Below are 61,601 nucleotides of genomic sequence, written 5' to 3'. Positions count from 1 at the left end.
ATTTCAAATGTGCGACCACTTGTGTTAAGTGTCTTCTGAGGTGAGACCCTTTCTTGGATCGGAACCATTTTATGGAAGGCAACCTGTCTACTTCCTCAAAAGTCAGAATTTCATGTTCCCAAATAGTATAATTACAGCCAACCAACTCTTACTTTATTGGTAAGATTCAGTTCGAGTCACATAAATATATATATATATATATACATATTTTTGTAGTAGTTTATTTAATTTTTTGTCTCAATTTAAATATATTCATTAATTTGAATTATTGATGTATTGAAATAATTTTTAAATTATGAATAATATAATAAATCATATACTATTCAAAAAAGAATATAATTACACTTTAACATCTGAGATTTTGATATTTCGAAAAATACCCTGTTTATAAATCTAAATAAAACTAGTAATGGTTTTTTACGTTTATTTAGAAAATTAAAAAATTAATTAGATATAGATTTGGCTAATGATCATTCTACCCCTGGTTATATTTTTGTGTTGTTTACGATTTTGGAGGGATAAATTTGTTATGTCTCGGTAGGCGACGAAAGTCTATTTTTGCAATCAGATTGATCTTCCCTCACCAAAATTAGAAAATAATGGCAACAATCATTGTTTAATCAATTTACTTAAAAACATTCAATTTATAAAAGAAAATACAAAAGGTGGGGGTGGGTTGGGTATGTATCTCTGGGTATTTGTGAAGCAAAATTATTTTTTAGGGTTAATTATATTTAGACCCCTATAAAAATATGAAATTACACTTTCTCTAAAAAAAGATTTTAAAAAATTATATTTACACCCCTACAAAAATTCATTGTTTACACCTGACCTCCTTTTATAAGAATTTAAACAAAAAATTCTGACCTTACCAAAAAAAATTGCATTAGTTTTCAATTTTAACCCTCATTAAGATTTTCATATAATAATTTTGTACTTATGAAAGGAGAAATGTAATTATGTTAACATCACTATATATATATATATTATATTTATCTATTTATAAGAATAAAAATATACATAAAATATTAAATGAGGGACAAAATTTAAAATTTTGTATTTTTTTTTTTTTTGCTTACATCAGCATTTTTCGTCCACACCCAAACAAAAGAAGTCAAGTGTAAATCGAGAATTTTTTGAAGGGTGTAAGTTTAATTTTAATTTTTTTTAAAAAAATATAATTTAGGCATTTCCAAAGGGGCTAAGTGTAATTAACCCTACATTTTATAAATATTTGGATTCAAGAGATCCAAGATCCTTGTTTCAAGGTGATACCACATGTGGAGTTTCGAGAAATAGGCCTAAACCTCTGTTACTCATATTTAGTGTACAACAGCCTCCACAAACTAAGTAATCGGTACAATGAAAATATTACATGAAGAAAAGCAAAAACAAGGAACAATGGAACTGTGCTCAGGATGACCATTGATCTGGTACTGTAAGAAAATAGTTTGTCATTGCTTTTCTGAATCTTTTCTTGTACTGTTTGGGAGAAATAATGGTTGGTGAAGCATTCTTTGGTCCACCAAGAATTCCAGATGCCTTCACCCATGTCTCCAAATGCTTGTCCCAAGTATACTGTCTCATGTAATCTATGATCCCCAACACCAGCTCCTTCCGCTCCTCGTCCACCCCAACCAACAATGAATAATCCATCACATCCACCGACTGCAAACGAAACAAGAACGTCAAGAACAAACATCCAAAAAAGGAGCAGCGATAGTACTAAGAGACTTTGTTGCATTTACAGGCTAAAATGGCTTACAGCTAAAAATGATGTATCGTTCCAAACAGCTCTTTCCAGCCTCCTCTTGGCTTTGCTACCAAGAAATATAGGATTTGTATGCAAGGTTTCCAAGAGATTCATATCTAATAGTACTTTGTTTGCTCCCGTTGTGTCTGAATTGTAACGGGATCTTGCTGATCCCTTTAGATCATAGACCTTGGAAATGCTTCTTTTGAAGAAGAGGTTCTCCATCACCATCAAATCCATTTTCGTTTCCTTGGCAGTTTTCGCATGTTTGACTGAAACCTATGATTTAACAGGCGAAGTAATATCAGGTATAGAATCGTCGTTCAATTAGTACAATACTACATGAACAAGAAATGAGGTCGAACCTGATATATGCCAAGTACTTTGGCAAGACAAGTTGGACTTCCGGAGCTAAGAGCATCTGTCAAATACTTAAAGTACTCTGGTGCAAATTCGTTGAACGATTCCAACTCAGTCTTCGTTACTTGTTTGATTATGAAGCGTTCGTCAAATGACTTGGCAAAATAAACATTACTCTTTCCCCCTTGGGCACTCCATCTCTTGCAGCGGCTCAAGGAACGTACAATATCGACTTCACTAGGACAGCATTTCCTTCTAAGAGCATCAAATTCCTTTGCAAAATAACAAGTGACGCTGAACTTCACCTTTCCCAAAGTGAGTGAAGACTCATCCTCAAAAGAAATTCTGAGATTAGGAGAATTCTTGGGATCTGCGATGAGGGAACCAACTGTAGCCGAAGCATCTTCAGAGCTGTAATTTGCATAGTGGTAGTCCAAGTCCAGGGAACCAAAAGACCGCCATGTTGAAAGGTCAGAAGCTACTGAATTCATCTTGTTGATGAGACTAGCATTTGATCCTCTTTCAGGGCCGTTTGGCTTATCAGCAATCCAGTCGACATACTCTTTGGAAGTAAGGGCATAAGATATTAAGCTTGTGGGCTCGTTATCATAAACAGCAATAACAATATCATATTGGCCATTTTGCTGGATCATTGATCTTGCTCCTTGAGGCAAGAGAGATATAGAAGAGATAAAAGAAGGAGAGGCATTCGATGTAAGATTTAACTTTTCAGCTTCATGTGGTGATACTTGAGAGTAAGTCCTCTGTACATTCGAAACGGGGTCCTTGAGCATGTATTTGTAATCTCCAGAAGCATGAAAAGATCGAAGTGTCGACAAATGCAAAGAAGGTGGCTGTACTTTCGTCATTCTTTCTTGAAGCCTCTGAGCAGAATCAAAGGAGTAAACTCTTGTTGGTGACAATAATCTTCTGAAAGATGGATTGTCTTTTTGATTTACTGGGACAACTGAGATAGCTTCAGACAAATCTGCACTCAGTGTATTGGTCAACTGAGCTGTCATCAGTGCCTGACCAGTACCACACCAAGCTGAATCTATCTTATCAGAAAGTATGGATGCAGCCGAAGGAAGGCGTTCCAAAGATGTAATATTGATAGCATTCTCCTCATATTTGTACACTCCATCCCCTTCTTTCTGCAGGAATGCAGGTACAGTATCGCTTTCTGGCATGTCAGGCTCAGGTTCCTTGTCATTGGCTGGTGCAGCTTTTCCAGGGTCCTCTAGTCTCGAATAGTCTGGCTCATCAATTTCATAATCATGACCAAGGTCAAGGCTGCAATCTTTATAATATGTTGCAGAATCTTTTAACCCAATAAGAGAATCAACATCAGGCAGAGCCTTCGGGCTGGAACTTCTCTTCAGGAGGGAGTTCAGTAAGTATAGCCGTCGATCCCAAACATGTGAACCAATTAGAAGAGAATGTCTCAAACGGTTAATTTCAAGAATGTCAACTTCTGCTCGATCATGTTCCAGAATCTCTTCATCTGCTAATTGGAGCGAATCCTGTACAGATACATAGCAATAAGCCCTAGAGCCAGAACTTTAAGAGACCAAATTTACATAATAAATAATCACATGAGACACACACATCAAAGGATCAGTGGCGTGTTGTCACAAGATTAGTTAAGATAAAGAGTAAACATCTTAAGATAGAAAACAAATATAAGTTATATTTTCCATTGAAAATTAGATCCACTAGGAAGCAATTCAGTACTCACTTTGTAGTAACTCTTTTCGTTGGCAAGCATATCATTTAGGTCCAAGATGTGGCCATGCAAGTCATTGGCGTCGGTGAATTCATGCATAAAAGATGAGCTCCTCTCATTAATCTCTTGAAGAACAGCTGATATCTCTGCATACAGGGCTTCTGCTTTGCTCAACAACTGATACAAGGAGAGACAGATAGATAGTTAGAATACAGCTGTTCGAACAGTGACTTTTTTCTTTCAAATAAAAACAAATGAGACAGGCATTTTAGGTTTTCAAGAACCTCTGATGCTTCTTTTCTTAACCAGCTTTGTTCCTTAGGACTACTGAATTCGAGAATTGAAGGGGGCAAACGAACAGAAAGTATGTTAATAGGAGAATACCGGAAGAAAGCAACCATACTTCCGAACCTGCCAAAGATAAAGGGTAAAAACCATCATTTTGCCGCTATTGCAACTTCATATTACACAAACAATAACACGAAAATAAAATTGGGATCCAAGTGAATGTACGCACCCGTAAAACCTTAGGCAGTCCCTTTGCAGAGAATGGCCACAGCTTGCAACACGATTACCAGTAGCATGGTTTGAAAAGCTAAGTTCAAGAAACTTTCCAAAAGAAAGGCCCCAGGCAGCATCAGACATAACCACTCTTCTTGTGGCTGGTGGAACTCCTTCTATAGGCGAACATCTAAGGCATCTGTGCCACATCCATATCTTGCCATCTTGTTCCCCAGGAAGCCTAACTGAGGACAGGCTTCTAACATTTATGGTCAGATTTCCATGCTGGTGAGTATAACAAATGGAATGGGCTTCAGCCGATTCCTTGCACGATTGACAGCGAGATGACTAGTGATACAAAATGAAACAAGAATATAAGATCCAAGAAAAAGGACAACAAAGGAGACAGAGGAAATGGATTGAAAACTAAGGTTACCTTATCAAACAGATCATCCCTAAGAAACCTCCCTAGTGGTTTATCAGAAGGGCCATAGAACTTTACACGAAGAAGTCGAGAACGTTCGCATGCAGTTCCATTCAGGATACAGTGGCTGGAGAAAGAAACTAATATGCTCTCGTTATTATCATTAGCTGAACAGTATTCAATAGAGGCCTCGGCACCATCAGCTCTCTCAGTAGCTGCTAGTTCAGAAACTTCACCTGATTGCCCCTCGACTTGACCTAGTGATGCCATTCGGATATGAGTTCTGATGCTCGGACAAGTATGCCTCATGTCAGAAAGCATTAAATCCAATGCCAAATTCTCGTCACACGCCTCAGATAGTGCGCTTCTGTATTTAAACTCATCTGGCATAGACACATCATCAACCTCCCCAAGGGCAGACAGGGATTCTTGCAACCCGAGCTCCAAATTGAGATCCGCCGATCCAGTATTAACAAGAGGGTCGTCAACTTCTTCTCCACAAGTGGTATTTACAGCAGAATCAGGGATTATTGAGATGGCCTTATCTAGAGTCATCTTCTCTGCAGTAAAATGAGCGGATTTTGCTCCAGTTTGAGGAAGACTGGCGCCCTCGTCAGCAAGAAAGGAGGTCTCTAGCGACAAATGATATGCTGCAAAGACAGCATATTGGGTAACAGTTTTCACCTTCTTAAGGTCTTCACGGGATGAGCCCCTCAGTAGAACCTATAACATGAGACCCAAAAGAAAATGAAAACAACAGTGAGATATAAGTACAGAAAAGAACAGAACACTACTGTAGCAACATGTCGTGACTGGAAAAACAAAATCCTATGGTGCATGCAGAGTTTTAACTAATATTACCGTGCAACCCAACCGCCTGGGACAACCTTCAAAAAACATCAAGGTTTTCGATGGCCTTCTGTTGAACTGATTGACTGGTTCATGGTCTTCTGAAATTTTTTCCAAATGGAAGAGTTCACAGTGCCCCACCCTTGTTGTGGATATATGATCAGTTGAGGGAGTTATAATAGCACCAGTGCATCTTGCAATACGCTCCAATAGCGGTCTTTTAACATTTAGAACTAAAGAGATGTCTTTTGCTAACAATTGCTCTTGAGCAAATGAAGATACAGTTTTCTCAACAAGCAGCACGTTAGGACGATGGGCTTCTATCTTTGAAACAATCATCTTCAAATGGTCATTTTCCTGAATCCAAAATTATTTTCATGAATTTATGCAAATTACTTTAATCTTTTATCAAAAAAGATATGAACTAGAAAAGCTAATCTCGAAGAACCTGTTGCAGTAATGTATTAAAAGATGCCAGTTGATTGGGAACTCGCTGGTACTCAAGTGCTCCTCCTAAGAGAAGTAGTCTAGTGTTTTTGTATTGAGACGTCATACGTTTATGTTTTATATTCTTTGTACAAACAACTCCTTTGATAAGTTTGCTGCATTAAGAGAGACAAAAAAGAAAAAGGAAAAAAGCCTTACGAGCTGACAAATGGAGTGTGGAAATCTGAATCATTTAAACATGATCTGATATTTACCTCTGACTAGGACTTCCTGCAGCTACACATTTGACCTTTACATAGTCAGAGGGATCCATGCTACCTCCTCTACTAGTATCAGGCTTTATAAAGTTTGCAGCTTGCCATGCTAATGTCGTTATTATGTTTAGCCAATCTTCTGCACAGTCGCTGTCGGTGGAGATTATGCCCTGCACTTGCAAAAGCTGTGACACAAGAGCTCTGAAATGCCCCTTCACAACAGCTCTGAAGGATTCCTTGTGATCAACCTGCTGCCTCTCCTTCACCAAAAACATGCTGCTACCAAGACCAGCAGTAGGGGAAAAAATTTCACCTGAGTCGCCAACCTCATCATCCTCGTCATCATATGTAAAGAAATTGTTTTCCAGCTCATCAGAGACATCATAAGGCGGAGGAGGCAACCAAATGAGACCATTGGTTTCAAAATCCAATGGTTGCGACAACTTCTCACCCTTATTATCGAAAATGGGTAGATCATCAATCTTTTCCGGATCCCAAATCCTTTTAGCAGCCTTTTCTAAAACAGCCTGCTCTTTGTCAAAGGGACCATCATTTTGGGACCTAGGGATTCCCCCACGCCCTTGCTGTACACAACGCCCAACTCTATTGGAAGTAATATGGATCCTAGAGGGGCTATCTGATGGGCTTGATCCAACAGATGTAAAACTATAAAATTCATGTCTACCACTAATAGAATCTACATCAGAAGTATCACGGAAGTATTCACTTGCTGCACTGAGAAAGTGACTTGTTGAATCCTCTTCCTCGTCGTCATCACTCCTACAATAACAACATGCTATCACAAATACTTAACCAAATTACAGCACAAATCTGAATCAAAAGAATTAAGATCTCCATAAGTTCTGTCCCAAAACACCTACACATGCTAAAATAGATTCACTATGCACTAAGAATATGCTAGAGGTAGATATCCAAATAAAGTCTGATATAAGCTCAAGCAAGTATTCATACATGCTCAATCTAAAGATCAATCATATAAAAATTATGACACTAGCAAAGTCACAGTTGGGATTTAACATGAGAAGTCAGTAATTACATCAAGAATCGTACTCATGGGGTTAGATTCTTCCCATTAAAGAATCAATGAATTAACTTCACCAAGTTACAATAACTGAAATACAGTAAAGTTCGCAATAGAAATCCAGTTCATACCTGCTTGGTGAGCGATGATCAGATACTGGAGATGGATGGTCTGAAAGGAACTCATCACTGTTTCTAGTCAGAGCATGGGGGGATTGACTATCGGATCTCTCACCACTAAAACTTGGTGATGGTGGTTCTGGGCTTTGTCTTGGAGAATCAGAGGGATAGATTTTACCGCTACATTTTTGGGCAGCTTTATTTAGGGGACCAAGTTCAACGCAAAGCTTGCATGTCTTGATACTACACACAGCCTCCATCGTCTCCCTCAGACGAGTAGGGGCAATTACATCCATAGATGCAAGTCCTTGCACACATTTCCCGCACAACAGCCTTCCACAGCTTTGGCACTGGTACTTGAGACAAGAATTTAGTAATTTAACTTCACAACGACAGCACATGTTGCTATTGTTATCAGTCATCTCAAATCCACGGGATATGGAACTCGAATTACTATTTCCCCAAGATATCCAAGACTTAACCTTCTCTATCAAATCCAGTAGTGAATTATCAGGTATTCCCATAGACCACCAACATCCCACCACAGATAACACTTGAAATCAGGCTTCTAGAGAAAACCTGGTATGCTGGTCTCCTAATTTATATCTACAGTTACAAATAAATATCAATGACTATGTTTCTGTCTGAACTCAAAATTTATCAGACTAACTATCCAACTATCAAAACCCACAAAAAAAGAGGTGGGTTTTCCCTTTTCCCGTTAGGATGTCATGTATGTATGTATATTCCTGTTTCCAGTAAGTCGTACAACAAGGAGAAGAGAAAACTCATTCTTGAGGAGAAACCAAATGCCTCGAAGGAAATTCACACAAATGAAGGATTTTTACTCCCAAAATTGTGTGATTTCAGTGACAAAAACATACAATTGTACAACAACAGCACTAAAGGGAATTCTAAACTCGCCAAACGAATTCAAACACCCTTGAAACTTAGTTCAACCAATCCCAGATTCGTCAACATTAGACTTCAAGAATGATTCTTTCATAAAACAGACCCCAAGATCCAGAGCTTAGCACAACTACACCACAAGAACCAAGATCGGATTATTTTCCCTCAATCAAACAGTAAAACTTACAAGGAAGATTGTAAAAAGGGAAAAACAGAAAAACAAAGAAAGTCCACCCACCAACAAGAAGAATCAAGAAAGTACTTGAAATTTCAGTACCCCAAAAGTTCTTCCCGTATATATTAGTAAAAGAAAACCCAGATCAAGAAAATCCAAGCATTATATGGGCTTATTACAGAAATCCAAGAATGTCAGTAAAGAGAGAGAAAAATCAAATCTTGATGGTTAAAAAAGCAAGAAAAGTTTAAGAAAAAAAAAAAGGAGGTCGCCAAGCCAAGACTTATTTGAGAAATCAAAGGATGAAGAGGACGAGAATGAAAAGTAGGAAAAGGAAGGTTCCCTTTCTAGTTCTTGCGGCAATGGTGGTGGCTCGTATCTCCATAACCATTTTTTGCTGCCTCTGCTTCTTCAACAACAAGAACAGCTCTTCCTGTTTCTCTCTCTTTCCCATCTTTCCCGGCAAAGCTTTCATTTTTACTCCTCAACTACATTAAAATATTCATCAAAATATACGCAGACATGTGTTCATGTAGCTTAACTTTTGAGCATCTCTCTCCCACTCCCTCCCTTTAACTACTACTGAATTTCTGCCATCAATGCATACATACATACATGCACACAAGCATGTATCTTTCGATCTACCTCAGCTACAATACTTCTTATTAATTATTAATAATATAGTTTATATCGCTTTCAACTTTATCTTTATGGGATTTCATGCAATGAAAAAGAAATCCACCTATTTTATCTATTATTTTGTTTCTTTATTAGTGTTCTTTAATGGTTTTAGGCTTTGCTGAGTTGGTGCTGAATAAGTTAATAATTTCAATTGTTAATATTAAATGGGATTTTTAAAGTAATTAAATTGGAGTTGTTAGTTCTTGATTTTTTTTTAATTTTTCCCACCTTTTTTAATCTTGGGAAACTGAAATGTTCTGAGATGCTATTGGTCAGAGACAGTGTCCTAGAATTAAGTATTTTTTACTTAATTATTTATTTATTATCTATTTTCTTCTATAATAAATAAATAATTGGGTCAAGTATTTTTGGTTGCTAAGTCAGCAGCAGCATTTAGATTTGAAAGATATTGGAGTATTTCTTGGCAGCATGGCCCAATCCACTTTGGATGACTCTGTTTATTTTCTCCTTTTTAATAATAAGTAATATTCAAATAAAATATCAATAAATAATTCAATATATGTTTGATCATTATCGAAATTATAAATAAATAAAATAAAGTGTAAAAAAACTATGCAAAGTTATTAAAATAAAAGTATGTTTGAATAGATAAATTTAACTCATATAATTTTTAAGTGGATTGATTAGACATTTCATTTCAAAGTTACATGCACGTAGATGTAAATATTTTTTTATATAGAAACAGTTATTTATATTATATTAATATCAATAAATCAAAAAATATATCAATTTATTTATAAACTCAAATGAAATGAACACATTAAATGAGACAAACACATATTTTTTATGGTACTTGAACTCCTGACTTTTAAATCATCAATTTTAATCACTAAATTAAACCATCATTGATCTGTAAATATAAATAGAAGAGCATGTTTTAAAAATGGAAATAAGCTTTTAAAGCAATATGATATATATTAAAATTAATCATATAATTATTTAATAAATGAGAATGCAGATAATCCTATTAAATTTCTCATATAATAAATGCTAAAAATCTTAACTGCACATTGCACACATTTTTTATTTGAAAAGAAAAATTTGACCCAATCTTGATTTTAAGGGACAGTAGGTCAATTATAAAGATTTTGATAAGTGCAAAAACAATCCTCTTTAATGAATTTGTTGAATACCATCTTTACTTTTAATTTTATAGAGGAGGAAGGTAGAGCGGCAAGGAAAATAATAATAATAATAATAATAAGGGTAAGTTACAATAACTTTTCTTGAGATTTTGGCATAATTATGAATACCCCTCGTTGTTTGATAAATTACAAAAACCTCGCTGATATTGATAAAATTATGTAATCCTTGAACAGAGGTATGAAATTGTCAAGTTTGCCCTTACTGTAAGTTTTTTTTTTAAAAAAATTTAAAAATTTATAAAAAAAAAAAGTAGAACGGGATGAAGGAAAATTTTTAAAAATTTAAAAAAATTATCTACTTAGTCTCTAAAAAAATTTAAAAATTAAATAAAATTATAATTTTTAATTCACAAGAACATTTGGTCAGTTCACCATAAAAATAGATGAAAACCTAATAGATTAAGCTAATTTGTTAGATGGCCGTTAAAATTAGGGGGTATTAGTAATTTTTCAAACAACGATGGGGTATTCATAATTATGTCAAATCTTATAGAAGTGGTCATAATTTTATGCTGCTAATAATAATAATTAAAAAAAATGTACAACACTAGTAGATTTATCCACCTATAGACTGTTTAGGAGAAGAGAAGTGCTGTAATAATTCAGACCACCTAATTTTGTTTGGGATTTAATGAGCTAAACCACTTATTTTCAGTCTATTGGCAATCAAGAGAACTAATAGCAAGTTGTGCAATGGCTATTCTTATCTACATATTTTTGCATATTCATAGATAGGATAATAAAGCATAGTCAACCAACTAAAATAGTATGCTATACAATTATGTGGATTGGTAGGGGGAAGGGCGCCTACGTTTGCAAGTACATATGATAATGTAAATAACTAAATCATAAACAACCTTTACATTATTGATCTGCTACAAAAAAACAAAGCTCTATGGTACGTACCATGTTCTTGACTTTCCTTAATAAAAGATTTGGAGAATTACATTACAGTGACATTAATCTTAAGTTGCTCGACTCTCTAATATGATAAATTTACAATGTTGTTCCACCTAATCTCCAATAATTCTATAACTGTTTATGACCATATTAGAGATTTTAATTAATAATGTATAAGAAGTACATCCATTGTTACGATTTTAGTAAATTGGTATTTGCCGAGTGAATTTATGAATATGCTGAAATTGTGAGCAATGGACGCTTCAAATATTTCGGGTATAAAGCCTATAGAACAAGCCACTGTCAGAATCATATATACCAGAAAGGCTCAGTAATATACAGTCCTCCGATACTTAAGTTAGATAATTTCTAGAGGTCAGAATGTTATGACAACTAAACTTGTACCTGAGCGGTGGCTATTTAGACACTATTGATAAAATGATTGTATGACCACAATGCATTCATTCATATTAGGATTTTAGAGGTACGGCAGCTAGGTCGTAAAGATCGTAAATGAATAGTGCAAGTTCGGACTTGTTTATTAAATTAGGAGAAAAATTTAAATACGATCTTTATTAAATTACCCCACATCAACGACACATAATTTTAAATCATTATCTCAAATAAGAATTCCATAATTATTTTTCTTCTTTTTAACTTTAATTCCTTCTAGTTGTTAGGCGTTAAAATTGGTTCAGAATGGCTTTGGTCAATTTAAGGTAGCCACATGACTATATCTTCTCAATCACGCGTGGTTGTTTGCCCTATATTTTAGACTTGTTAAAATGGTTTGCTTTTGCATTAGTTTCAATAAGATGGTCAAAATTTTCCCTCTCGTACGTTGAATATAAGATTGGATTTTTATTGTAAATTCTATTTTATATTTATAATCAATTTAATATACGCAAGTTATATATATAAAAATGATATCATGTATTTTATTTAGAATTTTTTTTTACATATAACTTATATATATTGAGCGAAATATAAAATGAAAAATTCCATCCAAATTAAATATCTCCTTCACCATTTTCTATCCTATTCCATTTATAACTTTATATTTAGTAATTTGGACATTCAATAGCCTATAGAATAAAATATTTCATCAATATTTATTTCTAGGATAGGTAATTTTTTATTTTAGTCTTAATCATGTCATCCTTGAGTCTCTTTCACCTAAATTTAATTTACTTTTATAATGTGGTATGTAATATGATCAGCTCGTGTAAAGCAAAGTACTGTATATTTTAATTGAAGTTTCATGAGTTTGTTTGAAAAAAATATTTATTCGAGAAAAGAGATTTTAAAAATTATAAGTTGCACCTAATGTAAGATGCTCGGTAGTATTATCAATCTTCAAAAGAGGGTCTTACAACAGACATATGACCTCTATGCCCACTTTGATGAAATTTACGAGTTTGTCCAAAAAAAATGTCTTATTAGAAAAAGAAGATTATAGGACTTTCAAGCCGCACAAACTCTCCTTCTCCAAGCAATGTTGAACGCATGGAATGAGGGGCTTGTGCAACATATAAGTTTCAAGGTTTCCTTTCATTAGCAAAGTATCTTTTAAGGACAAAATTGTGAGTAATCAGCCAAATTCACCCCACAAATCCCAATCACTTTACATGTTGTACTATTTTATAGGGTAAATTACAACGAGCTCCTTAAAGGTTTGGTATAATTAAAAATATCCATCATTGTTTGAAAAATTATCAATACCCCATTGTTTTAACGGTTGCCTAATAATTAACATAATTATTAACCTGTATTAGGTTTTCATTCATTTTTTATGATAAACTGATCAAAATACCCTTGTGAACTATCAAATAATTATTTTACGTATTTTTAAAAATTTTCTGAAATTTCTTGTACTACGTAGATAATTTTCTTTTACAAATTTTCAACTTTTTTCGTCTAAGTTTTTAATAATTTTTTAATTAAAAAAATACAATAAAGACAGAGTTGATAATTCTAATCCTCCATTCAAGAATAACATAATCTCATTAAATATTAAGAATGTATATAAAATTTTTAGAGAATATATATAATTATACCAAATTTTAGAAAAGTTATTGTAATTTAATCAATTTTATATTTTAATCTATTCAAGACGTGATCTGGCCAAAATCAACTTGTTGAGTAAAAGTTTTGTTTAAAATTGTTGCATGGAAAATGGTATTCAGAGTCGTCTCCTCCAAAAGTTAAAACGTAAATTGAGAAATAACAAAAAGTAACTGCCTTGGAACCTAAGGAAAGAAAAGAGAGTATTTTCCACTTAAGAAACCTACAATTCGACTTTACTTGCTAATTAGTAGCGAGTGATAAAATAAAAAAATATACTACGGTTATTGACTGTTATAATTATTTTGACGATTTTAGATCATAGTCACTAAAAAAAATGCATTTTTTGTAATGGCTTTTTGTAACAGCTATTGTAATGGATTTATAACAGATTGGATGTGTTGAAGGGTGATAAAAATGTATTTATTTTGTAATTGTCATAACCGTTATTAAAACCATTACAAATATGTAGTGTGTATAAAACTGTTACAATTTATTGGCTGTTATTAATTTGCTACGGCTTTTGTAACGGCTCGATTTTTTTTGTAACAGTAGGTAAAATAAGTAGCCGTTATAATGGAAGTGGGAAACTGCGAGAAAATATACAAAAAGATGGCATTACGAAAATCGTGATAATTGAAATAAATTTTTTAATAGAGGCTATTACACCAGCCGTTACAAAATAGCATAACATGAAGAGTTCCAAAGGCCGTTACAAAATAATTTAATTTTTGGAACGGCCAAACTAATAAGAAACTATTACAGTGATGTTCCAAATGAAGGCGAGAAAAATCGTCGGAAATAGTATTTGTAACAACCAAATATATATAGTCGTTACAAAAGTAATGAACAAAATGACATCGTATCCACAATTTGTAACGGCTATATTTTTGTAATTCCTTTTGTAACGGCTTTTAAATATTATAATTCCCATTGTAACGACTTTTGGAACGATTATAGCCCAAAAATTATTTATATAAGCCATACTTAGCCGATTTTTCCCCTTCTCCTTCCTCTCACTCTCTCTTCTCTCCCTCTCCCTCTCGTTCAGGCCACCTCACCCCCACCCCCACGTCTGCCCCACCGCCGCCCCATCACCACCAGCCACTCTTTCTCTCTCCTTTTCTCTCTCTCTTTCGCTCTCTCTGCTTCCTCCTCTCTCCACCTTCGCTCCCTTCTCTCTCCGCCTTCCCCACATTTAGGAGGTGTCCTTTTATTTTCTATTTTTTATATTATTTTTTATATTTTTTAATTTTTTGAAGTATATATATGGATTATGTTTAATTGTGTATTTTGTTAAATTGAATTTTTTGTTGTTCTAAAATAATGTTAAGTTAATTTCCTGAAATGTATTGATTATGTTTATTTTTTATTTTAAATTATGTTGATGTTTAAAAATTATGATGGCGATGCTTGGAAATTTTGAAATTTTTTTGGGAATTTCTATAAATAAAAAATTTCAGAAATTTTTCATAATTTCTGAAATTTCTTTGATTTTCTGTAATTTTAAAAAAAATCAGAAATTTTCTATAATTTCTGTTTTTTTTTAATTTTCCATAAATTTCTGAAATTTCTTCAATTTTCTATAATTTTCTAAAAATTTATATATAATTTCATTAAATATGTATGTATTTTTTTTAATTTTAAAAAATTGAAAATATAGCATAATTAAAAAAAGTCCTTAATAGGAATTTTAATAAAATTATTAGAAAATTATGGACTGCAATTCAATTTTTAGGAAAATTATGTACCTAAATAAAATTTTTAAAAAATTAGAGGACCTTAAGTAATTTAGGAAGGAATTCTAATAAAATTATTAGAAAATTATGGACTACGATGTAATTTTTAGGAAAATTATGCAACTAAATTGAATTTTTAGAAAATTTGAGGACCTTAATGTAATTGAGGAAAAAAGGAATTTTAATAAAATTGTTAAAAAATTATGGACTACAATTTAATTTTTAAAGAAACTATGCACCTAAATGAATTTTTTAGGAAATTAGAGGGCCTTAATGTAATTTTAGAAAAATAAAAATTTTATGAAATTTACAAAAAATATCATTTTATCAGTAATTAACATTATATGTTTTTAATGTTAAATTTTTTTAAAATTGTAGATAATAACTTTTGGTGCTCCGCCACCATCTCACAGATTCCATAGGAGCACTAGCTATTTTGGTTCTAGAGGGTGACGGTAAGTGTAATATTATTTAATTTTAATTGAAATTTATATTTTTTTTATCAAATATTTTTTTTTTGTCGATTTTACAAATATTATACTGGTGGGACTGTAACGCCATCTGTGATCGGGTGCAAATGATTGAGCGGTACATCAAAAGCATCAATTTGAATCGGCCCGATCATCTAGTGCCCCAACTTGCAGCTGATCCCTACGCACCCGGCAACGACGACAAGCACGCGTCCGCAGGAAATAACGATTTAGATTTGGATTTTTTTTTAATTTTGTAAACAATAAAATTTTATAAAAATATTTCTCTTTTTATAATTGATTTTTTTTGTTATATTATGCGATTTTTATATGATATTGGACAATTTAATAAAAAAATTCATTCATTTAATTTTACAAAAATAAATATTAAAATATAGTAAATAAATAAAATAAAATAAAATAAATAAATAGAATTAAATAAAATAGATATTAAAATATATTAATCAAATAATAATTTTTATAACTGCATTTGTAACGATTTTTGGATACACATACATCAGATAAAATCGTTTGGCTGTTACAAAGACTGTGCCAAAAGCAATTACCAATTTCGAGTATATCCGTTCTAAAAATCGTTACAAATGCCGTTTAAAAAGCAGTTACAAATACAGTGACAAAAACGATCCAAGTAACAAGCACAACCATACCTAAATGTGCTATAAAGACCGTTACAATAATAATTATATTAAGGCCGTTACAAAAGCAGTAACAAAAATGCACTCCTATCAGCAGATATTTTCACATGGTTCTTAACTGTGGCAAATAATCTTTTCATGATGGAAAAACTAATTTTTTATATTGATTTTTATTTAGTCGTGATTAATAATAATTATTTACCATAATTTTTAACCATATGCATTAATATCGTAGCAAATAGTAAATATTTTTCTAGTGTAATTTTCATTGATACTGACCACGATACACAAAATTCTTATAAAAAATATCACTTAATATATATATATAATAAGATATTAGAAATTATTATTCAATATTTTGTCATTTATATTATTTTCCAGTCTAGTGAATTATCACCATATGATATGGGTGATATATATATACCAAGGCAACTTATAGTATCATCAATACATAATAAGAACATGCAACATATGCAAAGTTTTCATTATTATTATATTTGTAATATATTTATTTGAATAAAATAAAAGAATGATAATCACCAATCATGTGTATCAATAATTATTTGTTTCTTGTAATGTTGTGGGGATGTATGATGAAAAATCATGTTGTGAAGAATATTTTAAAAAGTCGAAATACCTTTCTAATCAGAAAAGCAATGAATAAATTAGTGACCATGAGGTGGCTCCACCTAATCTTGGATGAGGATGGTTTGGCACCTTTACCTTTCCTTTTCTTTCTTTCTTTTTTTTTTTTCCAGTTAAATTATTTGATCTTTTGATTTTCAAGTAATTTTAAAAGTAAATTACAATAATTTTTTTAAATTTATCGTAATTATAAAAATTATAAATATTTTCTGAAGTTGATGGCCATCTGATTTCAATAATCTATCGTGATAGCCCATTATAAGAGTATTAATTAAACGATCGTTAATTATTTAAAATATTTATAATTTTTTAAATAATAATATAATATTTATAATTAACAAATTTAAAGAAAGTCGGATATAAGTTACTCTAGCTTTAATAAATTAGGGTTCGAGTTTGGTGAGAAGACATATCTCTATTAAGATATGTGGGCCGAAAGATAGGTCATATTTTTCTGTATTTGCGTCCTTTCCTAACTTTATCCTCCTGTCCTTTTCTTTTATTAATAACAACTTTACCCACAATAATAACTAATGTTTAGTATCACATAAATTGTCATTTCCTATCTAGCATTGGGTGCACCTCTTCTAATACGTCATCGATTTGCTGTTATTTCTGCAAGTAATGTCATAATATTAATTATAATAAGAATTACGGTAATTTTTTTTATTATATATGGCCAAAATCATGAGAAAAATTGTATAATTAATGTCAAAATTTAGATTTTTGTATTAATTTTAGTTAGTTGTGATAGATAATATTTATTTACTTTTTTTTTTTTAAAAAATTGTTGTTGTTTCTATTTCTTTTTTTAGTGAATCGTCGTATGTGACTCGATTTCATGTGACACTGCAACAAAAATAAAATTTATAAGTGACAACTTTATTGAAAACATATATTAAGTGATAATTATTATAAAACTTATGATCAGTGATAGAAGTTTGTGAAAAACTGTTATTCCTAATAATTAACAATACATTTACATTGACATTTTAAAGATAAATATTCATAATTATATTTATTGTCACTTATATTACTAAATTATTACCAGTGACATTTCTTAATAATAATTATTACCAAATCTATAAAAATTGTATTATTGACAAAATAAAAATCTTTGTGACTTATATGTATAATTAACCAATGACATGATCAATATTGTTACCTAAATTGTTGCTAATACATATATATTTTTAATAGTGTAAGAATATTATTGTATTATGGATTTGGGAATCTAGAAACCTCTTTTTCTCCCATTGGTTGGTGCTTCTTCAATTTGGAGCTGCAAGGGTCCCACAACAAATTTCCTGAAAGAACCCCACTCAGAATCTTGATAAGACGCTTATGGGAATTGTTGAGTGATAAAATTGAGATCTTATAATTAAAAATTTATTAATTTAAAATTTAAAAATATATAATTTATTTTTATAATATTTTATTTTTTTTAAATTTAAAAATATCGATGTATTGAATATATATTTAACTTAAAGCGTAAAACATATTATATTTAAGAAAAATAGAGAATCTTGATGTATAAGACCATTTCCACCGTAGATTTGTTCTCTTTTTTATAATCTTCTCGCTCTCAAAACATAGAAAAGAAACCATAAATAGGAAAAGGAAAGCTCACAAGAAATATAAGTAATTGGGATAATAACATTTATACTTGTTGATTTAGAGTTTATTTATATAAATTATCATTACTTTTTAAAAAATTATTCATCCATCCATCAATAAACGTCGATATTTGTTATACAAATTACTCTTACTTTTTGAAAAATTATATATACTTTTCTAGAAAAGTCAAAAACATTACAGAAAATACTTATATTTTTTGTCTGCTAGAAATGGTTTCAGTAATTTCGCAAAACACGGATAATTTGTATAAATAAAAATATAAATATAATTATCCCTAAATAATTTCTTTAAAAGCAATATTTTGCTAATTTCAAAAGTAAAACTTTGTGATCATTTAAATGTTGAATGCTACAATAATATACTCCGCTCAAAGAGAGGAGTAGTCACGCACTCCATTGGTTTTTTGACCTTAAACACACTGATTAAAAAAAAATATATCATTTTACTTTTTGAAAATATCAATGGTCGTAATCGAAAGAAATATTGAACGGTTCTCTTTATCTTAATTTAATTAGATAAGTAATTAAAATCATAGCTTTTCATAAGAAATTTGAAGAAAACTAAGATATGTATATATAAACTGATCTTCCTCGTACCTCTTTCTAGGTAAATTGAACATTTATTATGCAAAGTAATTTTGATTATCGAGAAATGTTACCGCAGATGTTTCCATTCCTACTTCTTTTAATTATATTTTGTATACTCTACGATCAAAAATAATATTAATGATAAAATATTAAGTGATAATTTTAAATTTATTACTAATTAAAGAAATATTTTAAATGATAATAATTTGCTATCATAATATAATTATTAGTGACGAAAATTATACGTTGAGTTATCACTAGAAAAAATGAATGGCACATATAATTATTATATTTATGTTGTCATTAAATTATGACTGCATAGTATCACCAACCTTTTAGCAATTAATGACAATTTTATGCATGATTTTGTTTTTTAATTTTTATTTTTGGGGAAAAAAAAAAAAAGCTAGCCGACAAGATAAGATGGGGGTTGAATCCAACCACTTCTTATTTTGCTGGAAAAAGCCCACACCTCTTTTTACCCACCAGCCCTGGAACTTTGATGTAAAATACTGTTTGAGCGATGGCCCCATCTAAAAATTTTAGCGAATTATATGGAGAAGAATAATTTAATGTTAATATTTTAATATATCCCTGATGTGTAAATTTTGTCACAATGAATTTCGAACTAAAATTTTTTATTTGTTTATTTGATGAATTTTGACCAACGTAAGAAATTTATTGATTGAAGGGAAACAAACATTAATGATACTAAATATAATTTTTCGAATCACGGGAGGTTTAAGCGTAATTTGATCTGACTCTGATACTATATTAAACGATCATCTTGTTTAAAATCTTAAAGTGAACAGTAATTGTGCATAAAAGAATTAGTGCTTTTCACAAAAAATTCTTGAAACATTGTAATTAGCCATACCTACGATCAGTAGAAAGACACAACAGAAGAGGCATCTTTTTATGTTAGGCAAGAAATACTTTTGTTTGTCCACGCAGCCATAGTTCACACGCAAGTTTCAAGACATTTCCAGAAGGAATCAAAGGAACTTGATTCATCTTGAAATTATTACAAGTGTGCAATGTCGTGTGCCCATAAAATTGGTCACATATGAGGTAAGAGCTCTGCTTCTGATCAGTGGCTGCTAAGTATACTGCCCCAAATTAAGACAGCATTTTTCATGTGAATAATTACCGAGTTTTCGAAGTCTGTGTTCATATGATCAGTGTTTCTAAACTCCACGTCTTCAAGAATTACAAGGAGACCAAGAGGCAAGAGGTAGTTATGGTAGTTCAACTTGAGATTTGTATTGTCAATTATATCTAATTCAATTGATAAAATAAAGGCTTCACGATTGAATCCCACCAACGTGTGGGGTGTTACTTTACTTTGATAATAGGTGCCGTCATATTGTAATAGTAAATATTAATTGAATATAATTATTTTATATTGATTGGTATATGATTATTATAATTATCGTTGGGTTGTTAAATATTAATGATTATAATTAACTAATTTAAAAAGAATAATAGTTTGTCGTTTTCACTTAAAAAAATAAAAAAAAGAGAGCTGCATTGGCATTAATTAGCCGTGTCGCAAATTCTATATCGCAATTTGAGTGATGAAAATACGAGCGGAACTTTGTCACAAACTTCTGATGGCAATCCGTCGACATAATTTCTTCACTTGCAATCATAAAATTTATATCAGACGGAAATGAATTTACTAATAGACACATTGTTGCGGAGTCGTTGCAAATTCTCATCGATCAATTTACGTAGAAACGTTCATCACAAATGCCGATTTACATACGAAATAACATTTGAGGCGAATGCAGACATCCATCCAAACGTCGATTTACATATTAAACAACATTTGAAACGGATGTAAACATCTATTCAAATGTCGATTTACATATTAAACAACAATTGATACTGAAGCAGACGTCCACCCAAATTTTGTAATGGACTTACAAATCCAATTACAAACTATTTCGGATTAGTATTTTTCCAAAGCATTTTCGTCATAGAAAATTCCATCTTAATTAGTACCAAAAATTTTCAAATTATTTATCATTATTTACCATCGCAATTTATTATTATTTTTTTATAGTGTGATTGCTACACATTTTTTTTCTAAAGTGATAATTATATACATAATTAATCAACATCTCAATAAATTAAATATATTAATATGTTTAAAAATAATAATAAAATAAGATAAATATTCATATATTTAATGAGACTCGAATTCATAACCTTACGATTTCACACGGAGTGAGTTAAATTAAAGGACGAGGAAACTAAGTTAGCGGTGGAACATGTTTGTTCACGCTATTACAAGGATCATCAATATTGGACCGAGAACAACCTCATGTCCATTACCGAACGACCCATGATGTCTTTTATCCTTCTCAAAGGCCCGTGATTGCATACTACAGACTATTAGGTACTTACAAAAAGACTGCAAGGCGGAGCAATTTAGACATGCTAAATCACTATGGAAAAAAAAAAACGCAAATGATTATTGACTATAATTTTTATAATTATGAATTAAAAATTGTGATTGTTAATTTTTATTGATCATTGTTAAATAAAACGGATGCAAAAACATAGATTATTCATTAAGAAACAATTATTTACCATAGCCAAGAATCATGATAAAAATATTTGGCCATGTTTTTTAGTTGTGGAAAATGTTTTAACCACCCTCAAAGACACCACGGCCAACAACCATTGCATGAGAAAAAAAAAATATGACATCATTACATTATTTATCGTATAATATCATAAAATTATTTTATAAACGGTATAATAAATTATATATTATTTAAAAAATTCTATAAAGAAAGAGGCATTTGTAAATTGATCTCAACAATTCTGAATTTATTCATAAATTTATGATAAAAATAGAAAATTAAAAAAAAAACTTGATTTAATTAGTGATTTACAAAAAAAATGATTTGAAAAAAAAAGAAAGAAAAGAAAAGAAAATTGAGTCTGGGCCTGATTGGATCCAAACATTGGGTTTGGTCGGGTCTAAAGACCCAGAGGTCTTGAGACCCATAAATTTTGAGTGAACTCTAATTGATTGGATAGAGTTTGAATTTAAATTAATTTATTTGAATTTTTATTAAATTTGAGTTTAAATAAAATAAGACCCTACGTGTTTACAAGCTAATTGAGACAATAACTCATTGATATAGACAGAATTTTGATCATCGGCTTTGTGACTGTTGCTGGGTCGAACAGCGCATTGGATTTTTTTTTTGTTGCAGACCTTATTTTATTTTTTATTTCATTTAATATACACATGCAATGTATATAAAGATGATATTATATATTTTATTTTAAAAAAATTAAATACTTAGAGTAAATATATAAAATAAAGTAAAAGATGAAATAAATTTTTCAATAAAAAATTCGAACGTGGTAGATTATGATGCTCTCTTCGCATGTTTCAAACTTGGAAACATGATAGTCCACAAATCTTTTATTATTTTATACGCGTGGCTGACGTATTTGTTATAATAAATAAACTAAATTTTTTAAATAAATTTTTATTTAATTATAGTTAATTATTTGGTAATAATAATTTATAAAATTACCACAAGTTTGAGTTCGTAATTATTAAAATATGGACAATAAGTACACAATTACTTTCTTGCACACAGACAGATTATGTTTGGCGAATTGAGACATTTTATACTTAATAAATGATGTAGGTATCAAATGTTGTCCTTGCTAGGTGATATTAATTGATACCTAATATCAAGAAAAATGAATAGCCGCCTATATATACATATATATATATATATATATATTTGATTTTTCCGAACTTATTTTACTTGAAGACGGAACACTTTATTCCTTTTTTTTTTTTCCTGAAAGGTTTCACAGGTGGCATTTGTTTTCTACGCCACGTTGGAAATAATTACACTATTCTTTCCAAAGGTTTGGTGTAATTATATATAAATTTTTTATGGTCTAAAAAATTACATCTAGTACCCATAAAGTTTGCTTTCATCTAGTAAATAAGTCCATTTGTTAGTCAAAATTCACTAAATTTAGTTATATTAACGAATAAACTTAATGAAAATTGATATTTATCCTCAATTTACTTATTAATGACTTATTGCAAGTCAAATAAATTCTTTCGAACTAATACTTTTGTAACGTGTAAAGATGTCTCCTCATATGCATTAATGTGTGAAGACATATGAGGGTAATTTGATTATAAAAAAATTCATTTGACCTACAATAAATCAGAAATAAATCAATCGAGGGTAAATACAATTTTTTGTCGATTTTTTATTAATATTAGCAAATTTGGTGAATTATGACTAATTAAGTAACTTATTTGTTAGACGGAAGATAATCGTAGGGGGTCTAAGTGTAATTACACCAAACCTCAGAGAAGGAGAATGTAATTATTCCTGTTTATATTAAGATTTGTTCAGTTTGAAAAATGGGTGAATAAAAAAAGTAAAAGTAAAACGAGATGTATAAAGAAAAAATTGGTGTTTGATGGAAAATAGTTGGAGGGCAGTAAAACTGGATGTATATGGAACTCCTTCAGAGTCTAATTTCGTTCTCATCCAAAATTGGGTGAAAAAGTGAAAGTATAAGGTCAAAAGACAAAAAAAAAAATACATATTTTATTTTTATTTACTCTATTATCCACATATATAATCTTTCACCAATTCTTTTTCCTTTTCGTTGATAATAACATTACATAATTTGTGAAAAAAGCTAATCAAATCGTTGGAAAAACTACTACGTCGTCATCATTAGTAGTAATTTTTATTTTATCTAAACTGAATAATTTAGAATAAATGCACAATACTCATTTTGATGAATATTTTTACCAATAGTATTTTTAACTTTTTGATACACTAAAATTATTTTTGCATAAAATTATCTTCTCAATTACAAGTAAAATTGGTTAATAAGTAAAATTATAAAAATTAATTTTTCTTTTCAATTTTTTTCCCACACCAAACTAGAAAAAATATTTGAGATTTATTCCCCTTCAAATCAATCAAACAACTTGAAAAAAAAAAAAAAAAACTATTATTCTTTCTATCTCCCTTGCCTTTTCACTTCATCTTTTCTTCATTTACACTGAATGAATTCTTATTTAAATGCGACTTTTTTTAGTATAGAAAAAAAATTGCAATTTTTTTCCTTAAGTTAGCACGATAAAATATGGAATAAAACTGAATACAAGTGGTATAATTGAGATTTTAACATTGTAAATATATTTGAATTCGAATTTCTCTATTCCGTCATTATAATTAAAGAAATAGTGTAAATCTTTTACATTCCGCCTCACCCATGTGCACGATGTTTTGGTTAACGATATTTTTTTCCAATTTGACATTGTATAGTGGTGTGCTATCACATGTCTGAATATAATTAAATATTCAATTGTTTAAATTTTACTACAGCAATAAAATAACTAAATTAAATAACACAAATATAGTGTTGTTATTAAATTCAATTATTTATATGATCTCAATTAGGTAATCTTTAAATTTTTTACTGATTTGAAAGGAATTATACAACTAATGTTAATAATTTATTGTTAACTCAGACTTATTACAACACTAGATAAAAATGATTATTGGCTATAATATTAGTGGTTATGGCTAAAAAATTATTTGCCACGGCTAAAAGTCATAATCAAAATATTTGTCATGACTTTTACCCATGGCAAATGTCTTAGCCATCCTCGCAAAAGTCACGGTCACCGTTGCGTGGCCGTGATCAATAACAATATGCTACGTCTATTTGTTGTTAACCATGCAATTAATTGTAGCTAAATGTTATAATTCTTCTAGTATTAAAAATAATTCAGTATAGAGATATACAATTGAATAGCGAATTGATCGAATAAGATAGTTAATTTTTATTAATAAACATTCTTAATATTTAAAGTATTATTAGTCAATTAATTAGATTTATGTGTATATTAAGAGATAGGTAATTGACTGGATGCTAATTAGTTAAATTAAACACATTAACGCATTTATGTTATGCATTCTTATTTTTAAAATATAGATTAATTAATTAATTAATTTTTATAAGGTGAAAGTGATGAAATATTATTCTTTTTTTAATAAATTGATTACAATAGTCAATATCAAATATCAATCTATATCTAACAACAATCAACGATTATATCAATCATATTCTAATCATTGATATCAAATAATTATATCTAATCAACATAAACTTTTAAAGTAGACTAATATTCCACAAGTTGGTGGGATTTAAACCCATAATTCTAAAATTATGGGGCCTGAGTTTCGTCAATTGAGCCAGACTTCATCAACAATTAATTATACTTTTTTAATCTTAAAAAATGTAACAAGCAATGGTCTTACGAGAAATTGTGTAGTTTGAATCTCCTTAGCCACCAATGAAGCCTTACGTGATTCGTGGGGCGGAGAGCTTGTGAATTTAAGTTCTACGTTTATATCTCTCTTTATTTAATTTAAATATATTTATTTATATTCGAAATATCAATGTATTTAAATTTGAATATCCGAGATGATGTAGTAATGAGTCTTATTTAAAAAAAAAAACATTTAGCCAAACTCCATTAATTCCATATAAATGCGAAAACAACTATCATTTTTATTATTTCCATCGTCTCAAAGTTTATTATATAGTTTGACTAGAACATGTTTTGAGCACCTCAGTTAAAACTTTATACCATCAGAAACAAAAATTATTCAATATTAATATCTTAAACATATCTGAATTAAATTTCCAATAATTATATATAAAGTTAAAATTCCGTCATAGGCTGCCATTCCCATTCAAACTTTAGAGGCTACAAATGTCAACTTTTTAGCTGCCGGAACAGCACAATTATCCGCCAACGTGACATTCCAGTTATAAAAACAACATCATAGTCTAAATAATAAAATCAATCAACACTAACATGCGGTCGGAAAAATTAAATAATTCAAGTTTTCAAACATAAAAAACCCTTCACTCTAAATTGTCTGCCATTCCAATGACTTCTTTTCCCATTGTAACATAAATTCAAAGTCATCCATTTTGCCACCAACACATTGTTTTACTTCCAAGTAACCATTTTTCCTCGTCTCCCTCTCACCTAAATAACTTCCTATTTATACTTCAAAACCTTCCATTTTTTTTCTCTAAGCATCACTCCATATATGTATATTGTTAATACATCATTTTCTCGAAAAAACAGAATCTCTCGTAAAATTACGAGATTTTAGAAGTAGAAGAAAAAGAAGAAGAAAATCATGCTGCAGAACAAAAAATTTGTCGTGGTGGCTACGAGAGTTGCTTTTGTTCTATTGTTTTTGTGCGTCGCAATGACTTCAAGAGGAGAAAGCGCAAGAACGATGAAGAAGGACAGGGTTATGGAGAGCTTGCTTGAAAACCGTCTACCAAGAGGGCCCGTCCCTCCTTCCGGCCCGTCACCCTGTCATAATCAGTTGAATCCTTTCAAGTTCTATAACTTCTCAGGCGATGATGTAATTTGTCCTTAATCGATGTTGTATTCAACTTCTTTTTCTTTTTTTACCAATTTTCCAATAGCTATGACGATGAAATTATGTGTAAATTTTTTGCCAACGATGATGATTTTTTTTGGTGGATGGGAACTCAAGATATTGTAATTTCTTAGTATCATAAGCGTTATATTTATCAGATTTTTCACAATTTATCTCCGAGGTTCGTGTTAGATTTTAAATTGAAATTGATTGCTAATAATGTGCTGTCTAGGTGCATGAGTGTATAATGAATCAAGATTATTTTGAATAGTTATGATTAAAGATCAAGGAAAAAAGATTAAATTAAACTAAAAATATTGAAAAAATAATAATAGAAAAGCTAGAATGGCGGCTTCGGAAAAAAGAGAAATATTAGAAAATAAAACATGCAAGAAGCAGTCCAAGGGGAGAGAAGTCATAATCTTTGTGGGATAACTTGAAGAATTATAGCTTCATAGTCACCTTCCAGCTCCACCCCACCCTCCAATAACTACCATGACCTATTAACTTTGTTATTACTTAAATCAATAATTAAAAAAGATCGATTTCGTGAAGAAATTTGAGTCGAACCAGATGTGTAAGCTAATATTAATTTGTTATTTTCTTATATTATTTTAATTGCTACACTCATTATGTGAGTTTGAATTATTAGCAAAGCGTTTGGTGGGACTAAATATACCTCATGACCTGTGTGTTGATTCCCACATAATTAGATTTTAATTTATAATAACAATAGGTCAGCTATAGGAACCTGACCCATACATGATGTATGTACAATCTTTTTTGATGGATCTACAGAGTGTCATCCCTATATTCCTATATCGTCTTTACTTGCAAATCACAACAAAAATTGAAAACACATCAATTTGCATTTAATTTTTTCCCCCTTAAAATAAAAACAATTGTATACGTTGAACATAGTGTGAAAATACTGATTACAATGGACTGAGAATATTATTTTAATGTAAAGTGTAGTAATTAGTAGGTCTTATTTTCTATGTTCAATAAGTAGGTTTTGGAATTGGGTTTAGTTTATCATCAATCTTATTAGAGAAATAAGAGCAATTATTTAACTAATTAATGTGCTTTAATTATTTCAAATAATATCATAGCGTCATATATATCACGATATTAACTATCTGCATCTTGCCAATGAGACCTAATTTAATTAGCGAAGCTAAGGCCCATCCAACCCCATCTTATACATAGAATGTTGTGCCTACTGAATAGTTGGTGACTTGGTGTTGATATTATTGACTAGAATATGATTGTTGGAATGGTCTTTATTAGATATGATATCTAATAGTAATGATTGTAATCAATTTATTTTAAGTAATAACAGTTCATGGCTCTTACTAAAAAAAGTATCTGCATTTCCTCGACTAAATAAATATTTAAACTTAAAATTGATGGTTATATGTATGAGTAAAACTAGTTTAATTATTATTGAAATATGGATAAAACAAATTTTTTTGGAAAAAAAACAGAAATAGTACAATACATAATTTCATATATAATTCATCAAAACATTTTCAATTCCTTACTAACTATATCAGTAATTTCATAGTTCTTCAAAACATTCAAGACCTTATTAAGCATATCAATACTTTCATAAAAAATAAAGCGAACAAGATAATAAATTACGCTTACTATGCATACACTCGTATATATGTACAAGACTCAAATCCAGGATCTCTATCAAGTAAACATTTGTGAGGCCACAAGTTTATAATATACATTCTGCAGTTACATCTGATGCAATAGGAGAAATTTAATAAATAGTTGTAATAAATAGTCATTGATCATAATGATTGATTATGGTTTTGTGACAGAATCATTTGTTGTAGCTTATAACCATGACAAAATAGTTTCTCTTATGATTAATTTAAATTTTTGCATCGATTTTTATTTAGTCATGATTGATAATAATTATTTATTATGATTTTAGTTCATAGTTTATCAAATTAGATATAGTCAATGATAAATTTTCTTGTAGTGGTGACACATCCACACACACACATATATATATATATATATATACATATATTACATGTTTCTGTGTGCACTTGGGTCATCAATAATCTCGCAGACAGCCCAAATGAATCGTCTGAGGTTGTTAGAAAGTACTTGGACAAGTAGTAATTGGACCATGCTGAGATAGAATAGAAATATATGTTATTGGACTTGTGAAAGTCAAACGGCACCACAAATATATGTTTTCTTTGATGAACTAATCAAATTCCCCTACTTCAAAGAAAATTAGAAGTAACGTTATTATTTCATCGATGAAGATTTAAAAAAAGAAAAAAGAGATCTCCAAGAACGGGAAAATACTGTGGAATTTTCTGATAAATATAACCTTCGATAGTATTTTTTCTTTATAAAAGCAGTAATTATATAATTAATTTAATATTTTAATAAATTAATTAATATATAAATTCGATCACTACATCAACAATTAATGTATAATTATGAAATAAATTATAATAAATTCACATGAAATGACACAAAAACCATACATCCAATAATAATAATATCATTTAATTTCTGATTAATCATATCATATCTTGTCAAGTTCAGATTGGTGCTTTTCTTCATTTTTTTGAATAATGTTAAAATTTATTAAGATATTCTTCAACTTAATTATTGTAACATGACCAACACAGTACTGATTAAGTCTATTTTTAATTGAATCAGATATTATGAATTATTTATTATTTATTATTAACCTATAATACATTCATATAAAATGACGAGCTCTATATTTTCAACGACATTTTAATAAGTAACAAAATCTAATTAAACTGCAATTAAAAGGAAGCAAGCCCAAATTGATAAGTTAACAAACATCTAAACAAAGTAACAATCAACTTTACTTGTTGCATTTTTACATACCACTACAATAAAAAATAATATCAGTAATAATTTAATAATTATCACTAAAGATATGTATGAAGCCACAATAATTTTAATTTTATTACAAATATAAATAAGTAATAAAAATTGTGCATCAAATTGTTATTGTAGACAATTAGCTAATAATATATCTATAGTGACAGTTTAGCAATAACACAAATATATATCCGCATTCGCTACATTGTTGTCGTAAATTTATCAACTGTGTGCATAATGTTTTACTTACTAATTATTTCTAGCTAATGACAATTTTTATTTTCATTATTAAAAGTAATTCTTCCTATTTAATACATATCATTGTGATAATTTTAGTACATATATAAATTAATTTGTCATTGCAAATATTTTATTATTTTTTTTGTGGCAAAATTAAGCAATAGAAAAACATAGCTAAATTCCATTGTTAGAGAAAAATAACAGTCGTAAAAATATTCATTGACCACGGTCATACAATAGTTGTTGGTTATATTTTTTGTAAGTATAGCTAAAACATTTATCATGAAAAAAATAATTTTAATTGTGATTTATTTAGTGTAATTTTAATTCATAACCAATAATAAATTTTTGTTATGCGCCCATTGTTGTATAGATCAAGAGATACGCAAAAACCAAAAACAGGAGTAGGAATTTTGTGTTTTCAAAACCCAACTACTCAAAATAGATTCCACCCCCACACCTAATCCTACAATTCTCCGACAGTCTTTTACTGGATTGCGACGTGAAAACAAATAACTTTAATTAATTTCGTATGACAAAAAAAAACAAGAAAAAGGGTTGGTGAATCATGACCAACATCGAACCACAACCAACAATTTCTGACCTCGTGAAGTACTTTCATTGTCGGATCTACATTATGAAGAGGCAAAAACACTTTATTAACCTTTTGTTTTCTCCCACTGTGGGTTGTATGTGTTCTTGTTAAAGGGGTAGGTTGAAGCAACGGCTCAAAATGCAACTCCCTTACTTTTAATAGTTTTTTTTTCGGACACTGAATTGTATGTAGTGTGTGCTTTTTGGACAATAAATTAATAGGTTATCGTCGGTTGGTCTCAAAAGTTTTGCTTGGTAGGTTTGCTACTTGGTGTCGGATTTTTGTTCACTCACTTTACCAATATCGATCGACCATTTCTAGATTAAAATGCGATAATGGAGATTGCCACCACATGGTCATTACTCACTCTAGTATTTGTGCACTCATTTTCATTAAAATCGATTATGATTATATTATTAATATCAATAAATAATAATTTTAATTATTAATATCAAATATTTATAATTAATTATCAATTACTATCAAAATAGAATAATAGCAACACATTGGGGTGGCAATTGACTCGAATTTGAAAAAACCCATCCCAAGGGTGGTTTCGGATTCAAAATATAGAGACTGGGACACGTAGCGGTTTCAGGATGGATTTCGGATCCATGAAGATCTATCCTGATGAATTAATTTAATATGTATATATTTAAAAAAAAAATAGATGTAATTTGAAAATTTTCCAACATATCTCGATTTCTTCTCCAGTCTTGTCTCACTATCTTAGTCTTTGTTCAATCTTTTCTTAGTATTCTCTCATTCAAAATTTCTCTCTCTTGCCTTGCTTCGCCTCGCTGCTCATTAAGTCTCTCTCTTTTTCCTTCTCTTTATTCAAAAATGACCCCAGATAGGTCAACCTACGTCCGACTGACTTGTAATGGGATGGGGCGTGACATAAGAAACTCTAGACAGGGGTAGGTCCCGAGTTGGCCCTAGACTTGGCAGGGCGGGTCTCGAGTCTACCCGACTCGCTCCATACCCGTTCTATTACCACCCCTAACCACATATTGATGGATTAGATAATCGTGCTGTATAATCATAAAATTAGCTCTGACTCATATTTTAATTAATTAGCCAACAACATATTTTATTATTAGTTTACAAGAAATAATAACATGATGAATAATAACCTTGTCCTTTTCATACTTTTACGATGACATTACAAATGAGATCAATACTGTAAATTAAATAACATGATTCGATATCAATAGAAATATCAAAAAGCAAGAAAGGCGAATGTGTTAAAACGTAATTTCCTTAAAAATAATCAATTAAGGAGTTTTATTACTTATTTAAACTTATATAGGCAGTCTAAAATGATTACATTTTTATGAAAATATGTTCAACTTTTTAAAAGTTGCTCATTATATTTAATTAATGTAAATAAGTTAGTAATTATTAGGCAATGAAGGGAAAAGTGAGAAATGGTTAGTTGTTGGCAATATGTGGTAGTTGGGGGTTTACATGGGTTGGTGGGAACGTCGTAGTCTCGGGGTAGTTGCTACAAAATACTATACATCAACTGTCTACTCCAACTACACTCCAAGAGGAATTCTTTGCTATTCATCACTCACCCAAACCCCAACTTTTTTGTGCTTCATATGTACCAATTATTTTCTATTATTTAATTATTGATTTCTTTGGTTGAAAATATTATTATACTATTTCGAATTTGCTTTCCACACGTTGGTGGCAATATTGCTTTTCAATGATTCGTTGGTTGTAAATTTATATTTTATTATTAAGGAAGAACAGTTATTCTTAATTATGTTTTTTTTTTAATATTTTTGTATAATTTCATCATTTTTTTTTAAAATTTTCTCCGTATTTTTGTAATCGCCGAGTCACTATTCTTCTCAGCTTCTAATAACTTTGACTTTTTATAATTTTTTTATATTTTAATATTTTTTAAATTCGGTAATTAAATTCAATTTTTAAAAAATAAAAAATTAATTTTTAAAAATTTTGTTTAATTGTGCACACTCATTTGATTTTGCCATGCACGCTAGTATTAATAATGCCCTTCCCAAATTAAGAAAGAGGGGAAGAGCATTCCTTTTTCGACTTTTAAGGAGATGCATAAGTTTTTTTTTTTAATGAAAGGAATAAACTATTATTTATTAAATAAATTAATTATAATTATTAATATTAAATATTATATTTAATAATAATGGACAGTTATACCAATCATTAATATAAAATAATTATATCTAATCAATAACTACTAGTAAAATAAAATGACACCTATTATTAAAATAGAATAATATCCCTACACATTTGTAGGATTCGAATCCATAATATTTAAAGAGATGCATGAGTTACCGACTGTTACAAGTTAACCAAATACATGAGGTATGTTTAGAATTTGAAAAAATTAATCAATTTTGTTTAACATTAATATTTTAATTCTTCTACTGCATGTATAAATATTTTTTTAAATAGAATACATGATGTAATTTCTGTACACATACTATTTGTATTTTAAATGAAATGAAAGAACATACAATAAAAATTTGAAATAAAAAATTTAAACGACCAGGCATTCTGACCCTTAAATCCACATATATGTTTGAAAGTAGCCGTTTTTGGGTCAAATTCTCCGGAGCACGACCCCTTCTCATGAACAATTTTACTACACCACCTGAGGGTTTTTTCATCTAAACTTAAAAGTCCTTATTTTCTTTTAATTATCTTCCATCAACTTTCGGAATAATAAAGATTAGTGGTGTTTGAATTAATGATGGAAATAGACGGTGATTGATGAAGATCAAGACTTTGGCCCTCAAATCATACGGTAAGATCAATTTATTTTACTGGGATTATGGTGTATTATAATTCACACAATCATTTATATACGGGGTTAAATGTAATTTATCTTTCTATAGTATGAAAAACGAGCAAAAAAAAAATTATATAAAAAATTAGCAAATTACCTTCTGATTAAACCATTGATTATTTAATTATTCTTTTAATTCTTTTAAAGAGGTACTTTATTATTTATTGTTAAGCTCATTAAGAATTTTATTTTACCTTGGATTTTGCTTTTCAACTTTTAAATATACAAAATAAAGTATTAAATCAATTATTTTTGGATAGTAAGAGTTTGGTAGTTGATGGATCTATTTTAGTTCATGACAAATTGCAACGTAACTATAATTTATAAAGATAATATGATACAAAAGAAGCAAAAGGAAAATGCAAAATGAAATAGTATAATTTTAAAAATTAAAAAAAAAAAAAAGTATAGGAATGATAAAGTAGTGGACACATGTCTGTCACTGAAAATGATGATTTTACGTACTGAAAAACCAATTCTGTGATTGGACGTCGTCAAAAAATCTATCTTCAGTAATAATAAAGTACAATCAATGATCTAGATATTTAAGTTGCACTAATATATGTGTATTTAATATTTTTGAAATTTATTTTAATTTAATAAATATGTTCATCTATTAGTGAAAGTTCATTAAATTTGTTAATATTAATAAAAAAATTTAAATAATAAACGATATTTACCTCGAATGACTTATTTACTTACTTATTGCAAGTCAAGCAATTTCTTTTTCAAATTAAACTACCCTTATAACGATGAAAATATACCTCTTCACATGCATTAATGTTTGAAGACATATGGGGGTAATTTGGTTATAAAAATAACTGCAATAAATCAATAACAAATTAATCGGTGGTAAATACAGATTTTTATCCATGTTTTATTAACATTCGTAGATTTGATAGTTTGACAGAAGCAAAATTCAAAAAATGCTAAATATATATTTTCAAATTACATGAAATTTATGTATAATTACATAAATTTAAAAAAATAATTATCTCCTAATTTTATTACGAGAGATCAACCTTCCGAATCCAACAATATCTCATGTCAAAGCTGCAGATATTTTACCAAAGACGCAATTATGAAGAAATTTTGAGTTGATGGTTGGAGGTGAATAAGATACATAAGTAGCCACGTCAGCACCAACTGAAAAGATGGGAGGTTAGTCAAAAAGAGAAGCTTCTTGATAGCTAGGGTTTGGCGGATTGCATGTGATTTTGGACACAATTTTAATAATAAGTATTGATCATCAACACCCTACACCCTACGTACACACCTATGATGAGTGTACTAACAACCATAAACATAGTTTTCTTCATTGAAATTGATGTTACTTCCGTAGATTAAGAAGATGGACATTGCATGACACACACCCTCGTCTCATATATTGGATCAAAACAATTCATGCTAATGTTTTGCAGTATGATTGTGATGTGCATGCTATTAATTGTTAGATATTTATATATATATATATAGTCACAAGAATTCTTATCTTGTATAGTCACTTGAATATTATAATACTTGTCTCCACTATCTAAGGATGTACATTATAAAAAATATAGAAAGGTAATTTTTTTTTTTATTGGGAGTAATTTAATCATTTATAATATTATAGGAGGTTGCTTGCATTTTTTTCTAAACGATTAATAGCTAGCCATATAGGCTAGTTTGACTAAATCCATCATTTTGAAACATAAATGAGATTTAATATGCATTTTTTATTTTGTATAATTTTTATTGTGTTGCACGTAGCCTTTCCTTTAACAATTTAATAAAAATAGCTAATAGGATGTAAATTATAATTTTTTTGAAATTTATGGGACTAAATTTGTTGAGTCATAAAACATGGGATCAAAATCACAAATGGGGTAAGTTATGGGATGTAAATTATAATTTTTTTTATTTTATTACAACCAGCACCATTAAATACGTTCTCTCAATTTCGAGCTGATTTAAGTATTGAAGGAGGACCTCCTAGTTAGTTTAATAATTTTTTGTTTTCTCAAGTTCCATACTTCATCTGAGATACCATTGGAGCGACCTCGAGTGACCTCAATCTCCTACCCATATCAGTATACACACCACAAACAGAAAAAGTTTATGAAATTAAAATATTTTATACACGTGAAATAAAGTAAAATATATAATAAAATTTGAAATAGAATATTCGATCCGTAAACTGTCACCCTCACTTGGTCACTTTGAGTGAATCAGTTGCAATTACATCATTATTTAATATAAAAAATGTATAACCCAACAAATAACTACTATTATAATAAACCAACATCTACTAATAAAAAAATATCAATACCCACACATTGGTAGAATTTAAACTCAAACTCATAACTTCTTAAATAAAATACTTTAATTTCACCAACTAAACAATATATAACCTGACAACTTTGATAATTCTTGGACTTCATAATTATAATTTTGACCCAACAGATCAGACGTACTTACCCACATTGGCACGAGGGGTTGCTCTAACACAACAGGGGAATATATTCAGAAAATGAAGGGTGTAGGTGAGAGTGCAATGGAAAGGGTTTCCAAAAGAGGGGTTAGATGGGAAAACTGAGAGGGTGGGAGTGAGAGTGTGAGTGAGAGTGAGAGTGAGAGTGGGAACAAAACCTTCCACCACCGCTCAGCTCCAGCAACTACTACCTTTTTCCCCTCAAAACCCTTTTTTCTTATTTATATATATATATATACACTCTCATACTCAACTTGTTTGTCCTTCTACGAATGAAATTTAGTTTAATTGATGAAATTAAGATAATGTATTCGAGCCCCACAGACATATAGAGTATTATTTTATTTTAATAGTAGGTGTCGTTCTACTCTAATATATAATAATTGTTGATTAGTTATAATTATGTGATATTGATTATTAGTATATATATTGATATAGGTGTAGATAGTTGTTAGATATATATAAATATTTATTATTAATTATTATAATCAATTTATTTAAAAGTAAGTACAATTCATCATTTTCAAATTGAAAAAAAAAATCTTTTGTCTCTTTCTTGTGCGATACTGTGTTTGGGCAGCATTTGCCCATACCACCACTTCCTTCACCTCTCACCTACACTCTATATTTTTGCTCTTTTTAATAATTGAAGAGTGAGAATTTAGTATCCTTATAAACAGTAACTCCACGTTATTTTAAAGAGAAATAGTATTTTTAGTGTCATAAGTTAGTCCCCATATTATTTTTAGTCTAATTTATTATGGGATTAACATTTTTAGTCCCATAACTTACAAAAAAATTAGCATTTTATTTCCTCATTCACTTTTCCATCTATAATTTAACGATGTATGTCACGTGTCTAGCACGTTGTCGTTAAATATTTTTATTGAAGGAAAAATTAACCCTTTTTTCAATAGTAGCATATGAGTACTTCATTTGGTCATTTGTTCACTCATGGAAGACATAATTCTTTGTCTTTTTTCTACTTAGCTTCAACTTACAGGTATATGGGAATGATATGATTCACTTCTTATGAATAAAGAGAGACTATGTTTTTTGTCCTAATTTTATTCAAGATTTATTTTTTCCCCTTAGATAGTTATATTTTTCTCCAAAAATGTATAGTTCCACGCTGAAAAATAAATTAATTTTCTCTCCAACCAAAAATACTTAATAGCTACATGCTAGGCACGTGCGTTACACTGTTAAATTATAAATAAAAAAGTGGATAAGGACCAAAAGTGCTAATTTTTATAAATTACGGGACTAAATGTGTTAATCCCACAATGAATGGTACCAAAAGTGAAACAGGCCTATCTTATGGGACAAAAAAATGTTGTTTTCCCTCATTTTAATATAATTATACTAATTATTTTGATGTATTAATTATTTTTATAATATATTTTTAAACATAAAAAATTATTTATTATATATACGTAAGTACAATATGCCACCACGGCTAATATATATAAAAAGAAAAAGTATCCAATTTTATGATTATTTATTGTTTATTGTATATATTGGTATTACATTACACCTTCATCTTAATTTAAAGGGTCAATTACGACCACCTCTCTTAAAGTTTGTCATAATTATAAACATCTTCTCATTATTTAAAAAATTACAAATATTCCCTGACTTTTAACGTCCGTCTAACAACTAGCCAATTCTGTTAGGTTTCCATTTAATTTTTGTGGTGAATGGACCAAAATGCCCTTTTGAATTATAAATTATAATTTATATATATTATATTTTTTTGAAATATATTTATGAACTAATACTCTCTCTAGATTGTTTATTTTACCACCCTCAATTTCTTTTTATATTTTTCAAATATTCTTTTTAAAAAATTCAGCTAGGGTAAAATAGTAATGTCACCATTTAGAGGTTATATAATTATTTTTTCAAACAACAAGTGGGTATTTGTTATCATGCCAAATCTCAGGGGAGGTAGTTGTAATTTATCCTAATTTAAATATTATAATTACAAAAATCCAAATCGTGAATCTGTCACTACTAGAAATATAACATTTAATCATGGTTAATTGTCATGGTTATTAATAAATAGTCATTGATCACGACCATACATCAATTATTGGCTTTTTGCGCGGGTGGCTAAAACATGGCGTTGCTAAAAGCATGACAAATATTTTTATCATGATTTTTAGTTGTAGCTAATAATTTTTTCAGAAAGAAAAAACTAAATTTTTTATATTAATTTTATATAATCATGATTAATAATAATTATTTACCATAATTAATTTTTAAGTCATACCCATCAATAATAAATTTTTTTCTAGTGTGTTTGGAATATCAGTACTCTTATGTCTTTAAATCAGTGGTCAGAATTCAGTTATTCGTATTCTTATTTCGAGTGATCTGCAGAACGTAATCCAAAAAGAACAAATATGTCCATGTAATTAATTAAAAAGAATAAATTTAATTAATTAAGGGAGGTGGTATCCCCTACATGCACGTGTCTCACGGGAAGTGGTTGTCGAACACCGGGATCAAATCTCATCCGTCAGTCAAACCCTTTTCTTTCTCACGTGTGGATCCTTTTTTTTTTTTTTTCAAATTTCAGAAATAAATAATTTCACACGAGCCATACATCATTGAATCTTCGTCGAAAGTCTATAAATTCTACCCCAACAATTTCCGGTTCCACGGCCCTCATCTCTTCTTCCTTGTAGTTCCTCATAGTCGTCATACGTCGCACTCGATCACTGACGACTTATTCCTAAATTCTCACCTAAACATATTGCTTATTCATATATCTAGATGTAAACAATCAAGAGTCGTTCTTGATCGAGGTAGGATTTGAGGGTAGTGCAGGTATGGGCACCGGAGGGAATGAATCGAACTCAGTCCAGGTGAGTGATTTCCATGCTGTTCTTGTCAAGTGAGCAGTCTTGGCTGCAGTTAACCTTTGCTTCGTTGTCTGTTCGACCTTGAACTGGTAAGAAACCCTAGCTAATTAAGTTGCCTTTTTTTTTTTTCTAATTAATTTATTACTATGATAATGATTTTTCCTCAAACCCTTTTTTTTCTTGTCTTGATTTTGGCTTTCTGATTAGTTGATAATTATGTTTTTTTTTCATATAATTAGATTTGGGTGATTATTGTTTTTAATTAGTAATATATATAGTTAAGTTTAGATTATTATTTTTGTTTATCTATACTAGATTAAAAAAAAAAAAAGGCATTTTTCTCTCATAAATAACGGTTATGACACCACAATATCAATTTTATCTTTATACCAATAATAACTCTAAGTTGATTTTTTTCTTTGTTGCTTTCTTTCTTTTTTTCTTTTTAGAAATATGATGTATTTGTTTATATATATATTTTTTTATTCATAATATATTTTAAAATTTAAAATATTATTTATCATATGCATACAGAATTGGCGTGTCACGACGGCTAGTTGTGATAAAAAGATTAAGTGTATTGGGTGCAAGAGCTATCCTAGCCAATAATAAGGTCTAACCTGATTCATAAGATTGAAATTTCATAAATACTATAAGAAATAATGTCAGATAAATTCTTGTAAATAGTGGAATTCTTTATTAATTTATGTTAACAATGAATTTATAAAATATTTAATTGGCAATTAGCTCGCCAGTCGTCACTGATTTTAGCATCGAGTTTTTTTATTGTTGATTTTATTCTAGATGTTACCAATCAAAATATTTGTTAGTAAAATTCTGAGAAAAACTTTCTAATTTTTTAGCCAATGCCAATTATGAAGTTTGCATCTTTAAAATTCCTTTCTGGTTATAATAAGAAAATATTTCGTTTTTAATTTTAATATTAAAATTATAAGTACTTAAAATTCTATTGTATATTTATATTCATAGTAGTTCATTGTTTTTTGTGTCGTTTGAATTTGAATTTGAATGAATCTCTTGAATGATAAATGTAACACATCACATGATATATATATATATATATATAAATAACCCTACCCTCTAACATTTATATTATAGATTAAATTCCCCTAGTATAAAGGACTTATTAAAAACAATATAATTAAATGGTTGAATTAACTATATTAATTCTTTTAGTAAATATATATCAATTGTTTCATACATTTCAAAAATTTGATCCCAATATATATCGATGATCTTCAATCATCATATATATAATTTCAATCTAGGGCAAATCATTCAAGAATAATTGATGAAGTTTGAACTATGAAAATTATATATATATATGTACATATATTCCTCTTACATAATTTTTATTTTCATCATGGGAGACACAAAAATAAAACCTCCTTCCCATGTTTGACTGGTTGATGTCACCTACTTTTTTGTTATGTTATTCGTGTGTTCACTTTGAGAAACATGCTTGACATTTACGTACGCCCACTGTCCAAAATAATTAACCAACTTCAAATTTGCATCTGCCCATCAATCTCATCATAGTTTCTCCCTTCCTCCTTTCCGGAAAATAATTAGAAAACCTGACATTTTTAGGAATTTCTAACTATATATAGAGAGGTTAAATTACTAAAAAAAATTATATAAATTAAACACATACTATACTCTATACATTATACATTAGACTTACGAATATTGACCTAGCAATGAATAGGTGAAACAAGTAACTTTGTTTTGCCGGTCTTCAAACGGCCAATTTATTATTGTATTTATACGGAAAGCTAAATATCGATGCAAATAATTAAATCAACTATATTTTCTTGAGAAATAATCAAAATATATTTACATTTGAATATAAATTAATGCATTAACAAATGTTAATTATCATGATAAAATAAATAAATTTATGATGGGCAGTGGAGGGGAGTCGAGTCAGCTTTCTTGGGTGTAAAAGTGAAGTACACAGTAACACAGGTACATTTAAACAACATTAAAACTGCAATAAAAGGATATAGGGATCTGTGTTGGTACAGCATTGGCAAGTGTTGTTACAGCTACCCACTACTGCCTTGTCTTTAAGCTCTACAATAGAAACACTTGCCTCACGTGCACCACCTAACTCGTTTGAGTTGCCTAAACAGGAGATAGAAATTGTGGTGTATTCTAATTCAAATTCAATTTAATTATATAATAAATTTAATATATATTTTGTGGGATTATAATAATATTTAAGAAAAATGATTAATCACATAATAAATATAACGTATTTGTTATGATTAGTTTCGTTCCATCAAACTTGATTTGAGTAAAAAAATTTCCTAAATTATTATATATGCATATCTACGGAAAAGAGTAGATACTAAGAACTAAAGAACGAATGTAGGTAGTTTGAATTCTTTTACTTGAAAATTGTCGAGGAGTAATGTCACTATATAAATTTTGAATTAATCAGTAAATAAATTTTTTTTTCTAATCTACATTAGTAATAAATTTCACTATTTTACAAGAAATATATGTATGTCGTATGTCGTCGCTATTAGCATTATTTCTTGTAGTGTATTTATATTATTTTAAGGTCGAACAGACAACGCAACAGAGATATAACGAGCAAGGACTGCTGATTTGCCAAGACTTTGCATGGAAATCAATACCTTTGATTTGCAGCACTGAAGCTAGAGCTGGTTGAAACTGATCGATTCAGTAATTAATTAATGTTGTTGTTTGTACTGTAGGACTGGTGAGATTTTTGTGAATGTTTAAGAGGTTTATGGATGAACATATTTTTGCTGTCATCGGAGTACTAATTATGTGTGTAAAAATTTATGCAATAATTATGTATGGGATGTGCGATTTCTGGGCTGCATTTCATGTGGTGGAAGTTTTATTACTTTCAGACAACATCGATCGATGTTGGTCATTTCATCAACAATGTTATTATATGCTGGAATATGAAGTTAATTATACAAGGTAGCTGTGTGCATTTTGTATGCCATAGTTAAGACACATGTACTTTAGGGTTTTCTTAATTATGACATATATATATATATAGGAATTTTTTTTCTCCAAATCAAATTTGGTCGAATCAAATCAATAACAGAGTAAGTGCAATATACTTTTCATATAATTGGTTATTTTTTTTTTAAATTGCACACCAATCACACAACTAATATATTTTATTTATAATATAAGTGATTTAAATTCGATCAAACTCGATATGAAGTAATACTTAATAATAATCTTTTAATGTTTATTTTATGTATGTTGTGTCTGTACATATGACATTTTACAACGTATGAAGTTATCATAAATCAGTTATAATTTACACCATATTTGAGATAATGTTATGTATGCTTCGGTTGGTCTAAGGAAAATATTAAGAAACAAATTATATAATACTTAACACATCCTTCGACGTCTAAATATTGCAAGTTATGTCACAAATTAAGTTAAAAATTCTGTAGTGGAGCAAATAACTTTCTAGAAATTTTATCCGTTTCTGGTTTGACTAAATTCTATAGCAAATGTTATGACATAAAATCACTTTTTCTTAAGTTATAAATTAATTACATAACACGTGCTCTTAATCAATCTGTTTTGTAATTCAAATTAATATATTTGATACCGTAAGCTTTCTTGCAACTTAATTTTTGTCCATAAAACGATTCGATGTATTTGCAGAGAAGAGCATTTATACAATTTACACTTTATTAGAATTAAGGAATTTAGCGAGGAAATGAGAGGGGAAAAAAAACAAAAGGTGCACAAAATAAAATGCCAATCCTATATATTTATTTTAATTTTTCTTATATAAAAGTGATAGTTTTATCATGGCAATATTGAGCGACTAATAAATAATATATCAATCCGATTAGTACATTGATAAAACTAAACATTATGAACCAAATTGCGATAAATACACATAAAGTAACGCGAACAATCACACATTTGATGAAACTAGAACCCATGGCTTTAACCTTGCACATGATATGTCAATTTTAACACCACTAAACTAAAATATTATTAATTATTTATTCCGAATTGTGCACTCCCTCCCCACACATCCATGTGTCGCTTTAGAAACGATGCGAGTTCTATCGATCCTTAATTATTATTGCATTGCAGTATACAATTCGGCAAGTAAGGTCAAAATATTAGTTATAATTATCAAACTTTGCATCCTTAAAGTTTGATATATGCAATAATAGTTTTAATTATAACTAATATTTTGACCTTACTTGCTGAACCAACGCCTAACATAGCAGTTGCAGAGCCGTGATTAATGTGGCACAATTTTTTTATTTTTTATTTTTTTGTAATTATAGTAATTAATTAAATATAGCAAAAAATCATATTTCTTCCGGTGAGTCGAACATGGAAAAGTCTTTAGTGCATCCAACTTGTGATCCATTGAGGTATTAAAAATATTGGCCCCAACTGAATAACAACATCGTACGTAGCCCATAGAAAGAGGAAGCTCCATGACAGTACTCAGATATGAACAACCTAGTCCACAAAAGTTTAGGGAAATTAGGTTGTTATCATATATGATGATGCTTCGTCGTTTTGATCATGAAACACAAGAAGGCCCATTTAACTTATGACACAGTATCTTTATTCGCTATCTCATTTATTGCTGTCGCTGTTATAACTTTGACGTGAGTGCTATTTCCAGCAGCAACGACAATGATGGCTACTATTTCTACCCTCACTAATAATCTCTTCATCTAATGCTATAAATTAAACTTATATAAATAAAATTGTGGTTATGGATATAACTTTTATTAACTGTATACATAGTTGTTATTGTCTAAAATCAAGAGTTAAGACACATTAAAATTAGGGTAAATTACAACGACCTTTCTTAAAATTTGACATAATTATAAATACCCACTCGTTGTTTGAAAAATTATAAATATCCCCTTGATGTTTGATGAAATTATGTAATACTTAGATGGAGGTATGAAATTGTTAACTTTGCCCTAACTGTATTTTTTGTTTTTCTTAAAAAAAAAAATTAAAAACTTTTAAAAAAATCAAACAAGATGGATGAAAAACTTTAAAAATTATCCATATAATCCATAAAAAATTATTTTTTTAAAAAAAATAATTAAAATTATTTTTAATCCACAAGCGCATTTCGGTCAGTTCACCATAAAAATTTGATGGAAACCTGATGGATTGGGCTAATTGTTAGACGACCGTTAAAATTAAGGGAATATTGATAATTTTTCAAACAATGAAGTGATATTTGTAATTATACCAAACATCAAGAAAAATCAATTCCCTTAAGATTATAAAACAATTTGACCTCATATCATAGTGATGAACTAATCGGAATTCATTTATCGATTAGGCCTTGTTTAGTTGGTAAAATTGAGATTTCACAGTTAAAATACTGTGGGTTCAAGTTTCACAAATATAAGTATATATTTACTTCTGTAGCGATTTCTTGTTCTCTTATTTCGTTTGAACGTATTCGTTCATTTAAATTATTGATGTGTTAGAATAAAAATTTTAAGAAAATAATATAGAAGCACAATTACTGATAGTCTCACTTTCAACTATCTCTTGTGAAACACATTTTCTGTGCTGTTTTTTTTATTTTTCTTTTGGTAAAAGAGAAATAATAAGCAATAATAATCGTGCGGACATAATACACACATATATACTTGTCATATCTACTTAATGCTAGTTGAGCTCCTACAAAGAATATTACAGACAAGGACCTTATGGGCGTGAAAAAGGTTCCTGTCCTGTCTTCCTACCAAAACATATTTTTAGAATTAAATTAAGAAATTAAAAAAAGTTATCGTACGATTTTTAGCATCACGAAGCCTGAATCACGCCACACACGATTAATTGGGAAAAAAGCATTTAGGAGATGGATAATGTTTGGTTTGATCACATATTTGTGGTAGATAAAGAGCTTGTGCATTTGAAAAAGGCTCAATGCCTCATTTGTCTAGCGAGATTATTTGCAGTATAAAAATATGAAAATTCAAAGAGTTCGAACTTGTTATACCTCATGCTATAACATTTTAATCACATTGGATGTTACATTACTATTATATATATGTATATGTGTCCATAAATACATGCATATCACTTATCATATATATGCACGGAATACAATATTTTTCTTGATAATAAAAAAATATTTTAATTGAAAGTCGAATGATAAATAAATACGTGAGATAATTACATGCTCATCGACAAGAATTATATCGATTTAACACAATAGGAAGGATTGTTTATGTTATTTACTGCTCAAATTTAATGGATTTAAGTTTCTAAACTTTACCATTATTTGGGAGGGATTGAATTGAGTATTTTGAAAGTTGAGGGGCTAATTATCATCCTAATAAAACTTCAGGGGCCCAAATTGAATAGAAGCACAAAATTTAAAAAAGGAAAGAAAGGCACGTACTACGGTGGACTTGCTAAAATGACCGAGCCGAGTTTCACTTGATCCAATTTCACAGCAAAGCGCCTCTCTCTTTATGCGTCTTTACTTCACCTAACAACCAATCGAAGCTGTTGATCTCGCCGGAAAATGTCATTATGGACCTTGAAACCAGTGGGCTGCCGGATCCCTCCGGTGACCGGAGCAAAAGGGTCGCACTCAAAAGTCACAATGGTGAATAGACCAGCTCCCCCTCATCTCCAGGTTCAACTGGCTACTTGTACTTTTCTTTCTTATATCCCTAAATTTTCTTGCTATGTTCTACTTTCTTATGAAGTTAGTCCTACTGATGATCATGATCTCCTCGTTTGTTTTACATATGTATTCGTATATTTGCTCTAATGCGCTGAATTTTTGTAGTTTGAGAAGGTAAAATTATTTGGGCATGTTTGCGTGTTTTGTTGACTTTTTACATATTTTTTCTTGATAGTTTGAATTGAAATGCGTTCAAGAGTTTTTGAACAAAAGGTCTAGTTTTCTTTGGGACTTGATTGTCAAGAGAATGGAGTTCTAGTTTGCTGTTGGTGATAAGTGTAGGTCTCTGCATTATTGGTGTTTATACTGTGATTCTTGTGGTTTGGTAGTTACCTGTGGAGGGTTGTGCTACCAGGTTTATGATTTTTTGGTGTACAGTGTTGTTGATTGATATTGGATTTCATTATGTACCTTATGTGCTTACTGTTGTCTACTGATATTGGATTCCCTGGCATTGTTTCTAACGGAAAATTGAAATGTATGTGTAAATTGACTTTCTTGATAGCTCTCTTCATCTATTAGATCATATTCATGGGCTAAGTTCAGCTCATTATTATGTCGTTAAATGCAACAAAGACTAATCATGTTCGCCTTATCAGTTGTCAAATCTTGGAAATAATATCTAAAGGGACCTGTGAAAATTGTGATTCGGTATTTTGGTTGAGTGATTATGGTACAACGATTTCAGGATAAATGTGGAAGGAAATAGTAACATGCTTCTTAAACTCACCCATGTACTTTCTCGCATTTAAGATGCATGTGAATGGAATAATTCTGGTGCATTTACTTGTAACTTGTAAGCTAAAGAATGATAAAAAATGAGAACGTCATGCGCTTATGAGCTTTCAGTTAATGTGGCTTACTGAGAGAATGCAGCATATGTAGTTCATTTAAAGAATGAATGACCATTGATTGAAAGAAAAATTATTTGGCTATAATGGAAATTGATAGGCTTCTCACAGTTTTAACATTGTTTCTATCCTTATATTTATTCCTAGAGTTAGAAAAGTTAACAGGTATCTTGAACTTGTATCATCTTATGTTGGCCAAAAATAAATTAACTTGCATTATTAAGTAGTTATGGTTTTGTTGGACTAATAAAAGCTCATTCTCCGTTATTTAAGCATTATTATTAAATGGCAACATCCAGAGGTTCTGCATGGTGTCATGTTCTAATTGATTGGTTTTCCTTAAACTAAAGAATGATTGATGCTGTTGAACTGGGAGATTACAGTAATTCTCGACGTACATGGTTTCATTGTTATCTGTTTCTTGAGTTAAAATGAAGGCCTAATTCTTTAAACGCTCAAGCAAAGAGCAGATCTGACAATTCTAAATCATGAATCTTTAATCATGAAACTAGAGCTTAATGTGCCTTTATTTAGCCCATGGTTGTAATGCTATAAGAGTAAAATCCATTCAATCTCTTTGGAGACAGCAGTCAATTCCAACTAATGCTGCTGTGCACAGCCGTCGCCTGACTTGTAACCTTGCTAAGAACCTCCACCTCTTGTTCAGTGACAATGGCATCAGACAACTAAATACTCTTAACTCGTCTCCATTATCTACTGCTTTGTGTTACCAGCCTTGCCCTCCATTGCCATCTACAGAACCGGTTTCAAGTCTCAGCCCCTCTGGAAAGGCATGACAATTATGTTCCACCATGGACGTGCAGCTAGTGCCAGACATGCTCTCTCCATTTTCCCATCCAAGGCTCCTACCTCCCCCCCACTGGCCACGTCCTATCCAAATAATTAGACCCTGGGCTGGCTGATGTAGTTTCTTCATCCCACCTATGTTTCCTGTCCCCTTCGCCGCAATCACATTTGCAGAATTTGGGGCCATGCCCAAAAACCATTGTGTTTGATGATCACACTCGTTTACTGTCTATCATGAAATATGCTGAGCCTAGATGGAATATTGTCTTAGTATCAAAGAATAGGCAACAGAATAGAGATTCTAGGTTGAACGGAAATAAAAATATTATTTACAGAATACATATCAAGTGGGTTTCCTCTAGTATTGCGTTGTTCAGCATTTTTCTGGATTATTGACTTGTTTGGATTTTCAATGTATATCTCAACTCTAGAGTCTAGAGATGTTAACTACAAGTTGCCTGTACTGAGCAAGTATTCAAATTGAAAACATCAGTTATATGGGCATAAGATAGTTATCTGTATCAAGATTTTCATTAAGCACTTCTCTGTTCCAATTTGCTGTTAATTTGGATTAGCACACTTCAGCTTAGAAGAGTATCTCATTGCAGAAAAGCCCTGTATTTCTACATTGTGGCCTTGGAAATCTTTGGAATAATATATGAAATCTTTCCCAGATAGTCACACCTCACCTCATAATAAGTTTTGAATCATGAAAAATGAGCTACCTAATTCCAGTCTTCTCAGGGCTTTATCTGTATCAAGTGGAAGTTAGCATGTATACTAGTATACAACTAGATTTCTGGAGTCAACCAATCATAATATTTCATCTGATATGGCATATAAAAGTTGATGCCTTTAACGTGCTTTATATGGATTAGGAGATAGCTACATGAAAAGTGTTCTACTGTTTTCAATGAATTAAAAAGTTGGTGGTGGCTGCAGTACTGAAATTTCTTGCTGGTGTTACTATCACTGCACACAGGCAGCTCAAAGTTAAAGATATATTTGATTTCATACTCCCTAAAGGGTTTTTGCCCGAGACAAGTAAAGAGAAATTTGAATTAATTTGGTAGCAAACATTCACAAACTAAGAATATTTTGTCTTCGTGATGGGTGTTTAGGATTACTAAATGTTGAGGCATCTCTATTTGATTAATGGTTTCTTGGTGTAAACATCTTTTGGTTGCTTGTAGGTGAAAGAAAAGGAGAAACCACTTTTGCAGGAAAGCTTGACTATCACCTCTAGGCGGGAAATGATGCATGTAACAGCTGCATCTCTAAGCCTAGTCTCTCTTCTCTTGCCAGCAACTGCTGAAGCACGCCCTAGAAACGCCACCGTGAGGCAGAAGATTATGGAGAAACTTGAAGAGCTCAGGCAAAAGGCCGGTTTGTCAAAGCCAAAAGAGGAAGGTGAAGAGAAGAAACCAGAAGAAGAAACCAAAGACAAGAATCCAAAGCTAGAAGACAAGAAGTCAAAACCAATTGGCGAGGCTGAAGAAAAGAAAGCAAAGCTGAAAGACGAGGCCGAAGAACAGAAGCTGAAGCTGAAAGATAACGATGACGAAAAGAAGCCTGCAGCTACACAACAACAGCCCAAAGTACCCCAATCAATTCCAGCACTCCCAAATATCCTCAATGATATAACTGTGTAAGACCTCTCTTCCATGATGGGAACTACCTAGTGTTCTTGATTTCTTGTCTGTGGCACTTAGAAGAAACATACGTTGTCCTAATGCAATTTCAGGTAGCAACGCTGATTTTGGAACCTGAAATAAGGCTGTAATGTTTGTACTCGTGTGCATGTCGGGAATTCAACTCAAGAATCAGTCCAAGCAATTAATCTTTCGTGTTCATGTGTCAAGGAAACTTACATTCTATGTCTGAATCAAGTGGAAAATAACCCAAAAAGAAAAGAAATCAAGCGGCCTTCTTGTTCATATTAGTCACAAGTTGCCGCATTTGAAATCTCCAAAACAAGAAATAAGCAAAACCCAAACCAATCAAAATAAAGATCCAAACTTTCTCCTCTTTCTGCTCCTCTTCCGACTCCACTTCCACTATGCTAAATTCCTCTCTTTCTGCATTCCCCTTAATGCCCTCGTTCACATGCCCATATAACGCGTAAACCCTGTTCTCCGCCCCCACGGCCACAGCACTCGCCTGCCTCTCCTCCTCAAGAGCAGTTTCGTCAAACACTACCCCCTCGCTCCAACTATCGTCGCTCTTGATGAAATACAGCTTTTGGGCCGACACCACCACAACGACGCCGTCGCTCCTGAGGGCGATCCCGTCGGCCCCCGTTAAGTCCTTGTTCAAGATCACCCGCCTCGCCGTTCCGTCGTCAACGTCGACTTTGAACAGTTTCCCCGTGTTTGACTGAGTCACCAACAGGTAACCTTTGGGATTGAAAACAATGCCGTTTAATCCGCAGTTGTGATACGGGGCGCTGAGGTCCACCGGGTGGGATTTGAAGGCCTTGGATCTGGATAGGATCGTCGCCTCGCCGTCCTCGGTGACTTTGAATATGACGTCATTGGCTGAGTCAGTGACGTAGGCGTTGCCGAGGTAATCGACCGCGACGTCGTTCGGGAAGGCATCGGAGGGGAGAAGCCCGTTGAGTGCGGTGAGGAAGAGGTGGCGGAAGGTGGGGAGCTGGTAGGCGACGAGTCCGGAGAAGGGAGGGGAGTGGACGACGGCGAGGAGGCGGTGGAGGCGAGGATCGAGTGAGATACCGAGGAAGGAGGCGTTGGAGGGGAGGGAATGGTCGGAGATGAGAGCGGAGACGACGCCGGCATCGGAGACGGAGATAAGCAGACTCTGGCGGAGGGAGCCGACAACGAAGTGATCGGATTTTGGGTCCCATGTGAATGAGTCGGGATAGAGGTTGGGCCAGCGGAAGTTGATGACGTGAGGATTCCGGGAGTGAGTAGGGGCGGCGAGGAAGAGTAGGAGGAGTAGTGGGAGGATGTGTCGGAACATGGTTACTTTATCCTAAGGAGAATGTGGAATGCAAGGAATTGAGGGTTGGGTTTCGATTTATGCGAAGGAACGAATTGGGATTGATGGGAGGGGAGGGGAGGAGACGAGATGGACGCCGATTCGGGGAATTTAATTATTAAGATGAATTTATCCTAATAAATATACAATCAGGACAGGAGTCAGATTAACATCGATTTATATACACAAAACACAAGTATAATGATACAAGTAGGAATTAAGATATTTAATTAAATTGTTTAAAGGAAAACAAATCCTGTAAAAATTATAGTTTAATTCGTGTTGTAAATCATTCTTAACTGTCTATGGGGTGATTCAAGGGTGATCCTCCTGCTCCTCCTTTTATACTGTAGATCAGCAGAATCATTAGAAGAATCATCATCTGAAGGATGGTGACTCCTCATCTTCTTTTCTTTCCTACTCATCCTCTTTCTTCGCTTGCGCTTCAATTCTTGCAATTTATACATGCAATTTACCTGATTCAAAGAAGTGCCTTCAATTCCTTAAAAAGAAAAAATAGAAAAGTACCTTCAAAATAATCCAACTACCCATACTGCTCAAAAGCAAAAGGACCATTCTCCCTCTTCCATGCGAGTACCCAAAAATCAAGATGATGCTACAAAAACTACCATGTGATTTAAGGGTGAAAATTATAAGGAAAGATATTAGAAGTAAAGATATCAAAATGGCTAAGCACACCAAAGTCAGGGTTCAAAACTGCAATATTTTATAGTAGTCGCTGCCAACCAATTCGAGAATTGGTTAGCAGATCATAGCCACCCAAGGCATTTATCAGATTTTACCAATCCTACAATTATTTTCTCTCACTGTATCCCATCTAGTAAAGTAAATCAATCCAAAACCACTCTTGCTAACGAAATATATTGAAAGGAAAAAAGAAGAGGGACAATGCACTCTCTCCTGTCCTGTTATTGCTCTTATTTCAATAAATATTCTTTCATACCAGGTTAACAAAAATGAGAATACACATCTATGCATCATACAAAAATATTACAAAGGACATAAATAAACCAGAAAGACACACAATACCCGTAATGTGCATAAAATATTATACGAGAAAAATGATTGTGTAGATAGAAATGAAGACATAGAAATTGAATGAGAATAGAAAATGTAAAATGACACAGATGGCATTCGTTGGTCCAGAAGATAAAAACAATACCTCACTTCTTCTATGTTCAAAATGGAAGTAAAATATCTTCTACCGTGACACACACACACACACACCACACACACCCACTCACACACACACTCACAGACACACCCCTACACCACACACACACACACACAATCACACACCACACACACACACAAACACATCAAGAGACGCGCAGGCAAGGTAATGGAGAAATCAGAATAAGGAGGGGGCATCATTCAGCAAAACTTCTCAAGTTTGTGGTCAATAAAATTGAAAAAAAAATGTTGTAGCTGATTGTGACATATAAAAATATATTCCTTGACATAACGAACTCAATAGAAATTTTCTATACCAGATCATGATTTTTAAATAGGTTGATCCAGAAACTGGATAATATTAATCACAAAATCGTTGCCCTAATACAATTACATATATTAAATACACTGAAAAATGCTGCAATCTTCTTTGCACCAATAATAACACTGGGTTTAAAAGAGCAGCAATAGTTAAGCTCTTCTTAATGCCCACAGGCAGGCTTCCCACAAAGCATCGAATAGCAACCAACAAGTGAAATAACTTTAAACTCAATAAAATTCCAAAGCAATACTGCAATATTTCAACTACCCATACTGCTCAAAAGCAACATGAGATCAGTAAGTAAACCAAAATCCAAAATACTATGAATACATGAGATGGTTAACAGAAAGCAATTAGCACTAGGTTAGCTTTGTATTTACTAAGGCATTTCAGCAAAAGACCAAGCGACAAGAAACATAAATCACACAAGACGCCTCAACCTTTAACAAAGTCAGGATAAAAACTTGTAATGGATTTTGATTACTTCATGAAACTTATCTCTCTTCCAAAAAGTTAAAGCTAGTGTCTCCTTCCGGTAAAGGAATCTTCACTTTCTAAAGAAGAGCCACAGGAATAGTTGTGCCATTTATCAAGCAACACCACAGATTCAACAACTTATAGGCCTAATATCCTTATTTCTGCAATACCAAAACCACATTACTAGGAAAGTGTTACCACTCAAATATGTATGAAACTACCCATAAGTACCTGAAGGCAGAAAAATAACAAAAATTTGGGCAGGTGAATGATTAGTTCTTTACCTGATAAACAGTAAGCCACATGTAAGCACAAGCACGAGTCAAGCATCAGCTACAGCATATATAACTGATTAATTGTTCCTGAGCAAAAGGACCATTCTCCCTCTTCCATGCGAGTACCCAAAAATCAAGGTGATGCTACAGAAACTACCATGTGATTTAAGGGTGAAAATTATAGAGACCGATATTAGAAGGAAGGACATCAAAATGGCTAAGCACACCAAAGTCAGGGTTCAAAACTGCAACATTTTGTAGTGGTCACTGTCAACCAATTCGAGAATTGGTTAGCAAATCATAACCACCCAAGGCATTTATCAGATTTTACCAATCCTCCACTCATTTTCTCTCACTGTATCCCATCTAATAAAGTAAATCAATCCAAAACCACTCTTGCTAACGAAATATATCGAAAGGAAAAAAGAAGAGGGACAATGCACTCTCTCCTGTCCTGTTATTGCTCTTATTTCAATAAATATTCATTCATATTAGGTAAACAAAAATGAGAATACACATCTATGCAAGCACACAAAAATATTACAAAGGACATAAATATACCACAAAGACACACAATACTCGTAATGTGCATAATATATTGCACGAGAAAAAGGATTGTGTAGAAAGAAATGAAAACTTAGAAATTGAAGGACAATAGAAAATGTAAAAAGACGCAGTGGCATTCGTTGGTACAAAAGATAAAAGCAACACCTCACTTCTTCTATGTTCAAAACACACACACACACACCACACACACACACACACACACACACACCACACACACACACACTCACACACACACCCCTACACCACACACACACACACACACACCACACACACACACTCACGCACACACCCCTACACCACACACACACACACTCACACACACACCCCTACACCAGACACACACACACACACACACACTCACGCACACACCCCTACACCACACACACACACACTCACACACACACCCCTACACCAGACACACACACACACACACACACACACACCCCCTCCCTCTACACACAAACCCACACCCACACCCCCGCACACACACAAACACATCAAGAGACGCACACACACCCCACACACACACTCACACACCACACACACACACCCCCACCACACACACACACTCACACACACACCCCTACACCACACACACACACACACCACACACACACACACAAACCCACACCCACACCCCCGCACACACACACACACAAACACATCAAGAGACGCATACACACCCCCCACACACACACACACACACACACACTCACACACCACACACACACACCCCCACCACACACACACACACACACCACACACACACAAAGGACACAAATGGACCACAAAGCCACACAATATCCGTAATGTACATAAAATATTATACGAGAAAAAGGATTGTGTAGATAGAAATGAAGACATAGAAATTGAATGAGAATAGAAAATATAAAATGACGCAGATGGCATTCGTTGCTCCAGAAAATAAAAGCAATACCTCACTTCTTCTATGCTCAAAATGGAAGTAAAATATCTTCTACCGTGACACACACACACACCACACGCACACACCACACACACACACTCACACACACACCCCTACACCACACACACACACACACACTCACACACACACCCCTAACGAAATATATTGAAAGGAAAAAAGAAGAGGGACAATGCACTATCTCCTGTCCTGTTATTGCTCTTATTTCAATAAATATTCTTTCATATCAGGTTAACAAAAATGAGAATACACATCTATACAAGCACACAAAAATATTACAAGGACATAAATAGACCAGAAAGACACACAATACCTGTAATGTGCATAAAATATTATACGAGAAAAAGGATTGTGTAGATAGAAATGAAAACATAGAAATGGAATGAGAATAGAAAATATAAAATGACGCAGATGGCATTCGTTGGTCCAGAAGATAAAAGCAACACCTCACTTCTTCTTTGTTCAAAATGGAAGTAAAATATCTTCTACCGTGACACACACACACACACACACACACACACACACACACACCCCTACACCACACACACACACACTCACACACACACCCCTACACCACACACACACACACACACACACACCCCTACACCACACACACACACACACCACACACACACACTCACGCACACACCCCTACACCACACACACACACACACACACACACTCACACACACACCCCTACACCAGACACACACACACACACACACCCCCTCCCCCTACACACAAACCCACACCCACACCCCCGCACACACACAAACACATCAAGAGACGCACACACACCCCACACACACACTCACACACACACTCACACACCACAAACACACACCCCCACCACACACACACACTCACACACACACCCTTACACCACACACACACACACACCCCTACACCACACACACACACAAACCACACACACACACCCCCCTACACCACACACACACACACACACACTCACACACACACCCCCTCCCCCCACACACAAACCCACACCCACACCCCCGCACACACACACACACACACAAACACATTAAGAGACGCATACACACCCCACACACACACACACACTCACACACCCCCACCACACACACACACACTCACACACCACACACACACACACACACACACCACACGCACACAAAGGACACAAATGGACCACAAAGCCACACAATATCCGTAATGTACATAAAATATTATACGAGAAAAAGGATTGTGTAGATAGAAATGAAGACATAGAAATTGAATGAGAATAGAAAATGTAAAATGACGCAGATGGCATTCGTTGCTCCAGAAAATAAAAGCAATACCTCACTTCTTCTATGCTCAAAATGGAAGTAAAATATCTTCTACCGTGACACACACTCACACACACACACCACACGCACACACCACACACACACACTCACACACACACACACTCCTACACCACACACACACACACACACACCCCTCCCCCCCCCCACACACACAAACACATCAAGAGACGCGCAGGCAAGGTAATGGAGAAATCATAATAAGAAGGGGGCATCATTCAGCAAAACTTCTCAAGTTTGTGGTCAATAAAATTGAAAAAAAAATGTTGTAGCTGATTGTGACATATAAAAATATATTCCTTGACATAACGAACTCAATAGAAATTTTCTATACCAGATCATGATTTTTAAATAGGTTGATCCAGAAACTGGATAATATTAATCACAAAATCGTTGCCCTAATACAATTACATATATTAAATACACTGGAAAATGCTGCAATCTTCTTTGCACCAATAATAACACTGGGTTTAAAAGAGCAGCAATAGTTAAGCTCTTCTTGATGCCCACAGGCAGGCTTTCCCCAAAGCATCGAATAGCAACCAACAAGTGAAATAACTTTAAACTCAATAAAATTCCAAAGCAATACTGCAATATTTCAACTACCCATACTGCTCAAAAGCAACATGAGATCAGTGAGTAAACCAAAATCCAAAATACTATGAATACATGAGATGGTTAACAGAAAGCAATTAGCACTAGGTTGGCTTTGTATTTACGAAGGCATTTCAGCAAAAGACCAAGCGACAAGAAACATAAATCACACAAGACGTATCAACCTTTAACAAAGTCAGGATAAAAACTTGTAATGGATTTTGATTACTTCATGAAACTTATCTCTCTTCCAAAAAGTTAAAGCTAGTGTCTCCTTCCGGTAAAGGAATCTTCACTTTCTAAAGAAGAGCCACAGGAATAGTTGTGCCATTTATCAAGCAACACCACAGATTCAACAACTTATAGGCCTAATATCCTGATTTCTGCAATATTAAAACCACATTACTAGGAAACTGTTACCACTCAAATATGTATGAAACTACTCATAAGTACCTGAAGGCAGAAAAATAACAAAAATTTGCGCAGGTGAATGATTAGTTCTTTACCTGATAAACAGTAAGCCACATGTAAGCACAAGCATGAGTCAAGCATCAGCTACAGCATATATAACTGATTAGTAGTTCTTGTGCAAAAGGACCATTCTCCCTCTTCCATGCGAGTACCCAAAAATCAAGGTGATGCTACAGAAACTACCATGTGATTTAAGGGTGAAAATTATAGAGACCGCTATTAGAAGGAAGGAAATCAAAATAGCTAAGCACACCAAAGTTAGGGTTCAAAACTGCAACATTTTATAGTGGTCACTGGCAACCAATTCGAGAATTGGTTAGCAGATCATAACCACCCAAGGCATTTATCAGATTTTAACAATCCACCACTCATTTTCTCTCACTGTATCCCATCTATTAAAGTAAATCAATTCAAGACCATTCTTGCTAACGAAATATATTGAAAAAAAAAAAGAAGTGGGACAATGCACTCTCTCCTGTCCTGTTATTGCTCTTATTTCAATAAATATTCTTTCATATCAGGTAAAAAAAAATGAGAATACTCATCTATGCAAGGACACAAAAATATTACAAAGGACACAAATGGACCACAAAGACATACAATACCCGTAATGTGCATAAAATATTGCACGAGAAAAAGGATTGTGTAGATAGAAATGAAGACTTAGAAATTGAAGGAGAATAGAAAATGTAACAAGATGCAAATGGCATTCGTTGGTGCAGAAGATAAAAGCAACACCTCACTTCTTCTATGTTCAAAATGGAAGTAAAACATGTTCTACCGTGACACACACACACACACACCACACACACACAAACACAAACACCACACGCACACACCACACACACACACTCACACACACACCCCTACACCACACACACACACACACTCACACACACACCCCTACACCACACACACCCCCCTACACCACACACGCACACACACACACCATACACACACACTCACACACACACCCTTACACCACACACACACTCACACACACACACACACCTACACCACACACACACACACACACCCCACACACACATTCAAACACACAAACACATCAAGAGACACGCAGGCAAGGTAATAGAGAAATCAGAATAAGGAGGGGGCATCAATCAAAAAAACTTCTCAAGTTTGTGGTCAATAAAATTGAAAAAAAAAATATTGTAGCTGATTGTGACATGAAAAAATATATTCCTTGACATAACGAACTCAATAGAAACTTCCTATACCAGATCTTGATTTTTAAATAGGTTGATTCAGAAACTGGATAATATTAATCACAAAATCGTTGCCCTAATTACATATATAAAACACACTGGAAAATGCTGCAATCTTCTTTGCTCTAATAATAGCATTGGGTTTAAAAGAGCAGCAATAGTTAAGCTCTTCTTGATGCCCACATACAGGCTTCCCCCAAAGCATCAAATAGCAACCAACAAGTGAAACAACTTTAAACTCAATAAAATTCCAAAGCAATATTGCAATATTTCAACTACCCATACTGCTCAAAAGCAACATGACATCCGTAAGTAAACCAAAATCCAAAATGCTATGAATACATGGGATGGTTAACAGAAAGCAATTAGCACTAGGTTAACTTTGTATTTACTAAGGCATTTCAGCAAAAGACCAAGCGACAAGAAACATAAATCACCCAAGACGCCTCAACCTTTAACAAAGTCAGAATAGAAACTTGTAATGAATTTTGATTATTTCATGAAACTTACCTCTCTTGCAAAAAGTTAAAGCTAGTGTCTCCTTCCGGTAAAGGAATCTTCACTTTCTAAAGAAGAGCCACAGGAATAGTTGTGCCATTTATCAAGCAACACCACAGATTCAACAACTTATAGGCCTAATATCCTGATTTCTGCAATACCAAAACCACATTACTAGGAAAGTGTTACCACTCAAATATGTATAAAAACTACCCATAAGTACCTGAAGGCAGAAAAATAACAAAAATTTGGGCAGGTGAGTGATTAGTTATTTATCTGATAAACAGTAAGCCACATGTAAGCACAAGCATGAGTCAAGCATCAGCTACAGCATATATAACTGATTAGTAGTTCTTGTGCAAAAGGACCATTCTCCCTCTTCCATGCGAGTAGCCAAAAATCAAGGTGATGCTACAGAAACTACCATGTGATTTAAGGGTGAAAATTATAGAGACCGCTATTAAAAGGAAGGAAATCAAAATGGCTAATCACACCAAAGTCAGGGTTCAAAACTGCAACATTTTGTAGTGGTCGCTGTCAATCAATTCGAGAATTGGTTAGCAGATCATAACCACCCAAGGCATTTATCAGATTTTACCAATCCTCCACTCATTTTCTCTCACTGTATCCCATCTAATAAAGTAAATCAATCCAAGACCATTCTTGCTAACGAAATATATTGAAAGGAAAAAAGAAGAGGGACAATGCACTCTCTCCTGTCCTGTTATTGCTCTTATTTCAGTAAATATTTATTCATATTAGGTTAACAAAAATGAGAATACACGTCTATGCAAGCACACAAAAATATTACAAAGGACATAAATATACCACAAGGACACACTTTACCCGTAATGTGCATAAAATATTGCACGAGAAAAAGGATTGTGTAGATAGAAATGAAGACTTAGAAATTAAAGGAGAATAGAAAATGTAAAAAGACGCAGATGGCATTCGTTGGTGCAGAAGATAAAAGCAACACCTTACTTCTTCTATGTTCAAAATGGAAGTAAAACATGTTCTACCGTGACACACACACACACACCATACACACAGACACACACACTCACACACACACCCCGACACCACACACACACACACACACACCACACACACACACTCACGCACACACCCCTACACCACACACACACACACACCACACACACACACCCCTACACCACACACACACACACACACCCACCCCCTCCCCCCACACACACACCCACACCTACACCCCACACACACACACACACACACACCACACACACACTCACACACCACACACACATAGACACAGCCCCACCACACACACACACACCCCTACACCACACATACACACACACCCCTACACCACACCCACACACACACACCACACACACAAAGGACACAAATGGACCACGAAGACACACAATACCCGTAATGTGCATAAAATATTGCACGAGAAAAAAGATTGTGTAGATATAAATGAAGACTTAGAAATTGAGGGAGAATAGAAAATGTAACAAGATGCAGATGACATTCGTTGGTGCAGAAGATAAAAGCAACACCTCACTTCTTCTATGTTCAAAATGGAAGTAAAACATGTTCTACCGTAACACACACACACACACTCACGCACACACCCCTACACCACACACACACACACACCCCTACACCACACACACACAGACTCACACACTCACACACACACACCCCTACACCACACACACAGAGACACACCCCACACACACACACCCCTACACCATACACACACACACACCCCTATACCACACACACACACACACACACACACCCCTACACCACACACACACACACACACACACACACACCCCTACACCACACACACACACACAAACACACACACCCACCCACCTACACCACACACACACACACACACCCCACACACACACACAAACACATCAAGAGACACGCAGGCAACGTAATAGAGAAATCAGAATAAGGAGGGGGCATCATTCAGGAAAACTTCTCAAGTTTGTGGTCAATAAAATTGAAAAAAAAAATGTTGTAGCTAATTGTGACATATAAAAATATATTCCTTGACATAACGAACTCAATAGAAACTTCCTATACCAGATCATGATTTTTAAATAGGTTGATCCAGAAACTGGATAATATTAATCACAAAATCGTTGCCCTAATACAATTACATATATAAAACACACTGGAAAATGCTGCAATCTTCTTTGCACCAATAATAACACTGGGTTTAAAAGAGCAGCAATAGTTAAGCTCTTCTTAATGCCCACAGGCAGGCTTCCCACAAAGCATCGAATAGCAACCAACAAGTGAAATAACTTTAAACTCAATAAAATTCCAAAGCAATACTGCAATATTTCAACTACCCATACTGCTCAAAAGCAACATGAGATCAGTAAGTAAACCAAAATCCAAAATACTATGAATACATGAGATGGTTAACAGAAAGCAATTAGCACTAGGTTAGCTTTGTATTTACGAAGGCATTTCAGCAAAAGACCAAGCGACAAGAAACATAAATCACACAAGACGTATCAACCTTTAACAAAGTCAGGATAAAAACTTGTAATGGATTTTGATTACTTCATGAAACTTACCTCTCTTCCAAAAAGTTAAAGCTAGTGTCTCCTTCCGGTAAAGGAATCTTCACTTTCTAAAGAAGAGCCACAGGAATAGTTGTGCCATTTATCAAGCAACACCACAGATTCAACAACTTATAGGCCTAATATCCTTATTTCTGCAATACCAAAACCACATTACTAGGAAAGTGTTACCACTCAAATATGTATGAAAACTACCCATAAGTACCTGAAGGCAGAAAAATAACAAAATTTGGGCAGGTGAGTGATTAGTTATTTACCTGATAAACAGTAAGCCACATGTAAGCACAAGCATGAGTCAAGAATCAGCTACAGCATATATAACTGATTAATTGTTCCTGAGCAAAAGGACCATTCTCCCTCTTCAATGCGAGTAGCCAAAAATCAAGGTGATGCTACAGAAACTACCATGTGATTTAAGGGTGAAAATTATATAGACCGCTATTAAAAGGAAGGAAATCAAAATGGCTAACCACACCAAAGTCAGGGTTCAAAACTGCAACATTTTGTAGTGGTCGTTGGCAACCAATTCGAGAATTGGTTAGCAGATCATAACCACCCAAGGCATTTATCAGATTTTACCAATCCTCCACTCATTTTCTCTCACTGTATCCCATCTAATAAAGTAAATCAATCCAAGACCATTCTTGCTAACGAAATATATTGAAAGGAAAAAAGAAGAGGGACAATGCACTCTCTCCTGTCCTGTTATTGCTCTTATTTCAATAAATATTCATTCATATTAGGTTAAAGAAAATGAGAATACACGTCTATGCAAGCACACAAAAATATTACAAAGGACATAAATATACCACAAAGATACACAATACCTGTAATGTGCATAATATATTGCACGAGAAAAAGGATTGTGTAGAAAGAAATGAAGACTTAGAAATTGAAAAACAATAGAAAATGTAAAAAGACGCAGATGGCATTCGTTGGTACAAAAGATAAAAGCAACACCTCACTTCTTCTATGTTCGAAATGGAAGTAAAACATGTTCTACCGTGACACACACACACACACCACACACACTCACACACACACCCCGACACCACACACACACACACACACACACACCCCTACACCACACACACACACACACAACCACCCCCTCCCCCCACACACACACCCACACCCACACCACCGCACACCCACACACACACAAACACATCAAGAGACACACACACACCCCACACACACACTCACACACC

At 32.4% G+C, this 61,601-nt stretch overlaps 3 protein-coding genes and 1 long non-coding RNA gene across 4 annotated transcripts; 2 read left to right on the top strand and 2 right to left on the bottom strand.

Annotated features, from left to right (window-relative positions):
- Positions 1-1,189: 1,189 nt before the first annotated feature.
- On the bottom strand, positions 1,190-9,197 carry LOC105156256 (putative 1-phosphatidylinositol-3-phosphate 5-kinase FAB1C). Its single transcript, XM_088877418.1, has 11 exons — positions 7,488-9,197; positions 6,315-7,094; positions 6,062-6,215; positions 5,626-5,970; positions 4,777-5,487; positions 4,357-4,688; positions 4,124-4,250; positions 3,852-4,016; positions 2,119-3,636; positions 1,766-2,032; positions 1,190-1,668 (listed from the first exon to the last, which is right to left on the bottom strand). Exons 1-11 carry the CDS (start codon positions 7,997-7,999, stop codon positions 1,414-1,416), a joined length of 5,166 nt encoding a protein of 1,721 aa, XP_088733544.1. The 5' UTR covers positions 8,000-9,197; the 3' UTR covers positions 1,190-1,413.
- Positions 9,198-38,284: 29,087 nt separating this feature from the next.
- Positions 38,285-41,388, top strand: LOC148789256 (uncharacterized). Its single transcript, XR_016063745.1, has 2 exons — positions 38,285-38,599; positions 41,110-41,388. It is a non-coding gene; the product is annotated as an uncharacterized LOC148789256 (long non-coding RNA).
- A 3,565-nt stretch (positions 41,389-44,953) lies between these two features.
- LOC105156255 (uncharacterized) lies at positions 44,954-48,746 on the top strand. Its single transcript, XM_020691844.2, has 3 exons — positions 44,954-45,192; positions 48,095-48,549; positions 48,646-48,746. The coding sequence occupies exons 1-3, from the start codon at positions 45,079-45,081 to the stop codon at positions 48,647-48,649; spliced, it is 573 nt and encodes a 190-aa protein (XP_020547503.1). The 5' UTR covers positions 44,954-45,078; the 3' UTR covers positions 48,650-48,746.
- LOC105156254 (NHL domain-containing protein) lies at positions 48,725-50,159 on the bottom strand. Its single transcript, XM_011072332.3, has one exon. It carries the CDS (start codon positions 49,878-49,880, stop codon positions 48,819-48,821), a length of 1,062 nt encoding a protein of 353 aa, XP_011070634.1. The 5' UTR covers positions 49,881-50,159; the 3' UTR covers positions 48,725-48,818.
- Between the last annotated feature and the right edge of the window lie 11,442 nt (positions 50,160-61,601).

Source organism: Sesamum indicum, linkage group LG2 (genome assembly GCF_026168435.1).
Source record: "Sesamum indicum cultivar Baizhima isolate 11 linkage group LG2, ASM2616843v1, whole genome shotgun sequence".
Classification (NCBI taxonomy): domain Eukaryota; kingdom Viridiplantae; phylum Streptophyta; class Magnoliopsida; order Lamiales; family Pedaliaceae; genus Sesamum; species Sesamum indicum.
Note: the sequence above shows the minus strand (reverse complement) of the source record. Positions and strands in the feature narration are given on the sequence as shown.

What these genes read in the sequence shown, in the direction of transcription:
- LOC105156256 (XM_088877418.1), bottom strand. Translation starts at nt 7,999, where the DNA reads ATGGGAATACCTGATAATTCACTACTGGATTTGATAGAGAAGGTTAAG. An exon ending in GGGATGATCTGTTTGATAAG is followed by an intron (nt 4,689 to 4,776) that starts GTAACCTTAGTT and finishes TTGTATCACTAG; the next exon opens with TCATCTCGCTGTCAATCGTG. An exon ending in AAGTACTTGGCATATATCAG is followed by an intron (nt 2,033 to 2,118) that starts GTTCGACCTCAT and finishes GTTAAATCATAG; the next exon opens with GTTTCAGTCAAACATGCGAA.
- LOC105156254 (XM_011072332.3), bottom strand. Translation starts at nt 49,880, where the DNA reads ATGTTCCGACACATCCTCCCACTACTCCTCCTACTCTTCCTCGCCGCC.
- LOC105156255 (XM_020691844.2), top strand. Translation starts at nt 45,079, where the DNA reads ATGTCATTATGGACCTTGAAACCAGTGGGCTGCCGGATCCCTCCGGTG. An exon ending in CAGCTCCCCCTCATCTCCAG is followed by an intron (nt 45,193 to 48,094) that starts GTTCAACTGGCT and finishes GGTTGCTTGTAG; the next exon opens with GTGAAAGAAAAGGAGAAACC.